The sequence below is a fragment of the Gossypium hirsutum genome, chromosome D12 (assembly GCF_007990345.1).
Source record: "Gossypium hirsutum isolate 1008001.06 chromosome D12, Gossypium_hirsutum_v2.1, whole genome shotgun sequence".
In the NCBI taxonomy this organism is placed as follows: Eukaryota; Viridiplantae; Streptophyta; class Magnoliopsida; order Malvales; family Malvaceae; genus Gossypium; species Gossypium hirsutum.
Genome location: NC_053448.1, coordinates 45,335,710 through 45,407,798, shown reverse-complemented (window position 1 = coordinate 45,407,798; position 72,089 = coordinate 45,335,710). Strand labels below are relative to the sequence as shown.

Here is a 72,089-nt window from a genome sequence, read left to right as displayed (position 1 = left end):
ACTTAACCTAGGTAGAGCCACTCCAAATCCCTAGTATTTACCTGATTAGGTACTTTTTGTTTTCCGTGCTTGCTTATGTTTTGTTCTAACCCTTCTTATTGTGTTTTGATTATGATTGCATTACATTGCATTCGCATCTTAGGAAAGAGATATTGATTCAAGTTCGATTACTAAATTAGAAAGCTTGTCATGGAATACGGATTCCTTGATAAAGTGGAAAACAATACGAGTTCCCGAATATATTCTGAGAAACACAAGAATGGCGATGGAAGAGTTCGTGACCCTACTTTGTGGCCTGAGGATTCAAGGCAATTGTCTAAGAGCCTTCAACATTCCATCCCTTAAAGAGGCGGACGAGCCTTATGAGGACTGGCAGGTGATGGATTACAACCAAGATCAAGAGTGGAGCTAGCAATGGCATCTATTAGCGAGATTACCTCAAACATGCGGATGAAGAAAAAGAACGATGTTGTTTCTTGGAATATGAGGGCGAGGCCGTACATGCATCCATTTTATGTAAGGGAATTTACTTTCTAGAAAAGTTTCCTAAATGTAATTGAATCAGAATCAACGTCTCTTTAGCCATTCATTTCATGCATTTGCATTACATTGCATTACATGCATTAAAATCCATTGAAATGGTCTAAATGAGTAAATTTATTTCAGGTAACTTGGAAAACCAACCAACCAAACAACCTTACGATATCCAAGCAAAGACTAGAGAAATGGAACGAAGGTCGGAAAAATTAGAGCGAATGCAGATTCAGATGCAGGAGCAATTGACTGAATTTCAACAGGAGATGAGAAATCAGATGCTAGAATTACGGAGAACTATGCTAAACCAGTTCAACTGATTGCTAGCTGGAAAGTCAAAAGAAGTGAAAGACTCGGTGGTTTACTTTGGGGTTGATAATGAGGATCTTGTCTATTCCTTAGATTGTACTCCGATAAGTGTCCAGGTTCAGCCAGATGGGCGTCCACAAGGAGTACTTTTTACTATCGGATTCCAATATTATCAGACTGGTACATCGACACCAGTGAATTGCCTGACAGGCATAGGATCCAATTTGAGGAATGATTTAGCTAATCCTGTTGCTAATCTAGCCGAAATAAAGAAGATGAGGGTAGAGTACCCAGATACTATAGAGGCCCAAAGGAAGAAGGGGAATAAAAGGGATAATGTAGGCGGAAATAACAAGGGCCACTCAAAACCAATCACTGTGGGCAGGCCAAAGACGGAGACCACCAGCCATCAGAGCCCTTTAAAACAAGAATCGAGAGGGAAACCAGGTACTGAGAAGCTCCAGTTCACACCAATTCCGATGTCATATAAGGAGCTGTATCAAAGCTTGTTCGATGCGCATGTTGTTTCTCCTCGTTACTTGACCCCTTTACAACCTCCTTATCCCAAATGAAAATACACTACCCAATCAAATTAATGACGAGGTGAATGAGGTGTACGAAGAAATGTTGGGAAATGTTCACATCAACGACGTGTCTGAAGACACAATTGGGAAGGGACCTTGTTAGATGTCAGCCCTTATGAATTCTAAAGTGTTCTAAACAATTAGACTGCGGAAGAAATCCCTATAGTTATTAGGGCTTATTTAGAGTAATGTTCAGAACATTTTGTTGTTTTTAGCCTAAAGCGATAGAAATTCCTTTGTGAAATAGGCTAATGTCTGAACGTCATTATTCTAATAAAATACATATTTGCATTCCTTTTGAGCCAATATTCTTTCATTCTTATTGAATAATTATTTCTGATTATTTCATTCTTTTAGATTTTCTTCCACATCATTCATTCATAATCATATTGTATAAATAATTATTCATAAATTTATATTTTCTTTTGTATATTCTTTGGTACTTATTATGAGTCCCTGGATATCAATGACGTGAATGACTCTACTACAGACCCAGATTTTCCTTTTGAGTGAGGCATGTGTTCAGAGGGATCTCAGGGCTTTGAAAATGACAAAGATTGTAGTTTATCTCCTGACTTGTTAAGGATGGTTGAATAAGAGGATTGACAGATCCTACCTCACAAAGAATCATTAGAAATTGTGAGCGTGGTAAAGATTAGAATTGACCTGACCGTAGAGACGAAGCAACACCTTATTGAGTGACCTCTAGGGTTCAAAGATGTCTTCGTATGATCATACCAGGATATGCCCTGGGTTCAACGCCAATAATGAAATCTGCAGAACAGCACGATGTTAGAAATTTACAGTATGAACGATATAATTCTTTGCCGGGACAATGCCTTTCTCGTGGAGTCAGCATAGCTTTGCCCATTTGAAGTCGAATTTCCATCTCTTCAAGTTGTTGTTGGGTCCATCCTGGTTAAAAAAGAAGATCCAAAGTTTTTTGTCGAAGTTGTGCCCCAAAAGGCTCAGATCAAAAAAGAGAAGAAAAAGAAAAATCAAAGTCAAAATGAAAATGAAAAAAAATCAAAAATAAAAATAAAAAAACAAAAAGAAGAAAGAAGAAAAAAAATTAAAATCAAGATCAAAATGAAAATGAAAATGAGAAAGAGAAAGAAGAATGAAAAAAGAGAAATCTAGATGAAAAATCAGAATGAAAAAGAAAAGGAGAGGCCAAAACGAAAGCCCGCAAAGGGCGCTTTATGACCAAATGAGGTTTTGAGTTGAAAACCCGAAAAGGGCGACTCAAATTTCGAGTACAATGGGGCATGGACATCAACATTATCGAAGACTTCTAATAGGCATTGCTTCATTTTGAAAGGCTACTTCATGAGCTAAAGTCATCGTATACCGATACAGAATTTCAGAGAAGAGGGTATTGGAGAATGCATTGAGCTTAAACAACAGCACGATAGCTGAGGTCTCAAATTAACTCAGAAGTGGACACCACGATTCGTCACTGAAGTGCCTAGAGTTGAACATCGAAAATTGAAGGAAAATGACTGAGACTTACAAAGATTGGCATGAGAAATTACTATTTACCTTCTTTGTTTGTTGAACATCTGTACCGGGGCAATACCTTTCTCTTTGGTTTGCGGGGTTTAGGTAGTTTGACCTATTGAAATCCTTTCTCTCTGAGTATTAGTTGAGCTAGAATTGGATGAAGCAGAATGGATCCAATCGCGATGCGATCAGTTGAACCTAGGAAAAAGGTTAAAAGCTATTCTTCAGGTTAGATGTACTGAAAACAAATGATACGATCCCATAATGAACAGTGTCATCTCAGAGAATTCCACGAGAGGGTTGGATGTCGAAAAAGATCATTCCTCTCCAAAAGGATTCTAGGGGGGAATGGATGCCAAACCAGAAATGTCCCTACGTTGTAAAGAATACATTCTTCAGAAGAGCACTGATCCTGAGTGAGATTGCTAGTCCTATAAACTAAGATCCAGTCAAGAAATACTTCGTTTAAAGAAGGAGAAATGACTAAGGTGAAAACCCGCAAAGGGCACTCTAAGTCAAAAAAATGAAAAATGAGAATGAAACATGAAAAATGAAAATGAAAAATGGAGAGGCTAAAGGGAAAACCTGAAAAGGGCGCCTTAGGCCAATGGGGATTTGAGTTGAAAACCCGAAAAGGGCGGCTCAAATATTTGTTCAGAATGGGGCATTAGGCGATCAGAGCGATTCAAATTTTGATCATATTGGGACATGTGGTGATCTTGCTATACCTGAATCAACAGGAAGGGATAAGCGACATCTTGGGGCATCGACAAAGCACTGTAGATCTCCTAAACACATGTCAAACTCAAAATGGTCTTCAGAAAGTTTGTGCAGAGAAGTTCAAGCTGCGATATCTGAGGCACCCAATTCTCATATTATTTGTTGTTCTTGGAATACTTCATTCTTTTCCAAGATATACATTCCCAATCAATTTCTTTATTATCCTTTTTTACTATTTTGGATAATTTATTCATTTTGAGTTATCCTCAAAACCAGCTTTATTCTTATTCATTGTTATGCCCTTTTTGCAAGCATGTTGCATTGGAATAATGATTAATGGATTAATAAAACTTTCATAAAGGAAGTTTTGCATATTACTCTGAAAAGTTTCTAAATAATATAGGAACCTGAAATAGAACTATTGTTTAGAACACGTCAAATTTAAAGGCTGGAAATTTGAGAAGGAATAGTCTAAATTTAGACTTTCTCTTTGGATTTTGTTTTCAAATGCGTTGATTGACAAGGCGCCATGTCGGTGACAAAATTTAAGTAAACAAGCAAGCAATGATCACCAGGCAAGAGGAAGAGGTTACCTCGGAGAAGAGAGCCCTCATTTGCGCATGAGTCTTTGGTACGACACCCTGGGAATGGTGTAAGGGACCAGAACGATGTAGATCTTGTATCCCTGAATTGGATAAGAGAGGATTGAGGAAAAGCCATATTTATACCCTTGGATTACAGCGGGAGAATGATGGTACAAATTTTGGCGTCCTAGTGGATATAACTTTGAGGTTTACAGTGGGGGCAGCCTGGCTAAATGTTTCTTCAAAAAGCGCCAGTTGAGAAGGAAGGTGTTGTAACATTTCAGGGACAAAGCCTTAATAAACTTCGAGTAGTGATAACCTAAGCGGGATCCTTCTCGGAAAAATAAAATTCTGCATTCATGCAAACACCATTCACACATGTCTAGTTAGGAGCATTTGATTCATTTTGATAATGCCATCCTAATCATTAGGTATAATTAGGCTCATTATACAGGTCATGTTCCCCAAAGAACAGGTCAGTAAATATTAGAGATCTTATCTCCCTGAGATTACAGCGGAGTAGATCGAAGACACTATCCTATCTCCCTGAAGTTACAGTGGAGCGGATTAAAATAAAGGATCTTACCTCTCTGAAGTTACAGCAGAGTAGATCGCATCAGGTCTTATCTCCCTGAGGTTACAGTGGAGTAGACTGAAAAATTTTAGATCTTATCTCCCTGAGATTACAGCGGAGCAGATCGAAGACACTATCCTATCTCCCTGAAGTTACAGTGGAGCGTATTAAAAATAAATGATCTTATCTCTCTGAAGTTACGGTAGAGTAGATCGCATCAAGTCTTATCTCCCTGAGGTTACAGTGGAGTAGACTGAAGAATTTCAGATCTTATCTCCCTGAGATTATAACGAAGTAGATTGAAGCTAGTAATCCTAACTCTCTGAAGTTACAGTGGAGTGGATTAAAATAAAGGATCTTATCTCTCTGAAGTTACAGTAGAGTAGATCACATCAGATTGAAGCCGATAATTCTATCTCCCTGAAGTTGCAGTGGAGTGGATTAAAATCACAAGTCTTATCTCCCTGAGATTACAGCGGAGCAGATTGAAGCTAGTAATCCTATCTTCCTGAGATTACAGTGGAGCGGATTAAAATAAATAATCTTATCTCTCTGAAGTTACAGTAGAGTAGATCGTATCAGGTCTTATCTCCCTGAGATTACAGCGGAGCAGATTGAAGCTAGTAATCCTATCTCCCTGAGATTACAGTGGAGCGAATTAAAATAAAGAATCTTATCTCTCTGAAGTTACAGTAGAGTAGATCGTATCAAGTCTTATCTCCCTGAGATTACAGCGGAGTAGATTGAAGCTAGTAATCTTATCTCCCTGAGATTGCAGTGGAGCGGATTAAAATAAATGATCTTATCTCTCTGAAGTTACAGTAAAGTATATCGTATCAAGTCTTATCTCCCTGAGATTACAGCGGAGCAGATTGAAGCTAGTAATCCTATCTCTCTGAGATTACAGTGGAGCGGATTAAAATAAAATATCTTATCTCTCTGAAGTTACAGCAGAGCAGATCGCATCAGATCTTATCTCCCTGAGGTTACAGTGGAGTAGACCGAAGAATTTCAGATCTTATCTCCTTGAGGTTACAGTGGAGCAGATTGAAGCCAGAGATCTTATCTCCCTAAGATTATAACGGAGTAGATTGAAGCTAGTAATCCTAACTCTCTGAAGTTACAGTGGAGTGGATTAAAATAAAGGATCTTATCTCTCTGAAGTTACAGTAGAGTAGATCACATCAGATTGAAGCCGATAATTCTATCTCCCTGAAGTTGCAGTGGAGTGGATTAAAATCACAAGTCTTATCTCCCTGAGATTACAGCGGAGCAGATTGAAGCTAGTAATCCTATCTTCCTGAGATTACAGTGGAGCGGATTAAAATAAATAATCTTATCTCTCTGAAGTTACAGTAGAGTAGATCGTATCAGGTCTTATCTCCCTGAGATTACAGCGGAGCAGATTGAAGCTAGTAATCCTATCTCCCTGAGATTACAGTGGAGCGAATTAAAATAAAGAATCTTATCTCTCTGAAGTTACAGTAGAGTAGATCGTATCAAGTCTTATCTCCCTGAGATTACAGCAGAGTAGATTGAAGCTAGTAATCTTATCTCCCTGAGATTGCAGTGGAGCGGATTAAAATAAATGATCTTATCTCTCTGAAGTTACAGTAAAGTATATCGTATCAAGTCTTATCTCCCTGAGATTACAGCGGAGCAGATTGAAGCTAGTAATCCTATCTCTCTGAGATTACAGTGGAGCGGATTAAAATAAAATATCTTATCTCTCTGAAGTTACAGCAGAGCAGATCGCATCAGATCTTATCTCCCTGAGGTTACAGTGGAGTAGACCGAAGAATTTCAGATCTTATCTCATTGAGGTTACAGTGGAGCAGATTGAAGCCAGAGATCTTATCTCCCTAAGATTATAACGGAGTAGATTGAAGCTAGTAATCCTAACTCTCTGAAGTTACAGTGGAGTGGATTAAAATAAAGGATCTTATCTCTCTGAAGTTACAGTAGAGTAGATCACATCAGATTGAAGCCGATAATTCTATCTCCCTGAAGTTGCAGTGGAGTGGATTAAAATCACAGATCTTATCTCTCTGAAGTTACAGTAGAGTAGATCGCATCAGGTCTTATCTTCATGAGGTTACAGTAGAGCAGAATAAAGCAACCGATCCTATCTCCCTGACGTAGCAGTGGATTGAAGATACAAGCCGTATCTCTTTGAAGTGCGGTGGAGTGGATTGAAGCAACAAGACACAGTGGACGGGAGTGAAGCTACCTGAAGAGAAGCACCAGGACAAGCCAAAATAGGCGAGACCGGGCAAAATTGGTCTTTCTTGGTCTTTACTCTGTTCTCGTTACACGACAACAAGCAAAGAGGGGCAGCTGTACAAGCCCAAATTTGCCCAGGGCCCATTAACCCAAAATACCCCAGCCTAACAAGCTAAAAAACCCTAACAGCCCAAAATGGCCCAAACCTAAACTATTTTCAGCAAAGAAAAGAAAGAAAAAACCCTAAGCGCCGTACCTAGGGCCTTCAGGTCTCTTCTGCCGCACGTCCCATCGGCCACCCCCACCTGCCTCTGACCCGAGCCGCGCGTCTCCATCAATGCCTGCAAACACGAAAAGAAACAGAGACAGAAAATGGAAAAAGTAATATAGACAATAGGTCTTTTGATTTTTCTTTATTTTTTTCTTTGGCTATATAAAAGCCAAGCACAGATCTGAAAAGGGGGGCTTCATCACTGTAATGGGGGATTTTTGTAACAAAAAATAGATATTAAACGAAAAAAATAAAAAAAGAGATTCAAGGTGATTTCCAAGTTTTTTTTTATTTCAATCTTTCCTTTTTTATTTTCGTCACTGTTTTTATTTTTATTTTTATTTAGCGAAAATATAAAAAGGGTGAGAAGAGGAGAAACTTACCGGAAAGAGGGCTTTAAAAGCCCGTTATCGTGCTTCGTGGCCGTCGATTTGGTGGCGGTGCGGCGGATGTGCGAACAGCGGTGGGAGGCCGATCGTTGGAGGGCATTTGAGAGGGTGCTGTGGATTTTTTAATGGGGGGAATAAATGAACAAAAAAAATAAAAAGGGGACTTAAATGGAGAGCTGAAACGGCAGCGTTTTGGGTGGCTTCCCCAGACGCAAAACGACGTCGTTTTGGGGAGGCTGACCCGTGACCCGAACCGTTTAACAGAAGATCCGCGGGTTCCAAGACCGAATGGGTTATTTGCGCTGTGGATCCCTCCGCTTTTACGCTCGGCTTCAATCCGGTCATTCTGTCCCTTTTTAGTATTTTCAATTTAACCCCATTTTTTCGCGTCTATTCCAATCTAGTCCTGCGCAAAATGATGCGTGTAAGGAATAGGGATATTGCGCGATCGGTCCTCATTCTTTAAGTGCACCTCTTTTCAGTCCTGCACCATTCCTTTGGTTTATTTAATAATTTAAACCCCGAAGTTTGTTTTAAAATTCAATTTGCCTTTTTTTTTGTTGACATTTCGGTCATTTCCGTTTTTTTAATTAATAAATTTGTTACTATTGTCCCTTATTATTATTTACTCATTTATATTTTTTAGTTTTAGTTTTTGTTATATATATATGTGCATACCTTTGATTTATACATTAACATATGTATATTTTATATATATTTCTATGATTTACACAAGTATCTATATAGATCTATACATATTTTTACTTCCACGAATATGCATGTATACTTGTATGTATTTTTATTTTTATTTTTACCATTTTTATATATATTCATATACATACTTTTATATTTTATAATTTATATGCTCATTTATATATTTGTATTTATATTTTCATATAATATATATACATACATACATACTTACATATATTTTTACGTACATAGATTTTTTCATATTTTCATAATTTTATGCACACACGTATATATCTTTACTTTTATAATTTTATTTATTTATTTATTTCATTTTTGATTTGAAGGAATGCTTTAATTTTATTTGCTTGTTTACATTGCTATTTCATATGCTATTGATTTGTAATTTTTGTTTATCTTATTTTCGTTGCTATTACTCGTGTTATTTTTACATCATCGTATTCAATATTGTTTTGTTGCGAGCATTAACATCGTGTTTTATTTCTACTATTTAGTGTTAGATTATTTTTATTCAACGCATAAATTATGATTTTTGAATAAACAAAATTTCGTGTTTAGATTTGAAAAAGTCGTACCCTAACTTACTGGGTTTCGATTTTCACAATAAATCTAAATACGTGAATCTTTTCAAACTCAAGTTTTAAATGATCTTGGGAATAAAAAAGATCGTGTCCTAACTTACTGGTCGTGATCCTTTTTTTAAATCCGAGATAGCTAAATACCTTTTAAATTTCCGGCATTCATTCGCGCATCGAGAATTCGAGACATTGTGTCCTAACTTACTGGATATAATTTTCTTCCTCGATTAACGTGAAATATGCCTCATTTTCTCGAAAATTTTCAAAATTATAATATAAGGATCGTATTTTTAAAATTCTTCAAAGTTTTCAATTTTTGACATTAAGACATTAACTAATCAACTAGGTACCAATTTTGGCCGTTACGAGGGTGTTAATCCTTCCTCGTACGTAATCGACTTCCAAACTTGTTTTTCTGAATTTCGTGGACCAAAATCGTTGTTTTAATAAAATCAAATTGTTTATTAAAAACAACCACTTTTCGAGGTGATCCAATCACACCTCATTAAAAAGGATTGGTGGCAACTCCCGTTTCATTTTTCAAAACCCAAGTCGACCCTGTTTTGTCAAAAAATGGTGTCAATACCGGCCATAGGCTCCGACGCACCTCCGCCGTGGCTCTGCCGCATGCGGCGGCCGGAGGTGCAAAATCGGGCCTTTCTTAGCCCCGTTTAAGGTTTGCTCCCCCAAGACTTGGATTCAGGGCTGAATCTTCTGAAAGGTGGCCAAAAACCCTAGAAACGGAGGGAAACCGTTCGGTTTTCCCGTCTTTCGGCGCTGCGCAGGTAAGATCTCTTCTCCTTTTTTCTCTCTTTTTATTTTATATATATGCCTATCTATGATTAATAGCGAACAGAAAAAAAGAAAAGCAATCAGAAAGGAACTGAAAAGAGAAAAAAAACCTTTTTTTGTATTGATTTCCTTTCTTTTTACAGTATGCGTGAGTGTGTTTGTGTATTGATTTTTTTTGTCCCCCCTTTGTACAAAAGTTTAGCCCTTCGTTTTATAGGCTAAAAAAATAAAACCACAAAAACGAAAAATACAATTTTCTGCTGCGTTTTCTGTCGTTGTTTGTCGTTATGTGTTTGCTGCGAGTTGTTGCAGGTGTCGTACGAAGACGTGGCACAGCGCGGCGCGTGGGGAAAATGAGGCACACGTGCGGGCAACGGCAGACAAGAGGAGCCGCTGTGGCGCTGGGGTTTGCCCTAGGGTTTCAACTTCTGATTGGTGTTGGGCCGTATGTATTCGGGTTTGGGCTTGGGTCAGATTAGGTTTGGGCTAGCTGAAATTTGTAAATGAACTGCTATTGGATTCTTTTTTAATTTGGTTTATTTTATTGGTTTATGGGCCGGGCAAAAATGGGCTCTTACAAGTGTGCGCTAGAATGACATGGATGTAGCGCAGTGTCGAAGGTAGACAAGTCGCCTTTGACTGACTTGGGTTGTACTGTGCCTTTGTCGCAGCGATCTCTGACCAACAAAGTGGAGCTGTGTGATGGATGTGTGCCGTGCTTCTGTGGAGAATATATAAAAACTACAATTAAATAATTTCGAAGAAAGAATAAGGTTGTGTTTAGTAGTGTTTTTTAGAATCACTTTTGATATGAAAAACACTTTTGAAGTAAAAGGAATGCTAAACAAGCAACATGTGAAGGAAAATTTTAGTTTTTTAAAAGCATTTTTCCTCAAATCGAGAAGGAAATTTTTTTTAGCTTTTCTCTCCCAAAAGCACTTTTGACATCTTAATTATGTTTTCACCCTCCAACACATGGTACTTTCCCTTCTCTAGTTAATTGCTTAAAAATATTTAAATTTTATTTCTCATATATTAAAATATTAATAACAAGTTATGATAAATTATTTTCTATATTCTTATTAAAATATCATAATATTAACTAATTTGAATATTATTTAAATGCTTTTTGTTACTTTATAGCACCATGTTTGAAATGGAGATTTTATTTATTAAAAACACTTTTTGACAACAATACTAAACACTAAGAGTTTGTTTGTTTCATTGAAAATGAATTTCGGAAATTGATTTGTGGAAAATGAAATACTTTCCTGGAAAAGTTAATATTATCTGGTGTTTGGATGAATCTGTATAAAATATTGTCTATTGTTTAACAGATTTCTTAAAAATATTTCATAAAAGTTATTTTCAATGAAACAAACATACATTTGAGATTTTCTTATCTTTTCATTGTTTAATTGAATTTATCTTTTATATATATATATATATATTACATTGCCTTTGCATATATTAAAAATATTTTGTTAAATTCAGGTTTATTACAATGTCATTTTTTAGTTACATGACTATCAAGTGAGTTTTTTTTTAAATGTGACATCAACATTAAAAAAAAATTAACAATGTCAATAATTGAACTTAATTTTCAAATTTGAAAAGTGGAGGGACTAAATTCTTGATAATAAGCATACAGAGACTAAATTGCATTTGTGAAGAATACATAGACTCATGGCATATTTTAACTTTTATACTACAAAATATTTATTATTAATATATTTATAATTGTAATAAATATTTATTGTTAAAATATTAATATTGAATATATTCAATAATATGTGAAGAATATTATTTAAAATTATTATTTTTAAAATTTATTATTAAATTAAAATTGAAATATTAAATAATTTATTAAAATAATTAATTATATTAATTATATAATAAATTATGAATATAATTAATATAATTTATTATATGACTAAATATAAATGATTAAATATGTAAGTTTAATAATATTCAAAAATATAATATTTTATATTAATATTTTAATATTTTTAAATATTTTTAAAAATTAAAATAAATTTATTATCAATATAATAATATTAAGCTTGATTTAAGTTAATTTTTTTATAAAAATAAAATTACTTATAAAGGAGTTCTTTTCCGAAAAATGAGTTACGCTTTTCAAAATGACAAGTCATTTTACTAAAAAAAGAGAGCTTATTTTCTGTTGACCTATAAGTCATTTTACTGAAAAATGGCTTATTTTCGGTTGACCTGTAAGCCATTTTATGTTGACTTGTGAAACAAACACAAAACACAGAAAAATATAGAAAATATTTTTCGTAAAACTTTTTACATGTAAACAAACGGACTCTAATTTTAAACTAAAATTTTCAAAAATACTTCTCAAAATCACTTTTTTAAAGCGTTTCTCAAAAATAATGTTAAACTAGCCCTAAAGCATATTGGTTTCAATTAGAAGCAGAGCAATTGTAGTCTCTCTTTCAATATTTGATAAATTATATCTATTTGACTTGTGGCTCAATTAAATTTAAAGTAATTATTTTTCACCCATGGATGTACCTTAAAATTAAGAAATTAATTGAAAATAATAATAAAAGAGTCGTAGTAATTAGTTTTATAATTGTTGAACCTAAAAACTGGAAACTCACATGAAAAGCAGCATGATGAATCCACTATCTCAGTTCATTTTATGATTATTACATGGAAGAAGCATGGGTGTTAACATTAATTGCTAACATAATTTAGTTATTCATTTAACTTACAATGCAGTTGATGGTGGCATACCATAAAGCAAAGTCTAAGCCTAAAAATTATACCCATCCTTGCATCATTTGATATAAAAGCAAATCCGGGGAATCATCATCATAAAAGTGATCGTAAGGCAAGGGCATATCAAACCCACCCCTTCCCAAGGATGATGATGGATAACCATCTTGATTGTAGACGTTGTCTGCTACAAAGGGTTCACTCCAGAAATCTCCTCCGCCTCTTTGATCTTCATATATTTCTGTAGAAGAATAAGAAGGAGGTTCTACAGCAACGCCACTGAGATTTAAGTTGGATGTATATCCACTGTCAATTGGGGGAGGGCTGAAGGAGGAGAATTCAGTAGAGGATGATGTTGTTGGAGACAAGCGTGAACTCTCTAATATCATGTTGGGGGGAGTATCAAAAACCATGCTTTCACCTTCACCTTCCCAACTATGGGCGGACTCACTTTGGGAATCTGTAGATGATGTTTGATTTCGCTTCGCACGAGTCTTCAGACGAGCGTGCCAATGGTTTTTTATTTCATTATCTGTTCTTCCTGGCAAACGTGCAGCGATCATCGACCATCTGTACATATTCATGCTTTTTTTAATTTTCTTATACCAGCAATATGACGATTGCATGCTTGCATAAGGCTCCACTAAATTATTCTTTAGGAAAAAAATACCACCTTGGTTAAATCAAATTTCGCATAGGTATTTGAAATTTTTGGGTTTAAATTCAGCCTGATAATTGTTTTCGTATGAGCAATTGTTCTCATGTTTTGGGCTTAAACTTTTTTTTTATCCAAATTAATTTTTAAATTATATATGAAAATTGTTAAAAAAGATTTTAAAGATTAAAATAAGTTTGTGGCTATAATTTATTAAATCTTAAAAGATTAAATGATTTTAGAATTCTAGTAATCTAGATTATCCATCAATTAACACAAACTATAGCTATAATTTTGAATTCTAAATCACTTAGGGTCTTAGTTGATAAATTTTCTTCTTTTTTTAACATACGAGGTGGATAGGGATAAGATTCTCGCTCTCTCTCTTGAAAAAAGATTGTATCTAAGTTAGCATAACCAGCTAGATGCTAAAACTGGATCTAACCTATTTCCGTATTCTTGGTGTAATTTCATGATCAAAGCATCTTCTTCTTCGGTGTAGTTTCCATGCTTTACATCAGGCCGCAGGTAATTCATCCACCTTAATCTGCAACTCTTTCCGCACCTTTCAAGACCTGATGAATATTTAGCCAAATTAGATGATATTATGAGCAAATTAAAACCAAACACATTAGCCAGCCAAATAAATTTGCAAATTTGGCGAAAGCAAATCAATGCAATTTTAGTCAAAAGACAAGAAACAAATTAAAACCAGAAAAAAACAAAACAAGGAAAAGAAAATTGAGGGAAAAAAAACAATCTCCAAAATCCAACCATAAACCTTTGATTTCATAATTGAGGTGAAAAACAAGTTAATATGAATGAAATCTAGAAAAGATTAGGTTAAAACTCCATAGCTTTCTCCATAAAATCATGGGGATGGGAGTGCATTGTAGATATTTGAGTAATGAAGTGGAAAAGTATATATTTACCAGCATACTTGGGTAGTTCACGCCAGTTCCAATGACCAAATTTTTCTATATAAGAACGTAGTTTATGATCTTCTTCCGGACTCCATGCACCTTTCTTCATTCCATTTTTGTCATAGAAAGGAGCCCTCACCATCTTCCTTTCAGCTTCTCTTCTCTTTTCTTCTCTTCAAGTACTCGAATAGCACCAAACACTAAGCTAATGAGGTGTCATTTATATGGCGCATGACCCTGTTTTGAAAATTAAATGCGTTTAGACAAGTAATATGGACTTTGAGCCCCATATTTATCATATATACTAGTAAAGATGTACCCTAGAATTATTAACTCCATATATGGAGGAACTGGGCCCCTTCGTGGAGTTACTTTGAGGATATGAAAGAGTGAACGGGGAGACTTCAAAAGAGTCAGATGAGGAAATGACAATATATGTGAATTCAGTAAGGGGGAAATTTCTAGCCGAGTAAAGTAAATCCTGGTCGATCCCTCTTGTCCACCCATGTGGGGCTCCAAACTAGAAAAAGTATCAAACTATTTCCTGGATACAAAATTGATGGTGTTATATCCCTCGTGAATCACGACTCGTTTTTGTCTGTTTTCTACTTCTTTTTCAAGTTCACATGCATGCGTTTATTCTTTTTGGCACTATGCCATTGACCTTAGCAGCGTATCTAATAGAGCTTGGTATCTGCATATATTCACTCATTTTTCTTTCTCGACATGAATATATCCCTCCTTTGCCTCCATTTTCCTGCCTACCTTATTCTGAATATTGGATGCTATTAGAATTTTGGTGTATAGTTAAAGAACCAACTTACATTGCATGGAGTTATATAGCTAGATATGAGTGGGAGCCAACAACGCCTGTTTCTGTTTAATCACACAAGCAATTCTGACGATTATGCTGCAATTGTTCATTAGTCTGCTACTCCAACAATAAATGTTTGCATAGTGAGCATATATTCATCAAACACTTTCTGCTCATAATAAATATTGACCTAATAAAAAATGACTTTGTTGCTTTTCTATTTATTTCTCATCAAACTCTAGCTATGATCCAATAGTACATGACTTGTTCAAGGTCAAGGAGCAAGCAAACAGAAAAACCTAATGCAGCATGGAATTATGTCATTGATACAAGCTTTAAGTCATATTTTCAGAAATTAAAATTCCAATATTAATAGTATTTGTGGTTTTGATTGATATGAAAGAATTTAGAGTGGAATATATGCAAATAAATATAAATATAATTAAAATTTAAGCAAATATATAAAACCCTAGGCCTAGGATTTGCTTTCATGCATAGCTCCCGCCTTTATAAAATTACACATCCTCACCTGTTTTATAGTATTAATTACAGATGTAACTGTGTGAACCCCAATGCTTTGACCATAACTGCAGCTGTAAACTACACATTGGATGCTACAAGTCATTAATCACATTTTTACCACCCAAATTAACTCAATTATTGGCTTGGTACCTTATGGACATGGCATTGTTTATTCACGCAAATAAATAATTTTAAAAAAAATAAAAAAAAGTTGATAAACAAATTTAAAATTAATTTCTGTTATTGTCAACTTTAATTAAGATTTAAAATTGTAACTAAAATCTTTGGTAGTATAAAAAAGAGGTGCAAAACAATGATAAGAAGGGTAAGAAGTCAGATCAACGCGTTGCCTGACTGTTGGTCCTTCTTCATGCTCAATAAATACATATACACCATTTGATCCACATGCTGAAATAGCATTTTCAGCATTTTCCCACTGCTAGAATATTTTTTTTTAATTTCTAGTGGGTTGATTTGTTCAACTACAATCCAACAAATGGCCTCTTTTAAAACATATCCTTGTGGTGATTACATCTTATTTTCTTTTTATCGACAAAGTGTACTTGTTTGGGTTTGGCTGTCGCCTGCTGGTTTTGCACTACACATTGGAAATAAATAAATAAATCAAATTTGAAACCAAGGTGATTAAGTTGATTAAAAGATTAAAAGGTGGTCCATGAACACACATTGCAGCGGACCACATTCACGGTAAGATATTAACACCACTGTCCTCATCCCAAGACAAAAAACCGTGGCCCCTACTCCCTACTCCGCGATTATTAACACCACATTCCCGCTTTAAACTTCACCATCATCTTCTTCTCTCTAAATTTTTCGTTATTATTAAGTCGAGGTTTTATACTTTACGGACAGTACATGAAATCATTGTGCAGACTATACTATTTGATTGGTTAAAATAATATTAAGGAATATTTCCGCATATTTATTTTACATTTTAATGTTTTTGTTAACCTTTTTTTTTATTCTCAACCAAATGATTTTTATTAACATATTTGTAGTGGTTTTGTAGTTACATTGCAACTCCAAATTGGTTAAATAATTTAAATTTATAATATACCAAAATATAAAATTAAAATATATTTGAGTAATATGCTATTAGCCTGCCTTTAATTGATATTTAAAATATTAAAATTAAATAAATGAGATATGTTGCGGTTTCTTAATTTTATTTATGGAATTAAAAAACTCAATGGTCAAAATACCAAATAACAATTCATATAAAAAATAAATATTGTGATAAACTAATAAAAAATTCAACTGAAAATGTAAAACATACAGGAAGAGAACAAAACTCTAATAACAATGCGACTATTACGACTTGAACCTAAGTCACACCTGAGGCAATAAACTCAAGCTAACACAATGAAAAATAAAACTTTATAATTGAATAAAAGAAACAAAAATTTTAATTAGTGTCTAATGAGAAACATTAAGAAATAATTATTGTTATGCAAATTAATGAGTAATGATAAACATAGTAATACAAATTATTAAAAATTGAAAAGATTTATAATTCCAATATTAAATTAACAAACTGAAACTTTATGAGTGTTTACGTAGAGGAATTAAAGAATAATAGGCAAATGTAAAACCTACTGCTCTCCGACAAGTTATTACAGGGCCTGGGATAGTATGGAAGCGTGGCCATCAGAGTCGCCTTTCAAGTTTTTTGATTTACACGTCATTGTTCATTGCAGGCAGGGGCAAAGAAATAAAAGAAAAGGGCCCTCATTTTTTTATTTTATAATTATTTTGCAAGGGACCTCAATTTCTTATTTCGCTGAGTATCTCAAAAATATCAACAGGTTTGAATCTGAAGTAATAAGATAATATTTGCGTAATTATTTATTTTTAGTTAATTCAAATTAATTATACCAAATTTATGTCAAGAGCATTGGGAATATTGAATTAAACTTTGTGCACGCAAGTCTAAATTATTAAGAGAGTAATTTTTTAATATAATTTTTAAAGTTTTAACCATTTCATAATTCTTCAATTGAATTAGTATCTAATTTATTGACAGATATTTAAATAATAGGAGAGATATTTTTAGTTTTCAATACCAATTAATAAAAACAAATTATATTCCGTAAATCTAAGCGGTGAGTTAATTTCCACATGTTAAATACATATGTCATGGATGATTCCAGGAAATGGAAGGTGTGTGAGCTAAGCAGGTGATGTCAGCTGCTATGATGAAGCAGGGAGAACGGCATTTTGGAATCTTTAGATGACGAGGAAGATAAATGTGTAAATCTCGATTAGATAATTTTATTGTATTAATTGCTATTATTAATGCACTACTTGCCCTTGGAATTGCACTCGATTATTATTTTAGCATTTAAATTTGTTTGGTAACTTGAAGTTTTCGATCGCGTTAAAAAAAATTACGTGCATATTAAGATTATTAAAAATCTGGTTCAACTTGTTTGATCTCCTCATTTAACCAGTTCGTATCAGGTCTTGAGTCAACTAATTCAAACCCTTCTGTAGATCAATGCCCTAATCGATTCTCGATCCAATTCAATTCAAACAATCTTGTAATTAATTCTAAAAAAAAGTATAGGTATGAAGTTGATATGCCTACCCTCCTTTTTGTAGAACAAAATCCAAAAAACAATGAAATTGAAGAACAACACAAAAAGACATAATTCTTTTGAGCTGCATGGTGATATAAAAACACCATCAACCACTAGTAAGGAGGATAAAATTTAGTTAAGAAAAATCATACAACCAAATAATAATTTACAAGAGAAAAGAGCATTAAGGGATACTTTGGATGTTCAGTTATTTCTAATGAAGTACGTTTACTCTTAATTTTGGTATAGTCGTTCCATATATACTTGTTGAGATGACAATAAATTTAGCCAACGAAAGATCTTTCAACGCATTGGTGAGGAATATTTTTATCACCAGTAAACAAAAAACAACTACAGTGGGTAATATTTTTACCACTTTATCCTTCATATAGATGTGAAAATAAGACTTTTGGGTATCCAAATAAGTAAATTATCAATGTTATTATTATATAGCAATTAAATAAATTTTATTCTTTTATATGTTGATGTAGTAAATATATAAATTTATCATAAAATATATGTTTATTGTCATAATTATTTTAATATTTACTATAAATATATTTTAAAACAAATATATAAATAAAAGTTAATTATAAATAAGTAGATATATGAAGTATATGTAATGTAATTGTTTGTTAATAAAATTTTTGTTTTAACATAAACAAAAAAATTAATATATATTATTTAATATGGAATATAATTATTTAATTTTTATATATAATTTAATCTAATTTAATATAATGTCTTTAATAGTAATTTTTTATTCTCATCTCATTGCTATAGTTGTGTTTGAATCCAAACACACACCCCTACTGCTGTTTTTAATCTCATCGTTACAGTATCCAATCTCACCGCTATAACAACTAATCTCATTGCCATTGCTATTTTTAACCTCACCGGAAGTAAACACACCGCCCATCCAAACTAAGCTTAATAAATATATTGCGAAAGACGAATTGAGTTCCAAAAGCAGGGCAGTTGTGATCAAACCCCTCTACATATGTCTTGCATCTCTTGTTGTCATTTGCCAAATAGAAGTCTGAAAGATAAATCAATAAAATCAAAAGGAAACAAGATTTGGAGCATGCTTGATGGGAAACTTTCATATTCTAAGTCCCTGCTATTGCACAACATTTCACTCCGTATGGATATATTTTGAAACTTGAAGAAATTATAGACCCATAGCCAGTTACTTCAATCTTATTTATATTTCTACCAGGATCCTTTAGCCATTGACAACAATATCATTAGCATAATCTAGTTTGAGTACAATTTCCTCAAAATATATGTAATTAATTAATATTATATTTGTTTGATGATTGAATTGATAGAATTCATAAATATTGTGGGTTAAATTTATTAAATTATTTAAAGTTAAGATCAAATTAACAGGATGTGTAAGTCTGAATGACTAAATGTATTGTTATACCGACACCATCATTCAACGATGAGTAACTAAAACAAAAATAATTTAAAACATTAATGATACAGTTAGAATAATTAATAGTATAATTTACCTATAAAAAAAAACTAAAATTCCTTCGGCCTTTGTTGAGGATAGACTGTTGACAAGCATATCCCTTGAAGCCGCAAAATTACGATAAGGATAAGAAGAGGAATACACGTGCCCCTTCCTGATTTCAACACTAACATCTATCAAAGATCAGAGCTCTTTTTTCTTTTAGCATAATCATTTATTTCCCCATTTTAATCATTTATTTGATTTTTTTAATATTTAAATTTCTATATTTTACCGAATTACTTCAAAATAAAAAAAAGTTAATTCTTTTAACTTTATTGATCGGCAATTTAATTAACTTTTTAAAATTTAAAAATTTCAAAAATATATAAAAATTATTTTAAAAATCATTAAAATTATTAAAAATATATATTTTAATATTTTTAAATTAAAAAAATAATAGAAATATTGACATATCAAAGTTAAAAAATATTTATTTTTTTGTCTATTTAAGGTGATTTGACAAAAAAATATAAATAAAGAAATAAAAAAGACAAAAGACAAAAAAAATAAATAAAAAACTAAAATAATTTTGAATTTGTAAAGATAATGGGTGAAAAGAGTCATTATGCCTTTTCTTTTTATTCGATTAGAATTAAAAAGCATGGGCCCTAAAATTGACGAAGACCCAAAAGTAGTTTTCATGGCTTGTCTAGTCACTCCTTTGGTAAACTCAGGGGCACGTGATTACCATTGTCAACACGTCAGCCAATGACCCAAATCTTTTCTCACTTGCTCCAGTCAAGACAAATAAGGCTTAGCATCGCGTTTCAAATGTATTTCTCACGTCAATTCAACTTTTTACATTACTTTTTTATGTAGATAATATTTTTAACACATTTAATAATTTAAAATAAAAAATTACTTTAAATTATAAAAACATGTTTGGTTTTTTTTATATATTTAAATTAGAGTACTATATTTAATATTTGAAAATTTATTAAAAAAAATATTCTTATGTTTTTATACGTTTAAACTAAGGTTTATTCATTTAAAGTTAAAAACTCTTGTTTTCAGTTGATTGAATCTTAGCTCGATCGGGTTTGAATGCGTTGAACTGGATTGTCTTCCTATTTAAGAGTTGAAGAGAAAATATGAGTAGTTATAAACATTGTATCAAAAAGAGTAGATAGGACAAAAACCTATAATGAAATCAATGTTTAAAAAAAAAACTCTTATGTTTTTATCATTTTCAGTTCTATAAAAAAAAATTAGTGAAAACATTGAAAACAATTTTTTTAGTTTTTGTTCAGTTTTTAAATTTTTTTTTATTTTTACTTTCTATTTTCATATATTATTTTTTAATTTTGAAAACTGGAAAACATGTTTGATAAATAGAAAGGGTTAATGGCAAAATTTATCCCTGCAATTTATGAAATCTTTCAATGTGGTACCCCTATTTTTAAAAATGTTCAATATGATATTTGAAATTTTAGTTTCGTTTACCAATGTGATACCTCCCTCTAATGACCTTAAAATCTAACAATGTTTGACACGTGGACCAATCCTTAGATGCCACATGGCATAATTTATCATGTCATAAGTATTGCATATAAACTTGCTCATGGGTGGGGCTACTTGCCTAGACCTGAGGGTCCGCTTGAAAAATAGGAGGGTTTGGACAAAATACGAGGCACAAAAAAGGTTTGGGTAAAATTTAAGGCCTATTTTCTATATGGGTCGGAGCTTGGGTAAGATTTTTTGGCCCGAGCTTGACCTGATCCGACCCAAATATATTATGTTATAAAAAAATTATATTAATTATATATCTTTTTATATTTATATTGAATCACTAACTCAATAACAATTAAACTCATTACCCAAAACTCAAAAAAAAAAATTACCCAACTAAATAACTCAACCAAAAATATAAAATTTTAAAAATTATATTTAATACAATAAAATATTTATTATATTTATTTGTGTTTTTTAATATAATAAAACATTTATTATATTTATGGTAATGTTTTTTAATATAAATATTTTTTAATGTGTTAAAAAACTTTTATTTTAGTTTTTTTTAGTGTACTTAGTGTATTATATTTTTAAAAAAGTTTATTTTAAAATAAAACTAATCTAAAAAAATCAAATATGGGTAGGCCTGCCTTGGGTTTACTTTTCTTAAATTAGGTCAGACTTGGGCAAAAAAATAAGGTCATTTTTCGGATCAGGCCGAGGCTTATAAAACTAGCCTAGATACCTTGCATGGACTTGACCCGAGCTCAATTTGACCCGACCCACAAAAACCTCTAATTACATACCATTTTAAAGGACTAAAATATAATTTGCACAATACTAACTATTAACCCAAACAAAAGAAAATACAATAATAAATAGTTGAAAAAAACCCAAAAATTCCTCAAACTTTAACTTAGAATTTGCAAAAAGAAAATTTATTTCCAATCATCTTCTTCATCTCATATCTCAACTTGAAATTTTTTTCTTTTTAGATTTATTAATATACGCTCATCGAAAAAAAAATGACAGAAGAACCAACAAATAGTAACCTCAAACACAACATTTAATCGTAACAAACTTTATCTAAATTAGATCAGCCTAATAAAAATATTCAATTTTTCTTGATTTCTCTTCTTTCGCAATCAATTTTTATTTTAGATTTTCGCAATTAAAATTATGGATTTTCTGTAAGAGATTCGGATTGAAAAACTCATGTATTAGAAATGATTAGGTGGTGCGATGGTGGTCTAAGATAGGAAGTAATACCATAGCATTTTAGTTTCTGAAACCTGCTCCAACCCATACCATTATGCTAATATTACAAAAGAAAAACAAAAGTTGTTGCGTGCCCCAAATTGTGTAAGACTATAGATTGATTTTGTTGTTGTGAGATTGTAATTTAGTTCTAAAATGTGGCTGATGGCGCAGAGCAATCAATAACAATTATGAAGATGGTATTTATCTTTATCTTCATCTTGATTTTTGTTTTTCTGTTTTTATTATATTGAATCTGGTCTATTAAAACAAAAAGAAACATTGATTATGGTATTATTAGGTTGGGATTTTTTTTTCAATTGATTATAAAATTTGTTCAAACAAATAATGTTTAGGTTGATATTGGAACAAATGTTTAAACAAATGCAGTCAACAGATAAGAGATGGAAAGTAATCTAACACAAATCCAAAATGCGACTCAAATGGATAAGTGAAGAGAGAATTAGTACACGATATTTGTTAACACAATTCAGATATAACTCTTGGTTAAGACCAATTTATCATTTCCCTAAAATAATCGCATCCTCAGAAACGAACCCAAATTGTTACAAATTACCCTCCCAAAATTCTTCATTACATACAATATGTCTCTCAAAAAGAAATCCCTAAACAATCAGCGTTTAACCCTCCTAAACAGCTCAACAGAAAAGTTCACTAGCAATCTATTTATACGCAAAGACAAGCATCCTTTAACCAAATTTTGATAGACATTAAACTCTTAGTAAAGGCTGAATATATCTCATGAAATATCTTTAATAAATATCCCAAAATAAAGTCTTTTAAACCGAGTAAAGTCAATTCAAAATTGAAATATAGTGGTAAAATTATTTTATAAAAATTTCAGCAGCATTTCTGCTTATTTTACGTAAAAAAAATTGCAAAATTTAGATTTCACCATATATCCACATTCAAATCATCTCCCAAAACAATTCCCAGCACCTCTATTTCTCGAAACATACCAATAAACAAGATTTCTATGCTTTACAACTCCATCAAAATATTAGTTATAAAATACTAGCAAAGAAAACATAATGTAAATATTTAAATTCAGTTTACTACACAATATTTTATATAAATATACAAGCCTAGGTACATGCCATTTATATCAACTATAAAATAAAATTTTCACCAACATTGTTTGAGCTAATCTTTAATTCTTTGGATGCTGCTAGAACGACCTATCGAATCCAACCACCTATGCATGAAAAAATAGACAAACAGTACACTGAGCAATTTTTATGCTCAGTGGTGCTAATATCATGTAAATCATTATATAAGTATTGAACATAAATTAATTGATTGAAGTAAATTAAAACTTAATTATAAATATCATTAATAACATCACAATAAAAGGAAATTTTAATATTAATCAACTTTAATATTACAATATTGATAAACTGAATAAAAATAAAATTTTTAATAAAATTCAAAATCGGGTAATTAATTTAATTCACACAATATGAAATTTTAAATAAATTTAAATTTTTATTTTGCTTTTTTTTTTCAATTTAGACCCCGCTCTAAGGTTTAGATTCATAACCAGATACATGAATCTGCCACCCCAAGTTGTTCGACAACGATGGTTATTAGAGTAATCCACGACCCTCTGAGAATTAGGACTGCTCATGACCCCTTTGGGAATTGGGGCCAATAATAAAAATTGACCATGTGACACCTTATACTTGACCCAGTTGTTGGATCCGAATATAAAATGCCACATTTAGTTGTCGAAGCAACTCACTTTTTCATTTATATTTTGAAAAGGAAACATATTGGTAAAATTATTTTACAAAAATTTCGGCAGCATTTCTACCTATTTTACGTAAAACCCCCTACAAAATAATTAAGATTTTCATAAAATATCCACATTTAAATTATCTCCCAAATCAATTCCCAGCACTATGATTTCTCAAAACATATCAATAAATTAGATTTCTACGCTTTATTATTTTATCAAAACATTAGTTATAAAATACCAGCTAAGAAAACATAATGAAAATATTTAAATTTAGTTTACGACATAATATTATATATATAAGCCTAGGTACATGCCATTTACATCAACAGTAAAGTAAACTCTTCACAACATTGTTTAAGCTGAACTTTGGTCCTTCTGATGCTGCTAGAACAATCTAATGAATCTAACTACTTGAGCACAGAAAAATAGACATGTAATACCCCAAACCCGGCTTGAAGTTATGGTCGAATCTGACGATGTCACATGATAGTGTGTTTGAAAACTGATGCTCGTGTTAAAAAACCGTAACTTTGCTTAAAACATTTTCTGTTGAGATCTCCAGTAGCTTTTTAAAACAGTTAGCATATTTGTGCGTATTTTGTTAAAACGTTTGGTTGGTTTTGAAAACTTGATTATCCCTACTACTAGCAGATGTAAGTCAAAACAAAATAAAAAACCCAATTTAAAAGTAAAAATCCAAAGAAGCCATTATTACAGTAAAATACCCCTAAAATAAAAGTAAAATTATTATTAAGTACTAAGTCGAATAAAATAGGTCGTGTGGCCACCGCTGAGTCCTCCGTTGCACCAAACTGCCTATGTCTAGAGATTACCTATACAGATTAAACAGAAGGGGTGAGTTTACGTAAACTCAGAGTGTAATTCCCCATGCAAACAAACAGACAATAACGGATAATCTCAGTTTGGGCCTATGCCCATTTCAGTATCAGTAAGCATTAGGGCTTTGGCCCATCATAGTACAGTAACAGTGACAGTTATGCAGTTATAAAATCCTACCCAACCAGCCTCTACATTCTATCTCTGTCAAACCTTACACTCCATGTGAGGATATAATCAACCCACCCAATCCTACACTCCAAGTAGTATCGAATGCGGCACTAGACAGTAATTGCAGCTGAGCTGCTAGTAAGTTAGGCTAAAAGCCTTTCAGTACACTTCCTCCAATCAATATCAATCCCCAACCCAATGCAATGCATCATACAATCATGTCATGGGATCATGCATAATCAGAATAATATATATATGATGCTCAACATACAAACATACATATCTATTTTATATAGGCATACAACAATCTTTCAATCATTTCAGTCAATTAGGGGTCTAGGTATCCTTACTATCCCTACAGTAGGTTCATAGTTGACTTGGGCGACCCGTGTAACCTTAGTAGTCAAACAGTGAAAATGGGCCCACAGGCCTATGTTGCATGTCCATGTGGGCCCATACGACCCGAAATGGCCTTGGCCGAATGGATTACACAGCCTGGCCTAATATTCTCACACGCCTGTGTGGTTCATTCGTGTGGGGCCCACACGTCCCGTTTCTGCAAGGCCAAGCCACACGCCCATGTTGCTGCCCGTGTGGACAAAAATAGGTCATTTTTCCAAGCCACATTTCTCACCCAACTTGATATCAACCTAAAATTAACAATATGCATATGACTATGATATAATAGGCATTCAAACCCACCTAAAATCAAGCTTAAAACATGTAACATCATCATATACAACCATTGAATTTATTAAATGCACAACCTACCTATATCATTCCTATCCAATTCACAACCTAAGTGATAAGAATTTGTTTCACTTTACCTATCAAACAACCAATCTAGATAAATCACCAAAATGATCAATTCATTTAAGCAAACATTACTTCCACTATAGCATAAGACTTCAAACATGTATTTACAACTATTTACATTTACAAAATCATATACCTAAAGTTCAATAAATAAAATGGATGCTAACATTAAATTTACATCCTAGGTACATGCCAAAAACACAAAAAGGAAACATCACCAACATTGAGTACGGGATTCTTGCGAGATGCCGAGTTCGATTCTACTATTTATCTAACCTGCAACATGTAAATCAATTTATCATTAATAGGTTCCATTTATTAGTTAAACACAATTTCAGTCACCATTAATATGAAATTCTAACTTAACCAAATAAGAATTCGATTCTTTCGATAATTCAAGTGACTTTATTGTAACATCTATTAGTGTCGTGGCACCCGGTGCCTAGTGGTAAACCGCAAAGAAGATTGCACCCAGCGCTAGTCGAATTTACCGACAGTATTGAATGTGAGCCCAGCTCTAGTTGGATAAACTAACACTATTTGCACCCAGTGCTAGTCGGGTATACTGACGATAATAATTGTGAGCCCAGCTCTAGTTGGATGAACCAACGGTGTTTGCGCCCAGCGCTAGTCGGATTAACTGACGATTGTGTGCCCAGCACTAGTCAGACAAGCTGACAAAGATTGTGCCCAGCGCTAGTTGAATATCTTGACAAAATCTATAGTGAGTCTAGCTCTAGTCGAATATATATCAATGATTGTACAATTATTTACTTCCACAAATTCCTCATTCATTTTCCTTAACATTTATTTTGATAATATACATACATTTTATATCAAGAGCTAATTTAGCATTAATTAATTTAAATAGTAATTAGAATATTAAGTTCGAGTCCACGAACTTGCCAAAATATGACAAATATCTACTTAGTGGTCTTCTCCTTTCCACGACTTATACTCGCTCTATTCTTCTCTTGATCTATTTTTAACAATTTAGCTCAATTAATACCATTCTTGTTTTCACTAAAATTAATCAAATTTATATTATAGTTCATACTCTCATTTAACAACAATTGTCATTTATTCATCTCAACTATTAACATCCAAATTTAATTAATCATATTTCCTTCTTATTTCAATAATTCATTACTTATACATTTAATTTATTATCAAACCACAATAACCCTAAATTTAATGAAGTCATACCTTGCTAAATTTATTTATAGCATTTAACTCATTTCTAGTTATTGCTAATCAATTTCATATCACAAAATATTTTATATACTTAATGGTCTTAGAAAATAAGTCTCAAATTTTCCAGCATAAGAACAGTCCACTAAAATAGTCCCTTTACTTCACAAAATTAACAATTTAAGCTATGTTATTTTGAATTTACAACACTTTAGTCCCTAGGAATTATTATCAATAAAATCACCACCCAATATGACCAATTTAGTCTACAAAATTTATACTCAATCATCACCTCAAAAACATTTAGTATTCAACAAAATAACCCCAAACCTTTGAGTTTCTCATCCATGGTAACTTTCACAATTTCCATTCATTCTTAAAATTTGGTAAACTAGCTCATAGCATTATATCATAAAAAAACATAATTTCATGCCAAGATAGCTAAACATTACTTACAATTTTATACATGCATTAAACACCCATGGCTGAACATCCCCTTCTCCCCCTTCTTCTTCTATTTTTCGGCAGCAAATAGAAAAGAAAAGAAAATTTTACTCCATTCCCCTATCTTCTTTTCACCTACTATATATTTTATCTCTTATTATTATTATTATTATTATTATTATTATTATTTTATTCTTTACTTTATTTCTTTTTCTTTTATATATTTCCCTTACATATATAATAGTTATCATATTATAATTATTAATGATATCATCTATATATCTATATTTTTTTCTCATACATAACCACTAACTTCGTTTGACCAAAACAAAATGGGTTATTTAATTAAATAGTCCTTGCAGCTATTTCTTTCTTATAATAAAATTTAAATCCCTAGCAATTAAAATTATCAATTTAATATTCAATTTACTTCTAAAGTAACTCATAAATTATAATATTAATATTTTTAAACTCGATACTCAAAGGCGTGGTCCCAGAAGTATATTTCCCGACATCCCTTACTTACGGGATGTTATAAGAAATCCCTAAATTATGTTAATATCTCTTTCGAGAAGAACAACTTACTTTAGGTTGATTAATTGAAATCTCTTTCTAATTAAAACCCCTATTGTCACATTAAATCGATCTATGGATTCCTCTATTAGATTTGACTCTAATCCGGTAGATTTATGTCGTTCTATTTCTAGGATTGCATTCAACTCCACTCAATTATACTAGATCTACTCTTAAACAGGGACTTTTGCTCCACTGAAATAAGCACATTAAACTTGAATTAATATCTCAGAAATATTAAAACAAGAAATAAGCATACATAATTGAGAACAATAATAAAGTATTTATCGCGTAAATCAGAAATCAAATAATAAGATTCATCATAGGTTTTATCTTCCCTAGATATCTAGGGAATTTAGTTCATAATCCTGAATGAAAACATCTCAAAGCCAGAATAACCACAAGACATAAAGAAACTCAATAAAAATTTGAAAGAAATTAAATAGAGATTTTCGATCTTGAGAGAGATCCGCTTTTGAGTTAATTCTAATGGTGTTCTTCGAGTGCTTTCTTTGATCTTCTCTGAGTGCCCCTTTAGATCCTCTTCTAATTGGTATTTATAGACTTTAGACTGCTCAGAAAGCTTAAAAATTTGATTTTTCTGCGTATTTGGGAAGTAGGGTGCGATATTGACACGTGCTGGCACATGGGCGTGTGGTCAGCCCGTGTGGAAATGCCCAGCCCATGTGGATCCTAGAAACAGTTCTATTTGTCCAATTTTGGCTCTTTTTTGCTCTTTTTGCTCCCAAGGGCTCTCCTAAGTATAGAAATATGAATTTAAAGGATTAGGAACATCAAATTCACTAATTTACATAATTAATCATCCAAAAATGCATTAAGAATGAGATTAAAATATGTTAGTTTTATAGCTTATCAAGAAGTCTCTTCTGTTTTTATGTATTGCAATATCAATTAATAAAATATTATTATTAATAAAAATATCATTTAAAAGCCATCGTAAAACTATTGATTTTTTTAAGTAATGGTAAAATTGTCATCAAGTCTTTTTCATCAAAATAAAAATGGAATACTTGCATTTTAATTCCTATAATTTTTTAATTTATTCAATTTAGTCCCTAAACTCGACACTGAACTTTTAAATTAACCACATGCTCCTACTAATATCATTTAAAAGCCATCGTAAAACTATTGATTTTTTTAAGTAATGGTAAAATTGTTATCAAGTCTTTTTCATCAAAATAAAAATGGAATACTTGCATTTTAATTCCTATAATTTTTTAATTTATTCAATTTAGTCCCTAAACTCGATACCAAACTTTTAAATTAACCACATGCTCCTACTAATAAGTCTCTATGTTTTCAAGTCTGACAGTTTTCTCTAAAAATGATCACAATTTCTTATATTACTATTTATTTATAGATCACTTATTCAAAGACTTCTACCATAAATATTCTTTTTTTTAAAGTGAGGATGTTACATTATACTGGACTTAGCTGTCCTAAAAATATGTCTGGACAACTGTTTAAACAAGTTTTGAAACAAGGTTGTTTAAATAGCATTGGATAACTAAAGTCCCGAAATTAAAGGAAAAAATTATCATTAGAAATGTAATATGCACTTAAGATTATGGAGATGAAGCAATGTTTTGTTATTATGGATTGAAGGCTCCTTTAATTACTTTAATGTAGTGTTTGGGAAGTTACTTAGTTATTGGATTTAGATGTAATTGTTTGTAATTATAGAGGAGTGACATGTTTGGGCAACCATTGTAATTGAAAGGGTCTTACTGAATTTATTGTTATTGGAGTATCTAATTACACTTTCCAATTTTTAGGAGGGAGAGTGAGAATTGAAGTAATTAAGTGGACAATTAGATCCAAATTCAATTACCCTATGACTAGAAGTGTTCATGGGCCGAGTCAGGCAGGGCCTAAGCATGATAGTAACATATTTTATGTTTGTCTAGGCCTGACCCGGCCCAAAATATAAGCTTAAAATTTTGTCAAAACCCGCCCATATTTGCAAAAGACTAATCCAAGCCCATTTTAGGCCCACCATATTATTTTTAATTTTTTTAAATATTATATTATATGATGTTAATATTTAATAATTTTATACATTTTTTATTTATTGAAAATTTTTATATAGTCATCTTAACATTATTTTAATATTTACATTACAGTAGCATTATATATTTTGTATATGTTTATTTTTTTAATGTGTTCTAAATTATATAATATATAAAAATAACATAATATAAAATATTATAAACTTAAAAATGGGTCAGGCTGGACTCGAACCTTGAATGTTCAAGCCTGAGCCCGACTCATATTTTAAATGGGCCCAATTTTTTTGCCCAAGCCCATTTTCAGGCCTAATATTTTTACTCAAACCTTCTCAAATTTCGGGCAAGCCTTCGGGCCTGGGCAGGTAATCCGACCCATGAATAGGTCTATCTATGACTTTTCAAACATACATTATTTAACTTTAAGAAATTTATTTTTGTACAAGTTTAAGTTATAAAAAAATATTTTGTAAGTATGAACACATATGACTATTTGGGATGGTTATTACCAAAAATTTCTAAAACCATAATATAAATATTAAAAAATTATATTATAAAAAAGTAATTTATATGTATTTTATAAAGTTATAACAAAAGTTATATTATTTAAATTCTAAAAAGTTTATGGTTGCAAAGTATATTATAAAATATAAATTATGTTTTATAAAATACTAAAAGTGTTATAATAAGTTTATTTATAGAAAAAATATGGCAAATCAAAATGATGATTTGATTTTAATTTTTGTTACTCATTTAGATTTTTTTATAGTAATAATGTATATTTTTTTAAATCTGAATTATGTAATTATGTAATTACAATTTCGTACCACCAAATATGACATATGACATTACGATGTAATTATACTTTGTCCGCCAAATATGTCTAGGGAATTACAATTCTTTGTAATTACAAGAGAGTGTAATTACTACCTTAGTAATTACACTTTCATTCAATTACTTTGTACTATCCAAACAGACCGTAAGAAGTTACGAGAATTCTTGTGAGAGATTCTTTGATTACAACAAACTAGTATGGATCCTACCACGCTTCGCGTTCGTTTAATTAATAATTATTTTTTGGGTCAAATTGTAGAGTAAATATTTGAATATTAAAAAAAATACTTCAACTCATTGTACTCATTATATATTTGAAATTCAGTATTTGCACTTTTATTTTTAAAAATTTAGTCCCTTTATTTTTCAAAATTAAAAATTAGACTCAATTGTTAACACCATTAAATTTTTTCTGTTAAATTCATTGATGTAACATTTTGAAATAAAAAAAAAACTCACTTAGTAGCCGTATAAAAAGAAATGACATTGCAAAGGATTTGAATTTAACAAATAAATTTAATAGTATTAATAACTCTTAAAAATTACATCAACATTTTAATCAAAACAAAATATTTGAGCTAGCTAATGACATTGTAAAAAAATTAAGGTACCAAATTATATAAAAAAAATTAAAGTGCAACACAGGAATCAAAATTTAAATTTAACTATTATTATATAATCTAAAGTTTGAGTGTAGCATAAAAGTTAAAATTCAACATTAACCATTTTCCTATAAAATGTAAATGGAAGGGTATTGTAGATGTTAGCATGAAAAAGGTTTTTTAGACCTTTTATATAGATATGAAGCATGTAGTTGAAAATCTAGATATCGTGTATACAGTGAGTTAATGTGGTACGACTTTTCTGTGATTGTGGGTTTAGGTATGTGGATATATGTAAAACCATATATTTTTGAAGGCTAATCAATTGAAGATGAACATTTTTAGGGAAAGAATTTATTTCAGTAGAAACCTTTTTATCCAGTTGAATGCTGCTTAAAAATTGGCAGCAGTTGAGAAATTTACAAGCCTAGCTGCCTTATTTTATATTTTTTTCATTAAAATTTTAATATACAAAATTAATTACTTAATATATTGTAAGGATATCTTATAAAAAATTTTATTCCACGTCCATACATAAATGATAGCATTGAAAAAAATATATTATATTTGCGTAATCTTTTATTTTGTCTGTTCTTAAAAAGTACACAGATTTGAAATGCATAAATTTGCATGGGCACCACTGCTTTGTTTCGGTAGTCCAAATTGGTGACCAAAATTCCAAAGATGATGCACATAACAAGCAAGTCGGGCCAAATCAGTGGATCAATGGCATAATCTTAAAATCGCACTTTCTTGTCCTTGGTTAGGAAGGTGCAGGAGAACAAGTTGATGCTGTTAAAATATGCGCATTTAGCTTTGAGCTATATGGGCATTTAACCCAAATTGATCCACATAGTCGTCTTTGAAAAACTAACATTCGATTATTTAGTATAATTTGCAACCCTCTCTGCTCAAGTTGCGACCTTCCTTTTTTTAATGAAAAAACTCTGAATATATATATACATACACAAACATGAGGAACCCCAACTACCTCAACTTATTTCCAGGCGATGCTTCTCATGATCTATGAAGTTGTTGAGGATGTGGAGCTCTTAGCGTGAGAGGGAGTTGAGATGTAACTCCGACTCTGAGAACTCTCTGCTGAGGATGACTCGGATAAGAGCAATACGTGCTCCTGCTCGTCTACTAACACCTGGAGAGATCTTGGAACCGGCGGCAGGTGCAAATCCAAAACCCCCTCTAGCATCTGAACTACCTGACCCATTGATGGCCGCTGAGTTTCTGCATCTTGGGTACACCAACAAGCCACTTTACATAATCTTGATATCTCTTCTACAGGGTCTACTCCATTCAATCTGAGGACATCGCCGCCTTCTGTTATTAGGCTAGCAGCCCAAGTTGGAATGAATCTAACTTTTCCATCTTCAGACTGTTGGGAGTTTCTCCTTCCGGAGACAATCTCAAAAAGCATCATCCCGTAGCTATACACATCAGCTTTAGGTGTAATGGCCACACCTGAAATCCATTCTGGTGCAAGGTAGCCCCTCGTCCCTCTCATGGTTGTCAGGACCCTGCTGAAGTCCCGCCCAACAAGCTTTGCCAGTCCAAAATCTGCTACCTTCGGACAGAATTCAGCATCTAAGAGAATGTTCTCTGGCTTGATGTCACAGTGAATGATACAATCTCTGCACTTCTCATGAAGGTAAACTAAGCCTCTAGCCGTACCAAGTGCAATCTGGTACCTGGTTTTCCAGTCTAGAGCATCAGAGTTGCTTTCATGGACGAGATGGGCATCCAAAGAACCTTTTGGCATGTAATCATATACCAATAACTTTCTCGCACCATCAGAGCAAAACCCACGTAGCCGCACTAGATTTACATGTTGAATAGTCCCGATTGTGCTTACCTCTGTGCGGAATTGCTTCTCTCCCTGGTTGATTCTCTCAAGTTGCTTCACTGCTATAACACTCGAGTCTGCCAACATTCCTTTGAAAACAGAGCCAAAGCCTCCGCCCCCCAGTTTTTCGGAAAAATTCTTGGTTGCTATCTGTAAATCTCTGTACCCGAAAGCTAAAAGTGAACCTTCAACTGCTTTTGGATTTCTCATCGTTCCCCTCCTCCATCTCAACATCGCATACACTACAAGGCATAGGACTACACTCACTGTACCTGCAACTGCTCCTATAATTATTCCACTTTTATTGCTCGAACTTGAAAACTCAGATGCCGCTAGCCTGATATATATAGTCCGTCTATTGCTAGAATCCTCTGTAAGTAGTTTCAGATCCAAGACATCTCCCATCCAAACTTTACAATCACCACTATCATAAGCATAAGCATTGCAAGAGCAATTCTTGAGGCAGGTGGATTCACATTCCGAAATGCTCCCAACGGTCATGGACTGCTCATGTTGAGGCAATTTTATGTTGGGCATTTCTAGAAATTTATCACTCTTTCCATGGGCAAGAGTGGGGTCTTCACATTGGAGCTGGGTTTTCCTTTTACACCCCTTAGAAAAATCGCTCAGATTCCAATCGCTTTCTGACTTGGGCTCGAAACCTGTCAAACAGTTGCAGAATGGCAGAGCTTTCTCATTGCAGCTGCCGAAAGCACCACAAATGACATACACCTCGCATTGTTGTCTCGGTTCTGACCAAATCAAACTCCACCGCTGGCTGCTTTCCAACCATGACAGTTGCTTAATCTGCCCCGAAACATCCATTACAAATCGAGATATAGTAGAAGGATCATAAAGCGAGTAAGTGAAATAACTCTCTTTTTCGTTGGAAACATAGCTGTAGTTGTAGATTTCATTCAGTCTCATTTCTGGAACTAAGCTTAAAATCCTCCTCTGTGGATCCCAAGCTCCACTTGTCCAGTACTGTTCGGACCTATTCCATAGTATGAAAGATTAATTGGTTCCATTGGGGTCTAGCTCAAGGGAGAAGAGACCCGGTGCAGGATCTTCCGAATTTTTCCATGAGGTTAGCTGCTGGCTTTGATTGGTTCGTCTGTTCAAGCTAAGCTTACCACCAGGAAGCCATGTCTGAGTGGGATGATCAAGACTTTGCCATAATGGCGTCGGTGATTTCGGCCCATCTTTTAAAACGAGATTCCCACCATCTTCAAGAACTGCTACTACAGAATTTGAGCTGCTTGAGCTAATATTGGTGGACCAAATTGGCACTTGGGATTCGTTGAACAAAACCAAGTTACCATTAGATATTTTCAGTTCAGAAGAGTGTATATCGTGGACTGGTGGTATCTCTCTGTTAGCAACCCAAACAGCGGTCTGTTGATTGACCTTTCCGTACCACATGCCTATGTAGTAGTTGGAAGAGTTACCTGGTTTGAAGAACCCCAACACGAAGTGCCCACCCGATGAAACAATGGTCTGAGTCCCGGACAGAGATTGATTAGCTGAGATGGTGTCAGCTCCAAAGGCGAGTTGGCGGTTGAGAGAAAAGAAGATGAAGATTTGAAGGGAAAGTATCAGCCATGGGATATTCATCTTCTCCATGGCACTGTCCTGTAAGAGAGTTACTGATAAAATAAACAAGACAGATATTTCTCCACGAGAGATGGAAGAAAAACACTATGGCCTTTGTTTATGAGCAAGTAGCTTTATTGGTGTGTAAATCAAATCAAAGCTTGTGAAGAAGACAACTATGGCCTTTGTTTGTTCCCCACAGAACATGAGCAATTTAGAAAGCTGAGTAACCATGTTTTTCACGTACAGCTTTGGAGATAAGTCGAAGCTATTGTATTCTAGTATTTCTAGATTTTCAGTATATGAATGGGTCAACCTTGAATTTGAAAGGACCATTTTGTGAAATTACCCCAGTGACTGTGAATGTGAGATACGGTCCTAATCTTCCATACCCCACACCAGAAGAATACGATGGCATTGTCTTTCTTAGGCTTCCAAATATCATCGTTCCACGTTCCTATTTCATTCGGATGACAAGACTGTAAAACTAGTTATTTGAGAAACTTCACTTACCTCTCACAATCTTTCTTCTTTCTTTCTGAATTCTTCACACTAAAATCTATAAAACCTTAACATTACATTACCACTTGTACCAGAGCTTTTGTTTGATATTATCTTTTTTATAAATTTTAATATTTTTACACACAAAATCTTTTTCACCCATATCATTTATATATTGTTAATGTAGTTGATTGAACTGGTGTCACGAGTCAACTCGACATCAACTCAAAATTGATGGGATTTTTTTTATAAATTACCACTTTACATATAATTCAATTATTAAATAAATTTTTTAAACTATATTTTTAATTTTAATTATTTTTCACTATCATGATAACATTTTGACATTTTGATAATATGTTAAATAATACTTCCTAACATGATAACATTTAATGGTACTACTAAGGGGGAGGTTTTTTTTTTTCTTTGCTTTGCTTATGTTGTTAATTGTTCTGTTTATTCATGATGTTGTTTAAATTTGTCATTACTTTGTATGGTTGATGAAACTTGAGCTAATGAAGATGTTTCTTCAATTGCAACTACATGAAATTACTTTAGATTTTTGTCCAATAAAGGGGAAGAGTAAGTTATGTTTGAGAGGGAGCTGAAACTTGATGTTGTTGATGCTAATGTTGCATTCATTGTTTGAGAAAATTGGTTGTAGGTCTTTGGTCAAAAACATCAAATGGGGAGAATTCTAAGACAAATTTCAAGAGTAGTAACACAAGTTACAACTGCACTTGACATTGATCAGGTTTTATAACTTGTTTTATTTGTTAGCATATTTGATTGCATTTTATACCGTTAATCTCATGATTATAATTGGAGATAAGATTGAATCAAATAAAATTACTTTTCAAGGATCCTAATGTAATCTATTTACTTTATTTATGGAGATATGATGAAACTTTTAAGTATAGAAACATGTGACTTGTGGCTGTGAATGAATGAAAGTGAGAAATGTAATTGGAATAGCACGGGTCCAACCCTTCATTCATGAAACTCACAATAGGAGCATTTATTGAGCGTTAAGTATTATTTTGACCTAATGGCAAAATGTTTGAGTGAAATTATAATTGGAATCCAAACTTTACCATACTACCCTATCACATCCAATGTCCCAAGGAAGAATTAAGAAAGACTCCATTTATTGTGTCCATAACTCATTCATCTTAGGTAAAATTATGCTATTAGTCCCTATACTTTGTAAAAGTTATGGATTTAGTCTTTTACTTTTTGAATGGATCAATTTTAGTCCCAATACTTTTTGAATTTTAAAATTTTAATCCTATCCCAAAAAGTAATAGTTAAATTTGTTTGGTTAAATTCAATTACTGGTTCTACAATCTATGTGCAATTGTAGATTTAGTCTATATTCTCTAATTGGATCATTCTAAGTCCTTATACTTCACCAATTTTGAAATTTTAGTCTTGGCACAAATGACAATCATTAATCCATGAATTGAATTTTTAGTGAGCAGTACATGGAAATGACAAGCTGGAAGTGTATAACACATATGATAATATATTTGCCTCATTAGATTTTAGAAAGTAACAAAATTAATAAATTTAACAATTATTGTTTAGCGAGAACTGGAATTTTAAAATTTAAGAACTATAGTAACTAAAATATATAAATTAAATTCACAAGTTTTACAAAATATGAAAACTAATATCAAAACTTCAAAATTATTTTATTTTTTGGTTTTAGGAGTTAAAAGGCTTACAGCAAGTTACACGACTCAGTTGGGCCTTTAAAGCTAGTGGGAAGAAATTATGTTCCACAGCTAAGCCTAAGCCAGCAACCATTTTTTTGTTTTTGTTTTGGGGGGTTGATAATAAAGCCAGCAATTAATTTGCAATAAATACTCAAACAAAACAAACAGTCTAATAATGAGATGTCCTTCCCCATCTTTCCAGTTACTCAACTCATTGTCCAATTCCCTTGAAGAAACTGTAAAATAATAATAATAATAACACACAAGTTATGTGTTCGGAGTGTTTGAAGAATAAGCAATTGAGCTGAGTTGAATACTAACTGAGGCTGAGCCAATCCTAATACTCTTCAAATGATAACCAAATTCACTTCAAAGTCATAATTGGCATGGCATCACCTCTTCTCTAACTGCTCTCACCCCCACTAAAAGACTCATTGTGTTTAACCAAAAAGTAGGTTTTCGAGAAATTTGCAACATTATTACCTCAACTAACGACAGTCAATTCTTTAAGCATGTTGAATTGATTGATTAATGCCATCCCCCATAGGGCATCAAACTAGAGAACATAGGCCTGGAGGAAATCCCAGCCCAATGAAAGCAGGTTAAGGTCACGATTGATTGGGGTTTACATCATATTAATATAATTGAAAGACCTAACTAACCATCCTATGAACCCAATCCCGAAGGGCCGGCCAAGACAGTCGTAAACCTGAATGAAACGTGAGAAAACAACATTGAGGCAATGGGACAAAACCTATGCATGACCTACACGAATTGAGATTGAACATACACATATTGTAATTAGCATGATGAAACTCACATTAACCAAAAGTGATCTTGTTGAACTTCGTTTCCTTTCTAGAGCTTCATTATCATTGTTTTGTAACTTTCATATCTCAGTTGACAAATTGCTAAACCTCAAAGGTTAGCTAACAAAATAGTTTTCCACGTAACCAATGTAACATAAAATATATTTCAGATACGACCAAGTGAACATAAACAAGTTTCAATAGTGACAAAGTCTTGAAAGTTTTATATATATTCGTAATTTGCTATAGAAGAAAAATACAAATATTAATAATATTTAAATTCAAATTTATTAATCGAATCAATTGAACAGAGGTGTGTATTCAAAGTTATGTCCTTGGAAATGGACAGAAGGATACAATAACATCTTACAACTACATGATATATGATTAATACGAGAAACGACAAGGCAACCCCCACCCCTCGGCCCCATATGTACAAACCAACGCCGCTCATGTCATGCTCATCAGACTTCAAACGAAACACACCCCACCTGTTTTTGGCTCTTTATGGAGTTTTTGTTTGGTCCCTTTGGGTCATTATCTCCAATGTTAATTCAAAATGCTGCAGTCCTCAACTGTCAACACTTGTTTCCAAACAATTCTTGCAAAACTTATAATCTGTCTGTATGCAACTATGCATGCATTTCAACAGTTAAATGTATGGGTAACGCAACTTTTGACCTGTCAAACTTGGTATGTAGGGATTTAAAAATTTTCTTTATTCCAGTATTGAAAATGAAAATAGTTATTCATTTAATCTTATTATATTAATGATTGTGAAAAGAAAGAGGATAATATAAGTATTGACACCTAAACTTGAAAAATAAGTCCACATTAGTCCCTAAACTTGACAATTAGAGTTCACTTTGGTACTTATACTTTTTTTTGGTCTATTTTGAACTTGACAATTAGGTCCATTTTTATTACTGAACTTGAAAAATCTAAAGTTTAATGATGTGGCACTCTAAAAAAAGTTTTAGATGATGATGTGGTACAATTTCAGAGTGTCATATTTAGTGTTTTAATAACCAAACCCATAGTTGACCAGGTTAGACCACCAGTTCCTGATTCAACCAGTTCGACCATTAGACCAACAATAATTAAATAAATAATTAAAAATTCTTAAAAATCTAAAAAAATTAAAAAGAAAGATAAAATTGATTTTACTTGGATTTTTAGTTTTTTTTATGAATTTTTAATTATTTATTTAGTTATTATTGGTATGATGGTCGAACCGATCGAGCTAGCTGAATCGAGAACTGGTGGTCTAATTTGTTCAACCATCTGTTTGATTATTAAAACATTGAATATGACACTTTGAGATTATACTACATCATCATCTACTTTTTTTAAGTGATGATGTGACATAATCTTAGGGTGCAACATCAACAAACTTTTAGATTTTTCAAGTCCAGAAATCAAAATGGACATGGTTGTCAAGTTCAAAATAGACACACAAAAAAAAAGTACAGGTACCAAAGTAAATCTAGTTGTCATGTTCAAGGACCAATGCAGACATACTTGTCAAATTTAAGGGCCAAAAGTCACATTATCCCCCTTTTTTTTCACAGTCATTAATAGGATGAGCTTAAATGAATAACGATTTTCAAGTTTAGGGATCAAAGTGGATAAAAAAATTTAAGGGTGAATGTGGACCTACTTACTAAGTTCAAAGATCAAAAGTTACATTATCCCTTAAATGTATAGTTATAGATGTATCGGTTTACATATTTTTTTATATCACATTCTCATGACTTTTATAATGAGGATTTTTAAAAAAAAATTAAAAGCACAATTAAATTATATTGAAAATGTTCACTTTTATTGACAAAAAATAAATCAAATAAGCCTCTTCATTAAAACTAGTCAGCACTGATCATTGCGTTTTCTTGACGTAGCAAACAGTAACACAAGAAAATAACATATGCCATTGATACATTATATGCCATTGGTGTAATTGTTGGAGCATTTATGTGATGATGGTGTGTTGGTTGGATAATTCTTAGTATCCAATGTCATACTCTACCTATATTTATTATGAGTTACGGATAAGATTGTAAGGAAAATCGTAAATAAGGTCGAAACGTAAACTGTAATGGAATCTATGATTAGAGGTTACAATGGCAAGAATTTACAAAAATTCATAAGAGAATTATAACTTGGTATGGAAATGAATAAATGGAAAAAGAGGTGTGCTAATGGTATGATCTTGACTTAGTAAATTTAAATGTTTAGTATGATATCTTTGAATATGGTATAAATGTACAAGTGTATGGCTAGTAGAGTGGCCTGGTTGCAATACTTATTAATGGCATTTTATGCATAAAATTTACTTGATGATTGTGGAGAATGTTTAAAGTATGAAAAGTTGTAGGTTTAGAGTGTTTTGAGATGACTTTAAGACTGCTTTACATTTAGGTATTGATACCTGGATTAGGGGTATCCATACCCCTGTTGTCAGTAACTTAATGGAAAATCTATCAATGCCCCTACGGTTTAATGTTGGATACCATAGTCCATAATGTGATGAAATTGAATTTAGTTGATCAAAGGGTGATGTTTAAATGATAGATAAATGCATTAAATTTAAAACATGGTTTTTATATTAATTGGCATTATTTTTTATATCTTTATTTAATCTCCTTGTGACAATCGACAACAATTAATAAACTTACAATGGAGTTTTTCTGGAGTTGCGACATTGACAAGAAAAAAAATTCACTGGGTTAAATGGGAGTATCTTTGTGTTCTTAAAGTTTTCGGAAGCCTGGGTATCCCTAACCTCAATACAAGGAATAGAGGCCCTCTCAACAAATGGTTATGGAGGTTTGGTACTGAGAATAACTGCCTACGGCAGGAAGTGATTTCAGCTAAGTATGGGTATGTGCTTTCCTCTCTTAGTCTGGTTGTCACAAACCTCGCTTGCCCAATGTCCAGTGTTTGGAAAGGGATCGTGGAGCCTCATTTAATCTCTTCTTATAATAATATTTTTTGCAATAATACGTTCTTCAATGTGGGAGACGGCAGGGGTGTCGACTTCTGGATTGACGTGTGGGTGGGGATCTATCTCGAAATGACTCCCTAGAGTCAATCCTGTTCTTGAAGAGTTGTTGGCTATAAAGGAGGCTATTTTTATATTCTCTGCTAGTAAATGGTATGGTTCTTTTAAACTTGTGATTGAATCCGATAGTCAGAATGCTATCAACTGGGTCAAATCTCCACAATGTGCCCCTATTCAATTCAGCAAAGTTATGTAAACTTGTTTCGGACAGGATTCCAGGCGATGGGTTTTGGGTTCTTACTTCCTAGATATGTTCCTAGGGCTGTGAATTATGAAGCGGACTGTCTTGCTAAATTGAGTGTAGGTAGGCGTAATCCTGTTATTCGGGTTGGGGGATAATTTCCTGTTGTTTGATTTGGGCACGACTGTTCTCTGCTTTAATCACTTTTTTCGACCTTTCAGAAAACAATTTGATGGTTTGCACAATGAAAATAAGTCTTAGATAAGGAATAAGATGATTGAGTAATTGCTTAAAAGATTGAAGGAACTATAATGTTATGAATTATCTATATTTAAATGATAAAATAAAATTTAATCATAAACTTTTAAGTTGTAAAAGAATGGTGCAATGACATGCCATGATAAATAAGATACAAAGAAATAGAATTAAGGGTGAGAAAGCATATAAATTAAGATATGAATAAGAATGGTAATTGAAAATGTGTGATATATTACAAAATAGTATTATATAGTGACCTTAGGGAAATTTGTCATATGTTTAGAATGAGTGATTATAAGCTGTTAAATTAAGGTAAAAAAAAAAAAGTGTATGAGATAATTATAGGTAGTTTTAGGCATCAAATGTGACAATGTTAATTATAAATACTTTTTTATACCTAAAAGTCATTAGGTTTAGGTAAGGGAAGAAAAATCATCTTTGAATCAATAATCAACTTTCTTTTTGAATTAGATCCGGTTAATGCAATTTGGTCCGGCTAGTAAAATAGATATTTTTCTCTCTAATGATTTTATCTCTTCCATCATATATCTGAGTAGTTTGACTACCCTGGGGTAGCAACTTTGTGACAATTTCTTTTTTATTTTTTCCAAATTTAGATCTGGATTGCAAGCGATTCATTTTGAATCCAAATTATACTTTCCAGGTTGATATTCTTGAACTTCATCAAACTAGAGATATTGTAATTAGTTTAAGCATTGCCAAATAACAGAAGCTTCCAACACTTAATTGAAAACATTAGGAGAAGCACAAACAAGATATTAAAAAGGAAAGAGTAGTAGTATTTCGTTACTACAAATTGATTGTAGCAGTAGGAGTAGAACTAGAAAGATGTGATTGCTAAGTCGTGGGATTCATGACCATACCGTTTGCGTCCGAAGTTGATATTCGTCGTGTCCTAAACCCAACCATCGTATTTAATGTAGTTATAAAGTTATTGTATTCAATTTGAATATTGTTGGTTTAAAATTATCTATTAATATTACGATGTGAATCATAAAAGTTATTTCTATCCTAATAAAAATTTTAGTCTTGAAAATACAAACAAATAGCTGCTTTTGCTAAAGAATGGGAAAGCAACGGTTGGTAATAAGAAATGCTAAGGAAAACAATCTGCTACGAAAGAATGCTAACAACGGGTCCTTATCCAACATTTAATTGTAATGTAACCTCGTTTAAATCCATGCTCAAAGGATACCCTGTGTGAGCAGCTTTTGTTTAGGCAAGGCAATAGCTGGTTCGCCAAACTCCTGTCCTCTCATGAATCCTTCCGTTCTTCCGCCTCCACCCTTGCCTTCTCTCCCAATCCAACCTACTTTTCCCGCTGCTGCCCACCGTCGCATCGCCATAGCCATCGACTTAAGCAACGAGAGCGCTTACGCCATTAGATGGGCTGTTCAGAACTACCTTCGTGCTGGAGACGCCGTCGTACTCCTCCACGTTCGTCCAACCTCCGTCCTTTATGGAGCCGACTGGGGCTCTATCACCCCTAACTCCAAAAATAAGTGCGAAAACGACTCCAACAACGAGTCGCAGCAGGAAATCGACAAGGAGTTTAACATTTTGACGTCAAGGAAAGCAAACACGCTGGCTCAGCCACTAGTGGATGCTAAGATTCCGTTCAAAATCCACGTAGTGAAAGATCATGACATGAAAGAGAGGTTGTGTTTGGAAGTGGAGAGGTTAGGGCTGAGTGCAGTGATCATGGGGAGCAGAGGGTTTGGAGGCACAAGGGGAAGGCTAGGCCTAGGATTAGGAAGCGTTAGTTATTATTGCGTCAACCACTGCATTTGTCCAGTAGTAGTGGTCCGCTACCCGGACGAGGATGAGAGCGGAATAGGTAGAGTTGAGAGGGTTACCAAAAAGAAGATCGTTGATGAAGATATTCAGCTCCTGCTGCCAGTACCAGAAGAAGAAGTTGAGCATCAAGATGCAGAGGAGGAGGAGCATAATGGTTAGGATTTTCGAATTTATTTATATTTTCATTTAGTAAAAATTCATTGAAATTAAGTTCATAAAGCATCAACATTAAAAATATTGCGGTTCATATTTCTTGTTAGCAGATGCATAATATGGGGTGAAAGCAAAGCAATGAGAGGTATAGGAGTTAGAGCTTGTGGAAACGTCTGTCGTCGCGGCTACATCTATATCCCAAGACAATAGCAAATAATAGATTCAAAGCGTGACAAGGATTGTGTGTGGTGTTGCTTAACAGTTCTTATAATATCAGCATCGTGTTTGTAGTTTTCTTTGATAACGTGGATGTCATTTGTTTGGCAGTATGTCGCCAAACAGAGTTCCCCTAGCAAACTCTTACAAGTACCACAACAGAACAATAAACAAAGCCAAGGAAAATACATAATATAATATGTTAGACTGGCTGACGGCATCTTTGCTCAACGCACCAACAATTGGACACAGTAGTTGCAGTCTATGAAAGTTATCTGTCTCTCCCTCTGGGGTCTAACTCTTATCAAATTTCAACTAATATCACGTTTTATCACCCATGTCAGATGTAGTAGAATTGTTCAAATAAAGCTTTTCAAGTATTATATATCAAGTTTCAAATCATGTTTTTTTTCTTTTTGAGTTATATCTTAATGCTATATGTTCAATTCTAAGTAGGTTAACATTTATCGAATTTTTACAACAAAATGAGCTCAAATGGACATTTTTGTGAAGATTTGATCCTTTTATAATCATTTTAAAAATTTAACTTCTATATGAGCAACCCTAGGCCGTAATTATGTTAATGTCTAACTCAAGTAACTAATATCCATAGATAATTTCTAACCTATTTTATTAGTTTTAAATAGCATAAGAAAATATTAATTTTAAACCTAAGATTGAGTTTACTAACAATTGATCTAGTTTGAAATCAAGAATGAACTTAATAATGGTCTGTACTGATTTATACCTATCAATATAGACAGAAAACCAATATTAGTTGGTATATAATTTTGATTATTTGATTGTTTTTTATTATTATTGTTAGAAGATGGCTTACATGCAGACTAAGACAGTTCGAGCCATGCAAGCTGCAGATGAAGCATAGGCTGCTGTTTTTGTTACTTTTTAGTTGATGTTTTGTTACTTAGTTAAATTAGAACTAAGTTAGTAACATACTTGATATAAATTGGTGCTAATAGATTTGATAAATCAACTTAACCAAGTGTGCAAGCAAACTTATTTTAAGTTTCAAGACTTTGTTAGTGGAGTTAAGTATATTTAGGTAACTTGGCCTTCAGCCTAACAATCAAGTGGATATCCTAGCCTGCTGATCCAACTCCGCTCGACTGCAGCCTGCTGTTAATCAGCTCCCATTGTTTTTCAAAGATAAAGGCAGAACGAACATTCTATCACTCGTTGCCAGCATCTACTTTTTAATTAGTTTACAGAATATAGAAGATTAGTTATTAGGCTTGTTTTAGTAGATATTTTGAGAAGCCAAAAAATTTGTATCACTCGTTCTTTTTGGCATTTTTTAAATTAAATTTGTTCGGTTTTTAACATAAATGCTAACTAAAACATTATTATTTTTAACCGTATTAGTGTGGCAATTCACGTGGTAGCCCATTTGTACTTCACGTTAACATGGCATTATTTGTTTTATGTGTCACATTAATAAGTAATTTAAAAATTATAAAAATAGTAAAAAAATTAAAAATATGAAGTACATATGAATTGTCATGTTGGTTGCCGTGTTTAAAATTTTATATTTTAGTCAATATTTTTGTTAAAAAAAAGATAATTCAACTCTTTTTAAAAGGTTTACTATTAAACTTAATTTTATTTAAAAAGTTAAGGACTAAATTTAGTATGATAAAAAAATAAAAAAATATTTATTGATATACAAAAGACTTCCAAAAAAGGGTGTTAGTGAAAGCAGCTTACGCGCTAAGACCCACAACCCCCCTACATGTATAAGTTGTAAATGAGAAGTTTCTTGTTAATTTGTAGTTAGTTTTGAAAAGATCATCGAAATTACAAATGAAAGAGTAAGGTATATCTGTAATTAGAAACTTGCTTATATTAATTTTGGGTTTGAAAGGTTAGGCTAGCCAGGTGATATTAATTATGGTCATCATGTAATGTTGATTAGCAGGGCAGCATCATTTGTGTCGCAATTCGTGCGTTCACTTTGTTTATTAGGAAAACAAGGTGTTGAAAATTGAGACATGGTGAGGGTGGTAGCATTAATTTAATTTTAGCTGCCTCCACCCAGAATATCAACATCAGTTTTAGTTATATTTTTATTTTATACGCGTCGAATACACGTTTAAGTTCGCAGGGGACTTTCATACCACTTTCCTAGCTTTTCAAGTCATTTTTTCCTTCTCATTCACAAATACCATTTTTTTAATTTGTTGACTAATTTTGAAGATTAATTGTTCACACATCATCACATTAATTACGTCTTCTTATCGAGAAAAAGAAAAAGCAGGATCGGTATTAAATGGTATATTTTTATAATAGTAAAAGTATAATTTTATTATTTTATTAGTTATATTTTTATAATTTTTAAATCAAACCCTTATTATTTTTAGAGATCAAAATAAAATTTTATCATTATTAATTTAAAATTTTATAAATTATAAAAAATCTAAACTAAAAATGTACCATTTTAAAAGGGGGCCATGGCTCCCCTGAATCTCTTAATGGTTCCGTTACTGATTTTGCAGTTTATGAATAAAATTGAAAATGGTTATAGGGGCGCCGGAGTGAATACTCCAGGACACCATTGAGTAAAGTTTGTAGCAAGATGTAAAATGAAGTTGAAAATAGTGTGAAGACTTGAATGAATACTGTGACTTTTGATATTTTGAGAGCACTTGAGGGGTTGGCTAGAGCTGCCCATGGTACCAATTCTTTGTTCCTCATTTCACAAAGCTGGGTAGAAAGCGACTTGGTATGTTTATTTTGTGTCTTGTCCAAGTCTGATTAGAGTTGAGCTGCTCCTTTGAAAGTGTAAATTCATGGTAGCCACCAATGCACCGGTAACTATGATAATATTGAAAAGAAACAATGGAAGGAAAATAGTTATATGTGTGGGATTTTGACAATTGTAAACAGCGTTTATAGTATATGAATCATAAGAAAGGTGTTGCGCGGAAGCGTGTGAAAGAGTAAAATTATTGTACTGAAAAATCACACTAAGTTCAATTCCCAGGAAAGAGAGGTGGATCACGAGGATCGCTTACATACCAGATCTTTCCTAGCCAGAATATCCCTCTATCGTAATTTAATAGCACAATAAATCACTACAATGACACTTGCAAAATATGCTGAACAAAAATAAAGAACACTAGAATTTTAACGAGGTTCAGCAAATTTTGCCTACGTCCTCGGGCACTACCAAATATATTTCACTCCAAAAATACAAGTGAAAGTTTACAAATAGGGAGAGAGAACAATTGCCTTAAGTAGAGAATGGCAAGTGTGGGATGAAGAAAGTAAGAAATGGTTAGGCCTATTTATAGTTGAGGTTCAAGGATCAACTTGCAATGTCCCTATACAATTAGGGACCAAAATTGCAATTATCCCATGCCAACTTTTAACCCAACTTGCCAACCAATTTTACTTTCTACTTTCGGTGCCCACCCTTTTTGACTTTTCAAACAATGGGTGGGTTCCAATAATCTTCACCTTGAAGATTTGATTAGGATAATCTTATCTTCACACAATTCTTTCTGCCTTTGACAACAATACTTGATAGTGCCTTCTTCAACTGTTAAACTTGCAGGATATTAATCAAGTTCAAACAATGTTCGAACTTGGTTGCTGTTACCACCTTAGTCATCATATCTGCGGGATTATTTGCAGTCTTGATCTTCTGAAGACAAATTTTCCCCTCTTCAATAATTTCCCGCACAAAATGGAATCGTACGTCGATATGTTTTGTACGTGCATGATAGACTTGATTCTTTGCTAAATGAATAGCACTTTGACTATCACAATACACGTTAATATGCTCCTGAACCAACCCCAAGGTTTTAGCCATACCTTGTAACCAAATAGCCTCCTTTACAGCCTCTGTTACAGCCATGTACTCGGCTTCTGTGGTTGACAATGCAACTGTAGACTGTAGTGTAGACTTCCAACTTATTGGTCCTCCAGCAAGTGTAAACACATAACCGGTGGTTGATCTTCGCTTGTCCAAATCACCGGCATAGTCAGAATCAACGTACCCAATAACACCTTTACCAAGTGTATTATCCTGCTTGAACAGTAATCCAACATCCACGGTCTTCTGAATATACCGTAGAATCCATTTCACAGCTTGCCAATGTCCTTTTCCAGGATTATGCATATACCTGCTCACTATACTAACTGCCTGTGAAATGTCGGGTCTTGTACACACCATTGCATACATCAAGCTACCCACTGCATTAGAATACGGAACTTGCAACATGTATTCTCGTTCTGTATTCGTCGAAGGAGATAGTTGTGCAGAAAGCTTGAAATGAGAAACCAACGGGGTACTTACAGGTTTGGTCTGCTCGTTCATGCCAAACTGCTGTAGTACTTTCTTCAAATACTGCTTCTGAGACAAGCTAACTCTGCCATGAGCTCTATCTCTACATATTTCCATGCCAAGAATCTTCTTAGCTTCACCTAGATCTTTCATCTCAAACTCGAGATTGAGTTGAGTCTTCAATCTCTCAATCTCAACTTTGCTCTTAGATGCTATTAGCATATCATCAACATATAAGAGCAAGTATATGAAAGTTCCTTCTTGTAGCTTCTGAAAATATACGCAATGATCAAATTTACTTCTTGTGTACCTTTGCCCTTTCATGAACTGATCAAATCGCTTGTACCACTGCCTCGGAGATTGTTTCAATCCATAAAGCGACTTTGTCAGTTTGCAAACCCAATTTTCTTTATCAGCAACATTGAATCCATCAGGCTGAGTCATATAGATTTCCTCTTCCAAATCACCGTGTAAAAATGCTGTCTTCACATCAAGCTGAACTAGTTCAAGATCGTATTGCGCAACCAAGGCTAGCAAAATTCGAATAGACGAATGCTTCACAACTGGAGAAAACACTTCATTGTAGTCTATTCCTTCTTTCTGAGCGTAACCCTTTGCTACCAATCTAGCCTTGTATCGAATTTCATTTTTACCAGGAAATCCTTCCTTCTTTGCATATACCCATTTGCATCCAATTGCCTTCTTTCCCTTGGGCAGTCTCACCAACTCCCAAGTCCTATTTTTATGAAGAGACTGCATTTCTTCATTCATAGCTTGCTTCCACTTTACACCATCAGAGTTACTTATTGCTTCTGTGTAAGTGGAAGGAACATCATCATCTGCAATTGGAAGTGCATAGGCCATCATATCGTCAAAGCGAGCAGGCTTACGAATCTCTCTTCTTGGCCTCCTATATGCAATTGAATCTTGTTGTTGTAGAAGTTCTTGGGTCGAAACTTCTTCATCATTTGTTCTTTCAATATTAGCTGGATCATCATTAACCTTTTCAAACTCCACCTGCTGCAAAGTACTACTGGTTTTGTCATCCTTTTGTGAATCCTCGTTCTTCATCATGGTTGATTCATCAAAAGTTACATCTCTACTGAAAACAATCTTCCTTGTATCAGGACACCAGAGACGGTATCCTTTTACACCACTAGTTATACCCATGAATAATGTTTTCTTTGCTCTTGGGTCTAACTTAGATTCTTTTACATGATAATATGCAGTGGAACCAAAAACATGTAAAGAATCATAATCAGTAGCAGGTTTACCAGTCCACATCTCCATAGGAGTTTTTCCATTTATTGTAGCTGATGGCAATCGGTTAATTAGATGGCACGCATATGTAACTGCCTCAGCCCAAAATTCCTTGCCCAATCCAGCATTGGACAACATACATCGAACTTTCTCCAGTATAGTCCGATTCATGCGTTCTGCCACCCCATTCTGCTGTGGTGTATCTCGAACAGTGAAGTGTCGCACAATGCCCTCATCTTGACATACTTGTAGAAATGGATCATTTTTGTACTCAGTACCATTATCTGATCGAAGTCGTTTGACCTTTCGACCTGTCTGAGTCTCCACCATCTTCTTCCACTTCAGAAATGCATCCAAAACTTCATTTTTTCTTTTCATTAGATACACCCATACTTTTCTTGAATAATCATCAAGAAAAGTGACAAAATAGTGCATACCTCCCAAAGAAGCCACTTTGGTAGGTCCCCACACATCACTGTGAACATAGTCCAGAATTCCTTTCGTATTGTGAATTGCTGAACCAAATTTTACCCTCGTCTGCTTGCCCAGAACACAATGTTCACAGAATTCCAATTTGCAAGAATTTGCACCTTTCAACAAGCCTTGCTTCGCCAAAGTCTGCAAAGCTTTTTCACCAGCATGTCCCAATCGCCTATGCCATAACCTGGTAGCCTCTGAATCTGCATCTTTCGCAGAAGCTGTTGATGTTGATCCAATAACTGTACTTCCATTTAAATAGTACAAGTTATTTCTTCTAGTGCCTTTCATCACCGTCAATACCCCAGCTACTACCTTTAGTAATCCATCTCTCAAAGTGATTGTGAGCCCTTTAGATTCTAGGGCCCCTAATGAGATGAGATTTTTCTTCAAGCTGGGTACATAGCGAACATCTGTCAGAACTTGGATTGAGCCGTCATGGTTCTTCAATTTGATTGTACCTACACCCATTGTCTTACAGGCACTATCATTGCCCATAAAAACAACTCCACCTTCTAGTTCTTCAAGACTAGAAAACCAGTCCTTATTAGGACACATATGGTAAGTACATCCCGAATCCAATATCCACTCATCCGTTTGACATGCCATTGCCATGCCAACCAAGCTAAAGTCTGACTCCTCATCATGCTCCGCTACACATGCATTAGAAATAGACTTGCCCTTTTGTAACTTAGGACAATTCTTTTTCCAATGCCCTTTCTCACGACAAAAGGCACATTCATCTTTGGCGGGTCTCCCTTTGGACTTACCCCTTCTACCAGGTTTGCTGCTGTGTGAACGACCTCTTACTGTTAAGACTTCTGCAGTTGTATCTCTGTGATCTCTTTTATCTTTCTTTCGAGTCTCAGATCTATACAACGCACTACAGACTGCATCAAATGTGATTGAATCTTTCCCATGAAGCAATGTGGTGGTAAGATGATCATATTCATCAGGAAGGGAATTCAACAACAATAATGCCTTGTCTTCATCTTCAAATTTCTCATCCAAATTTAGCAAGTCTGCTAAAATTTTATTGAATGAGTTCACATGGTCATTCATCGACATACCGGGTGCATACGTGAACCGAAAAAGTTTCTTTTTCATATAAAGCCTATTTTCAAGACTTTTCGTTAGAAACTTTTCTTCTAATGTATCCCACAGCTTCTTCGCTGATGTCTCCCTCATGACGGAGTACTTCTGCTCTTTGGCCAAACATAGGCGAATTGTACCACACGCCTGTCTATTGATCTTGGCCCACTCCTTGTCATCCATCTTGTCAGGTTTTTCTTCAAGGGCTATATCCAGCTCTTGCTGACATAAGACATCCAGGATCTCACACTGCCACATACCAAAATTATTGGTACCGTCAAATTTCTCTACTTCAAATTTTGCATTTGTCACAGTAGTCCTTGCTGATGACGATGCTGCTGCCATTTTTCTCCTCAATCCCAACTACTGTATACGTGAACAGTACCGTATACGTGAATAGTGCCGTATACGTGAATAGTACCGTATACGTGAATAGTGCCGTATACGTGAATAGTACCGTAAACGGTCGTATTCCCCAAGTACGAACCTGGCTCTGGTACCAATTGTTGCGCGGAAGCGTGTGAAAGAGTAAAATTATTGTACTGAAAAATCACACTAAGTTCAATTCCCAGGAAAGAGAGGTGGATCACGAGGATCGCTTACATACCAGATCTTTCCTAGCCAGAATATCCCTCTATCGTAATTTAATAGCACAATAAATCACTACAATGACACTTGCAAAATATGCAGAACAAAAATAAAGAACACTAGAATTTTAACGAGGTTCAGCAAATTTTGCCTACGTCCTCGGGCACTACCAAATATATTTCACTCCAAAAATACAAGTAAAAGTTTACAAATAGGGAGAGAGAACAATTGCCTTAAGTAGAGAATGGCAAGTGTGGGATGAAGAAAGTAAGAAATGGTTAGGCCTATTTATAGTTGAGGTTCAAGGATCAACTTGCAATGTCCCTATACAATTAGGGACCAAAATTGCAATTATCCCATGCCAACTTTTAACCCAACTTGCCAACCAATTTTACTTTCTACTTTCGGTGCCCACCCTTTTTGACTTTTCAAACAATGAGTGGGTTCCAATAAAAGGTTTGGAGTTTAATTTGTTTAATACTTTGCGTGTTATGAGAAACTGATGTTTTGATGTAAGTTGGTATGAAAAATCCATAACCGACCAAATCGGGAAATTAAGACACTTTGCTTTGGAAGAATCAATGGAATGGAGTTTTCTTCTCCTCCAACCCAAAGTTGTGTCACTGTTTTATATTTCACCTCCATTATTGTTTTTGTTAAATGGATATTAGATATGGTCAGTATTTTGTGTAATGAAACTTGAATGGGTAGGCTTATGATCTCTGAATCCCTTTTAATCTAAAATACCTTTATTTTTTTCCTTTTAATTGTATTAGGGTTAGTTCTTCATTACTTAAAAAAATACTTCTGGCTCCAAAAGTACTTTTAGAAAAAAAGTTGTGTAAAACAAGTTATTTTTGGCTGAAATTTTTAACTTTTTAAAAGTACTTTTCAAAAGCACTTTTGAAAAAAAGAAGCTAAAAATTTTAGCTTTTCCTCTCCCAAAAGCATTTTTGGTACTTAATTACTTTTTTACCCCTCTAATAACATAGTATTTTTCTTTTTTTTGTGCTTAATTACAAATGTGTTAAAATCATTAATTAAAAATAAAAAATATTTTTTAAAATACAAATTACAAATATTTACTGGTTATATTTAAATATTTAAGATATAGTTTATATATTCTAATTAAATTTTATAAATAATTAATATTTATTGCTTAAAAATATTTAAAATTTATATTTCATATGTTAAAATATTAACAAGTTATAATAATTTTTTTATATTCTTACTAAAATATAATAATATTAACTAATTTAAATATTATTTAAATACATATTTGTTACTTGATAATAACATGTCTAAAATGGACATTTTATTTCTCAAAAATATTTTTTAACCGTAATGCTAAACTTCAAAATTTAAACCAAACTTTTCAAAAATACTTCTTAAAAGTACTTTTCCACAACAGTTTTCAAAAGCAATTCCTCGTGTATCCGCACAAACTTATCATCGAAGCCCCAGAACTCATCAAAGTCAAACCAAAGTGCTAAGAGAGTTTCCTGAAAGAAGGATCCAACGTAGGTGCACTCACATATCAAAACAACCTTTGACCTAAATTACAATAATTGCCCCTTCATACAAATTAATTGGTTCAAATTTACACTAAGTCCCTCTACTCTTCTTACATTTCTAATTTAGTCTACTTACTTTTTATTTCAAGAAATTTAGTCCTTTACTTTTTGAATTTAAAAATAAAATCTCATTGTTATTTTTTGTTATATTTCAAAATATCGCACCAATAAATATAACAAAAAAAAGTTTACAAGGTTAACAATTAGACTTGAATTCTGACTTTGAAAAATAGAAAGACTAAAATCTTGGAATAAAAGTATAAGACTAAATTGCAAATTTATAAAAAAGTTTAGGGACTTATAGCACATTTTATCCAAATTAATTCTCCTGTTGGATTCTATCTCAATTCTCAGGTCAAAAGCAGACACAAAAGCATTAAAAAAATCCAAAAATCACAAGACAACTTCTCCGAAACAGAGGCTGTTTCAGCTCTGCTTGTGCAAGAATCAAAGCCGACCGCAATAAAGTCGTGTTCCTTTGCTGTCGTACATTGGTAAAACATATCCCCATCCTCTTTCCGGGAAAAACCTTTTCCTCCTTTTTCTATTTTTCAGATTCGTAATCGTGTGTGTATATATATATATTGCTTTCTTAAAACAACCCAATGCGACTCAAAATACGAGAGTTATCTTTCACGAAATCATAGTGTGAATATCCAGCAAGATAGAAAATCCATCCAAGGATCTAATGGCAGGGATTGGTAAAACAGCTCCTGAATTCGAGGATTTATTGCCGGTGATGGCGGAGAAGCTGGGCGGAGAAGGGCTGATGAGGGAGCTGAGTAATGGGTTCAAGATGTTAATGGACAAGGACAAAGGGGTGATCACGGTGGAGAGCTTGAAGAGGAATGCCGCAATGCTGGGGTTGCAAGATTTGAGACACGACGAGCTTGTGAGCATGGTGAAAGAGGGTGATACCGACGGTGATGGAGCTCTGAATGAGATGGAATTTTGCGTATTGATGTTCAGATTAAGCCCTGGTTTGATGGAAGAGTCCCAGTTATTGCTGGAGGAAATTCTTCAAGACGACCTCAATTCTTCCGCTTTCTATTAGCATTTTTTGTTTTGTTTTGATTCTTCTCCTAGACGACTCATGGACTTGTTTACTATTCCCATTTATTGTCAAATAATACATTGCCTTGCCATATACAAAATAGTACCACCTATTTATTTTCTCCTTCGGATTATTTAATCAGACAGTAGCTTATTTCATACAATCCCAATCAAACAGAGAGCAAATCATTTGGAACCAACTGTTATCATATCTGTTTCCAGGGCCAGGGCGTGATGATCTTATCTTGTTCTAGTTTCTTAAGAAACCAACGTTTTTCCTACCCAATTTTAATATACAGCTCACTTTGTTTCAAATGCCAACACAAATGAGTCAATATAAAACTACAATTCAACCCTCAAGACCATGGGATGGCAAAACATCTATATTTGATTTTCTTGAGAAATATTTAAGAGCTTTCTGGAACTTTAAACCTATAAATATATGTTAGAATTGTGTCACCTAAATTCTAAGAGATTGCTTGCAAGTCAAGTTAAACAAAAATATATTTTCTTTCTAGAAGATTTAGTATTTATTAGTATAATATATTTAGCATTTATTAGTATAGTTTATTTGACTTACTAATTTAGCCTATAAATAGGCTCCTTTACAATCTTAGAATTAAGAGACACCCATTAGATTAGAACTCATAACACATTCAGAGAATTTTGTGTTTACGTTTGAGGGTTCTTTGTTTTTCGGGTTTTCGGGGTTTAGTTTTTATCTCCATCTTTTGTACTCTTCATTCTTTTGCCATTATAGTAAAATTATCTTTGCCCGTGGTTTTTTATCCTCTTTTGAGAGGTTTTTTCACGTTAAATTCGTGTGTTCATCTTCTCAATTTCTTCTACTATTTTTACTTGTTCGTTGCTTAATCAGGACGATCCTAACAAGTGGTATTAGAGCTAGTTTAACTTTCATAGATCAGCCCGTTCAGAGATGGCAGCAACAAGGTTTGAAATTGAGAAGTTCGATGGTGAGACAAATTTCAATCTGTGGCAAGTTCGGATGATGGCAATTCTAGTTCAAAATGGCTTGAAAAAGGTTGTTACAGGGAAAAAGCCTGAGAATCTAAATCAAACAGAATGGGAAGAGCTTGATGAAAAGGCCTTGTCTGCAATCCAGTTGTGCCTCGCGAATACAGTATTGCAGGAGGTATTGATGGAGAAGACCTCATTCGCCTTGTGGAAAAGGTTAGAAACTCTTTATGCGACTAAGTCTCTGGCTAACCGTTTAGTGTTGAAACAACGTCTATTTACGTTTCGCATGAACGAAGGTGAGCTTCTTAAAGATCACATCAGTCAATTCATCACTCTTTTAAATGATTTAAAGAACGTTGAGGTTCATATTGACGATGAAGATCAAGCTATGCTGTTATTATGCTCTTTACCCTCTTCATACAAGTCTTTCAGGGAAACCCTGATTTATGGCAGAGACAAACTCTTGTTCGAAGATGTGAAGGGTCATTTGTTGAGTAGAGACAAACTCGACAATGAGTTTGGTTTGAATAGCAAAGCAGATAGGCAAGCTTCCGTTTTGGTAGCATCAAAGAAACGAGACAAAAGGTGTCGCTATTGTAAAAAGTTAGGTCACGTCAAAGCAGATTGTTATAAACTGCGAAATAAAAAAAGCTGCTGAGAGTAACGAGGAAGATGTAGCTGGTGCTAATTTGGTCGATGAAGGCGATGATGATTTCTTGTTAGTGTCAACGAGCGATAATTCCAAGCTTACGTCTGAGTGGATCCTAGATTCAGGATGTTCTTTCCACATGTGTCCTAATAGAGAATGGTTCTCCACATACAGTTCAGTTGAAGGTGGAGTTGTGCACATGGGAAACGATTCATATAGTAAAATAATCGGTATTGGTACTGTTAAAATTAGGATACACGATGGGACGATTAGGACACTCTCAGATGTCAGGTATGTACCTGATTTACGAAAGAATCTCATCTCCTTGAGTATTTTAGACTTGAAAGGATGCAGAATCAACATCGAGTCAAGCGACATTAAAGTATCTCGTGGAGCTCTCGTTTTGTTAAAAGGTAAAAGAACCGGCAGTCTTTATATTCTGGAAGGTTCTACAGTGACCGGTGAAATCGGACGTCCCTCGTCCGTTACGGAGTCAAAGTCTACTCATTTGAAGCGGAGGCAACTTGGTCATAGGAGGGAAAAAGGTATGATCGTTTCGTTGAAGAGAGGTTCTCTTTTGGATGCAGGTTTTGAAAAGTTAGGGCACTGTATTCGTGAAAATCAGACCCGGGTTAGTTTTGATTTGGCAGTGCACAAGTCGAAGGCTAGAAGTCTTCCAGCTTCTAAGCATAGATTCGACTCAGTTAATTCCCTGCATAGTTCAAGATAGGCCCGTGGCGGGTTTTGGCAAAGATGGCATTGAAAGAATTCGTGTCAAGGTGGAGATTGTTAGAATTGTGTGACCCAAATTCTAAGAGATTGCTTGCAAGTCAAGTTAAACAAAAATATATTTTCTTTTTAGAAGATTTAGTATTTATTAGTATAATATATTTAGCATTTATTAGTATAGTTTATTTGACTTACTAATTTAGCCTATAAATAGGCTCTTTTACAATCTTAAAATTAAGAGACACCCATTAGATTAGAACTCATAACACATTCCGAGAATTTTGTGTTTACGTTTGAGGGTTCTTTGTTTTTCGGGTTTTCAGGGTTTAGTTTTTATCTCCATCTTTTGTACTCTTCATTCTTTTTCCATTATAGTAAAATTATCTTTGCCCGTGGTTTTTTATCCTCTTTTGAGGGGTTTTTCCATGTTAAATTCGTGTGTTCATCTTCTCAATTTCTTCTACTATTTTTACTTGTTCGTTGCTTAATCGGGACGATCCTAACAATATATATATTTCGTATATGCATTTGATGTATATTAAAAATGATATATTATGGTGTTGATGAACAAATTATAGTATCCTTATTATAATACTAAATTAAAATAAAAATAGATGATTTGATGTGTAACACTAGGAATCTTTTACGAATATCATAACTCGGTAGGAGTTGAAGTTTTATATTAAAAAAAAATGGGGGCAGATCGGCATCCCTTTCCGCTGCCGTCGGTAGCAGGGACATTTCAGATTATTTATAACTCCAACCTTATTATGTTATCTTGGTCTCAGCTCTTAGATTGGTTGAGTTGAGGCCGCCTTCATTTTAAAAATACAAAAAATCTGGTATATATATAATTTTATTAAATTTAACAGATATTGTTTTTTTTTAGCCCATATGGATAGGAAATCAAATCCCCTTTTCAGGCAATAGTACGTCAAAGTATGTTTGAAATTTTTAGTTTTATATTTTTATTTTTAAGAATTTAACTTATCTGCTTTCAAATTTTAAACTTTAGTTTCAATTATTAACATTATTCTTTTATAAAATTTATTGGTGTGACATTTTAAAATTATTATATCATTCTGTCATGAAAACACGTGTCAATCCCAAGAGGTATCGTTGACCCCGCATTGACTTCCTAAGCATGACCATGTCCTACTTCAAATGGATCCTACCACTTGGGCTTAAAGGAAAATGATATCCTAATATGAATACACTTTCAAGACAACAAAGAGTCTATTTAGGCTTGGCTATCTCATTTTTATAGAATCTCACGGTACATTCTTATGATTAGCCATTACGCATTTAACGGGATCGAATGCTTAGTTAGTCTTGTCATACCAATGGATAAAGGGATCCCTCATATAAATATCTTAAAAAACTATGAATAGGGGGTCGACCTTTAAACACCTTAAAGTTATTTTGCATTTGACCCCAATCAACCCGTCCTATTATCCTTGTTCCAACTCTCAACTTCTATAGGTGAACCAACCTCCATTACCGTAACCTAATCTCCTCCCTTATTATACTCGGTATCAACAATTTGTGCAATGAGCATGAAGAAATAATGTCTCAAAATCAGAATGATGCTACTTAGAACCCTGTCAACAAAAATAATCCCGCCAATTCCGCAATTCTATGAATGGCAATGACGCCACCAACACTGAACTTCTGCCAACCCAAACTAAAATGTCAACTCGCCCAACCATGACCCCCAATGGAAGCCTTTACCCAACTCTTGAATGTCCTTAACACTCCCTCAATTAACCTTGCCACTGTAGCATTGCCTTCAGCTCCCAACACACCATCTTCCCCTGCCACCCGACAACACATCATCTTTTCGTAAGCCTCCCCCATGCGTCTAGGAGCAAGGCTAAAAAAATGTGCGTGCACGCGCTACAAGTCAAAGAAAAAGAGAGAAAAGTGGGAGAGCAAAATAACATTTATTACACAAATCAACTTTTGTATTTTCTTTGATCGGAGATCCATTCAATGTTCAATGGAGCTGATATTTTTACGATAGCTAGTAGACCTGAAGATCTTTAAAGTGTACAATCCAATTTTCATTTTGGGTACTGTAGCTTCAGGTTTTTGACTTTCAAAGTCATCCTATTATTGGTGATATTTTCAACTTTTCTCTTAAAATATGCTTGGGATTATTTGTTGATAGCATTGTTTGAGTTATATACTCTTTATTGTTGCTTGGTTGTGATTTTGTAGAAGACTTTGATTATAGTGAAAATTTTGGTGGACTTACAATGTCCCATGGTTTTTACCCTTTGCTTTAAAGAGGTTTTCCACATAAAAATTGTCTCGATTTATTTTATTTTATTTTATTTTATTTTGTGATATTGTGGTTGATTTACATTTATTGTTGATATATTGTGTTATTGGGTTTGCCATAATTACCAATTTGATTTATTGGAATTGAAAGAACACCAATTGTGCTTCTGTGTTGTTTTGTCGAGCTTGGTTTCATCCCAACAATTAGCACTATAATGAATCCACTGAAAGGAAAGATGCTGAAAGTGCGACAAAAGCCAACGACAACCATCAAGTGGCAGACAAATCTCATAACTAAGCGATGCATGTATTATTATTAATTAGTTTCAAACCATATGTTTCATTAATTGTTGCATATTATTTTAAAACACATCCCTATATTTTAAATATGTAATGTTTATGCGATAGAATTTCTAGAAATTCTAGTCTTTAATTTAAACTTTTCTATACCACATGAGATTGAATATTGCAAATTATATTTTTGTATAATCAACATTAGTCATTAGAAATGAAAAGGAAAATAGAGAATCAATAGGTGGTTGTTGGGTCGTGGGGGTTAGATATAAGAGCAAAATCAAATCGAACGGAACCCTTTTATCTTTGTTGTTGCTGGTGATGCATTTCTAGGCCCATGACTTGAACAACTTGGTTCGCGTATATGGGTCGGGTAGGGTCATTGTCTTCTTATCCTATGAATCACACCTCTCTCCATCTAGGTGGCCCGTAACTTCCATTCTGTTGGGTGGATTTGAGCAGAGAAATTAATTCTTTATCTTAAATCAATTTGATTCAAAATTTTATATATCCAAGTTTAATTATAAAATATAAAACGTTTTATTTAAATTTAATTATAAAACATATTTTTAATATATAAAATACAAAAATATTTTAGTCTAATTGATTGCGTTTACTTAGGGTTGGAGATAGGGATGGTGAAACCCGAATAATACGAAAGATTCTGAATTGATTCATTTTAAATGGAGTAATTTTTTTTCTTTTGAAAAATGGATGTGAGGTGGGACAAATTATTTTCTTGGACAATGGATATGGAGTTGTTATGAAAATTGTTTGACCCGCCTGGCCCCATCCCATTTCATTATATGAAGTTATTATTTTATTCTTGTATATATATAATTATTAAGAGGGTAAAAATATAATTATGTGTTAGAAAAATTCATATGTTTTTTTAAGAATTATGTTTAAAGATTTGGTTTTATTTAAAAGGATAAAAGAATATTAAATATAAATAATAATTAAATTAAAGTGAAGCGGGGCGGAGGAAAACATGGATGAATGCATCCAACATTCATGGAGGTGGTAGTGGCCTTCAATATTATACATCCCTAGTGCTACAAGATAGGTGATGGAGCAAATAGAACCAACTGTGGAGCGATGTGGATTTAGTAACATTCAACCTCGTTCCCACTCTATTGTCATCCCTAGTTGGAGGTAAGAACACTCTTATTGTATTTTTTTTTCATTTTCTTTTTTTAAGGGCCTATTTAAAACTAAAAATTTTATCACAAGCGTATGCGTGTGGAAACCACATGTTTAGAACATAAGTGTATGTTTAAAAATAACCTACAATAAATAATGAAACGTAAGATTTGAAACTAATAATAATAACGCATATGCAATTTCAATTAAAAATTAATTTTTTAAAGCTTACTTAGAATTATTATTAGTGTAATGGTAAAGAATTTGTTTATAAGTCTATTAAACACAAGTTAAATCCTTCAATCCATACGCGTGTTAATTTTAGTTCTTTTAGTATTTAAAAACTATATAAAAGTATAAAAAGATAAAAAGACTATCAAAATAATAATAATAATCATTTAATAAAATGGTATACTAGTTATTTCTTGATTGAGATGATATCTGATTAACCCGTGACTTCAATTCAATTAAAAGTTTTATTAATGGTATAGATAATAAAAAAAAGAATATGGCCTAAAAAATGTATAATGTATTTAGCCAAGTTTTTATTTTGAACAGTAATATCTGGAAAAAGAAACCGAAAATGCAGGTCCAATTTGAAAATTTTGGGCCTCGTCCCCAATATAGGATGTGGATGTTGAGCAGGTGGAATAAAAAGTCTAGACCATTCTCAAGCCTTCTAGAATTATCAGGAAAACACAAGTTTGTATGTTTAGGCTCAATTCAAACGCAGATATGAGAAAGTGCTAGATTCTTGTCTGCTTATAAATGCTGAGCAGGCCTGCGCATCCTACCTCAACAAAAAAGAAGTTGATTCCAAGCGATTTCATCAGCATTCAGCTACTCTTTGTCAAGAAATAAAGATATGGCGATGATCCCAAGTTTGGTTGGCAATCGTAGGGGTAGCAGCATCTTGGATGCTTTCTCTCTGGACCTTTGGGATCCTTTCAAGGACTTCCCATTCCCTTCTTCACTCACAACTCGTAACTCGGAAAGCTCTGCTTTCGTGAACGCCCGGATGGACTGGAAAGAAACCCCTGAAGCCCATGTGTTCAAGGCTGACCTCCCTGGCCTCAAGAAAGAGGAAGTGAAAGTGGAGATTGAAGACGACAGGGTGCTTCAAATCAGTGGTGAGAGGAATGTGGAGAAGGAAGACAAGAATGACACCTGGCACAGGCTTGAACGTAGCAGTGGGAAGTTCATGAGGAGGTTCAGGCTGCCTGAGAACGTGAAGATGGATCAGGTGAAAGCTTCCATGGATAATGGGGTTCTTACTGTCACTGTTCCTAAGCAGGAAGTGAAGAAACCTGATGTCAAAGCCATCGAGATTTCGGGTTGAAAGCTTTGAAAATTGTTCTATAATGATTTCTCGACTTGTGCTAAAAAAGAACCTGATTTCTATTTGAGTGTGATGCTGTTGGGAAGATGTTTGTTTGTTGGAAAAATTTTAATGTCTAGCCTGCTAATAAAGTAAAAAGCTTTTAAACTCGTATAACTTTCTTCTTCTTCCTCCGTAGCTTTCTATCTAATCTCATTTCCTTCCGCATTCACAATTAGCCTAGAACTGTATTGGTACCAACGACCAATCCACATGATTGCGTGAACAATAACATTTCGCAAGTAGCTAGTTATGGATAGGGAGGCCTTAAATAATAAAATTCTTACTCTTGAATCACTCCAATATGGGCAGAGAATGAAAGAAAAACTGTAATTAACAAAATCTGAAGGAACAGCCAGGGCAAAAAGTCGTACCTCAATGCTATACATAAGCAAAGAAATAATGAAGAGATACAGAGATTGTACATATTTCCTTTCATGAGCAGAGTCTAGGCAATGATCTTGCACTGCTACTGTGGGCTGCTGCTTTTGATTTCATGATTTTGGCCATCTCGCTCTGCATTTTCTTGCACACCTTCTCCAATTCCATCACCCTACATTGCATCCCTTGTAAATGCTCTCTAAGCTTTTCATTGTCAACTGATATGTCAAGTCTTTCAGAGTAAAGAGTTGGTTCACATGCTTCATCTTTCTTTGCCTTTCCTTTGGTTTCAATGAAAATGCAAGGGGAATTTGTGTAAAGCTTAGTATTGTTAGTGCCCTGTAGTAAGTTCTTAAGCTTCAATTGCTGGGAAATGAGGGCCTGCACCGCGCTTTTCGATGGAAATTTTGCATTCTGAGAAAGGTGTATGCCAGCTTCTGTAGAGAGTTTCTCATAGTTGAGGGCACAACATATCTTCATTTTTTCTTCATCACTCAGCCCTGCATGCACCTATTAAAACCATATTTAATCCACATGCACATGAATATTATAATGGAGTTATCTTTAGGTGTTGCATGTTTATAAGGAAATTGTATAAAGGAGATCCAAGTACTACCTCCAAATAAATGTCAATGGCATGGTATAATTCGTTCGAGGAGTCCCTTGCAGAATCCGGCAGGGCCACAACCAAAGCTAGAAACTTGGATGATTTTAGACAAGGATCCGGAGCTACTTCTGCTATATACATATCCATCAAGCTGCCAACCTTCTTTATCCGCATCGGAGATACTTGCTGGTCTCCCCCACAAAGAAATGCTTTCAGAAACCTAAGAACTAGATTCACATCATACAAATAGCTTGCCCCATAAGGAGATGGAATTAGCAGATTATCTAATGTTGCTTGATCCAATTGAGAACCTATCATACACTCCAACTTGTTCCTGCTATTTTTGCTTATGTTCAGATTTAGCACCACTCGATAAATTCTGAACAAACTCTTGCATGAAATAGAATTCGTATCAAGAGTGTAGAGCATATCAATCACGGTTTCTAAAACTTGGTGTTTCTCATCTGGTGAGGCAGTATAAAACTTTGACTTCTGGTAATGGAAGATGAACCGACCGATGATTACATGATTGTACTTCCGAGAAACCATAGATTTTATCAGCATTTCGATCATATCGGGACTCAAAATTGAAAGGTCTTCGAACCACCAAGTTGCTTGAGAGAAGCCGTCTTTCAAACTCTTGGTACTTCTGGTATCGCACGAAAGCCAAAACCCAGGACTATCTAGAGAAGAAGTAGATGCACAAGGACTTGCTTCACTAGGAATGGCCAGCCTCCCAACAAGTGAATCCAAGCATCTTTCAACTATACCCGAAGATTGTAAATCTTGGCAACGCTTCAAAGTGGCCAAAAGATCAGACCATGTCCAGTAGCTGATCTCTTCAATGGATTTCATTGTTTTTTCTATTAGATTACGGTTTCCTGATACGGAATTGTTCATCTCCAAGAATTGAGCAGCAAAATATAACAAGGAAACATTTGAAGGATTTATGTCAATTTTCCCATTGTTGTAACTAAACCTTGCAATAAGCTCAAAATTCTCTACCCCTCCAGGAAAGTCACGGAATTTCACTTTATTTCTCTTGGCATTTGTGGATTTATCAAATAATTTGCATAACCTGCCCGAGAATGAACAAATAATTTTCTGCCAATGCCAGCCAAAAACAGAATTAGATATTGTGTTGTACAGAAATGTAAAAAACAAATTTCATAACACTCTAGCAATGAACAGCTAAAGGTGACAAACAAACAGACAAACAAGTGGAGAATTATTGTAAAGACGGTCCTCAATCACTTTCTCGTAAGAATCTTCATGGGCATAGCAAAAACCCCATTCATTGCATTTATCAAGCCAAAATAGCAAAGATGCCATGTAATCAACCCAGCAATGCAGGGAAATGAAGAGTAATCAATGCCATGAAAGCAACCCTCGGCCTTTCTTAAAAGATGGCTGAATAAAAACAAACCAAGACTCGAAGAATGAAAGCACCCCCAAGCAGCAGCAATAAATGCCTAGACGAAAACAAGAAAGCCCTAAAATACTTCCTGCAAAATCCGTGAACAGTGTGACTCTCAGGAAAGATGGAAAAGTGGTAAGAACGCATGACCCACTATAGGAGGGGCATTAAATGTTGGAGGTGCAACTGAAAATTACACCACATTTCTTACACTGTAGAAACAAGACAAGAGTTTTCAGAAGAGCTCATCCAAAAATTTCATTTTGTTTGTTTGGTGTAGCGCATCAAATTGAACACAACATGATTGAATGAAATGCTGCCATTCTAAAGAGAAAGCAAGAAAAAAAAATCCTTTTTCCCCTTGAAAATGTTGGAGCTAAGTGCAACAAATAGCAAGGTTCAACAAAAAGCTTGCCGAGCAAGAATCGAGACTTGCGGCAGAAACAAAGAAGAAAAATGAAATAAATTTTAAGCAAAGCTAAAATAGAGAGTATATGGATGAAATCTTGATTGAATTCATTCATTTTTTTAAAATGGCATAAAGCCTATTTATACAAGCTTACAACTTGACAACTTAGTTGGAATACAACTAAGTTTCATCATTACATCCACTTAAAATAAATCACCACCTACTACCACTAACAAACTTAGTTGGAATACAACTAAGTTTCATCATTACATCCACTTAAAATAAATCACCACCTACTACCACTAACAAACTTAGTTGGAATACAACTAAGTTACATCATTACATCCAAATAATAATAATAATAATAATAATAATAAAACATGTGATTGCTACATGCTAACCATTGCTTCAATACTCCTCCTTGGTTTGCATGGAGCAAACACCTAGCTTCCTTCTTAGACATTCGAACCTTGTGACATTAAGGGCTTTAGTCAAAATGTCTGCAAGTTGATCCTCAGAATTACAATGGATCAGCTTCACTTCCTGAGCTTGCTCCATTTCTCGAACAACATGCAACTTGATTCTGAAATGCTTTGTTCTTCCATGGAACACTGGATTTTTAGCAATTGCAACTGAAGATTGGTTGTCACAGAAGATCTCAGTAGCTTCCTTTTGATGCACTTTCAAATCAGCTAAGATTTTCCTTAGCCAAATGGCTTGGTTGACAGCACTTGCAGCTGCCACATATTCTGCTTCAGCAGTAGATTGAGCCACCAGACTTTGCTTCTTCGAGCTCCAGCAAAACATGGCTGAACCAAGGTTGAAAGCATACCCTGAGGTGCTTTTCATGTCATCTATCGAGCCAGCCCAGTCACTATCAGTGTAGCCAACCAGCTTCAGATTTCCTTCCTTGCTGTACCTTAAACCATAGCTCAAAGTGCCTTTGACATATCTAAGCACTCTCTTAGCAGCTTGTAAATGCTTTTTATTGCAACAATGCAAGAACCTTGAGAGCAATCCTACAGCATACATTATGTCTGGTCTAGTGGCAGTTAAATATAACAGACAACCAACTAGACTTCTGTAGGTTGTTTCACAAACCTTCTCAAAATCACCTTGGCTCGATAGTTTTTCTCCAACAGCAACAGGTGTTTTAGTTGCTTTACTGTTTTGCATGGAGAACTTGGTCAGAATCTTTGTGGCAAAGTTTCTCTGACTTAGAAATATCCCATTTTGTGCTTGAGTCACCTCCATTCCAAGGAAATAAGACATTTTCCCTAGATCAGACATTTCAAATACTTCTTGCATCTTGGTCTTGAAATCGACCAGCACTGCTCGATCTCCTCCTGTCACCAGCAGGTCATCAACATATAGGGATACAATAAGCTGTGTTTGTGTCCTTTGCTTCTTGACATACAGTGTTGGCTCACTCTTGCTTCGATCGAATCCCAAATTAGTCAAGTAGCCATCGATTCTGCTGTACCAGGCCCTTGGAGCCTGTTTTAAGCCATATAGGGCCTTCTTCAGTTTGTAGACCATATGCTCTCTGCCAGCTATCTCAAACCCTTGTGGTTGTTCAACATAGATCTCTTCATCTAAGAAACCATTCAGAAAGGCTGATTTCACATCGAGTTGATGGATCTTCCACTCGAGCTGTGCTGCTAAGGCAATCAGTAATCTGATGGTGTCTAGCCTGGCCACTGGTGCAAAGGTCTCCAGGTAGTCCAGGCCATACGTCTGACTGAACCCCTTGACAACTAGCCTTGCTTTCAGTTTGTTCAAGGTACCATCAGCATTTTGCTTGGCTTTGTACACCCATTTCACCCCAATTATCTTCCTTTTGACTGGCCTTTCAACTAATTCCCAGGTCTGGTTCTTCTCAATCATGCTAATCTCCTCAGCCATTGCCTGCTTCCACTCTTGCTGAGCTTTAGCCTCTTCAAAATTGCTTGGTTCAGCTATGGCTACATGAGCTCTTTCATAAATCTCAGTCAATGGTCTTGTTCCTCTAACTGGTTCATCATCAATGTCCATTTCAGGAACATTTTGATCTGGCTCAGCTTGATCTGCTGCAAGTCCTTCTGAAACTTCCTCAGGTTCATGTTTTTCCCAGTTCCAACATGACTTTTCATCAAATACCACATCCCTACTGACTGACACTTTCTTTGTTGAAGGATCCAAGATCCTATAGCCCTTCTTAACAGTGCTGTAGCCCACCAAAATACCAGGTCGAGCCCTTTCAGACAATTTGTCCCTTTTGACAGCAGGTACATGAGCATAACAGATGCATCCAAAGACCTTCAGATGAGCCAGTGATGGCTTGAATCCAAACCAGGCTTCGAATGGAGTCTTCTGATCCAAGGCCTTGGTTGGAAGCCTATTTTGAATGTAGTTTGCAGTGTTAACTGCCTCTGCCCATAGTGCTTTAGGCAGATTCTTCTGAATCATCAAGCACCTGGCCATATCCATCAAACTCCTATTCTTCCTTTCACTTACACCATTTTGCTGAGGTGTATATGTGTTGGTAAGTTGATGTTTGATGCCTGCCTTATCACAGAAGGCTTGGAACTGAGCTGAGGTATACTCAGTCCCATTATCAGACTTTATGGACTTCAGCTTGCAACCTGTTTCAGTTTCAGCAGCAGTCTTGAACTTCCAAAACACTGAGGCCGCCTCTGATTTCTGTTTTAGGAAGTAAAGCCAGCTATATCTTGAAAAATCATCAATGAACAGTATGAAGTACCTGTTTCCACTTAATGACTCAGTCCTCATAGGGCCACACACATCAGTGTGCACCAGTTGGAGTTTTTCAGAGGCTCTCCAGGCTTGATTCGAGGGAAATGGGAGTCTGGCCTGCTTTCTTAGCTGACACACTTCACACACATCATCATGATCCACTAAGTTGATGAAGTTTTCAGCCAAGTCCTCTCTGACCATTCGAGCCATCGATCTGAAGTTGGTATGTCCCAGTCTTTGATGCCAAAGCTTGGATTCATCTGATGTGACTGTGTAGGCAATGTCTGACTCCCTGGTCCAGTCAACTACAAAGCTCTTATTAGCCATAGGAACTGCCATCAGCTTGGATCCACTTGGATCATTGATTTGGCATTGGTTGTCTTTGAACACAACAGAATCACCTTTCTCCAGCAACTGAGCTATGCTAAGCAGGTTTCTGTTAATTTCAGGCACCAAAAGCACATTTGAAATCACTTTGGCACCTGTGGGGGTGCATATCAGCACATCACCCTTGCCTTCAGCTTGAATAAAATGTCCATTTCCTATCTTGACTTTAGTTCTGCAGCTTCTGTCTAAAGACTTGAAGATTGCAGCATCAGGTGTCATGTGGTTGGTGCATCCACTGTCTAGAAGCCAACCAGATGAGAACCTTTCTTGAGCAGCTGAGCATAACACAACAAAGACTTGCTCCTCTTGGTCACTGTCCTCCTTAGCTACTCGAGCCTCAGCTTTCTTCTGTTGAAACTGACTCTGCCTTGATTTGGCCTTGCTCTTGCAGACTCTCTCAACATGACCCTTCTTTTTACAATGCTGACATACAGCATCTGGATTGAACCAGCATTTTTCTTTTGGATGACCAGCCCTTCTGCAGTGCTTGCAAGTTTGACCCTCTTTTCTTACAACATCAGTCCTTGACTTGTCTCTCCAGGCCTTCTTGCCTTTGTAGGCAGTGTTTGTTCTTGCCTGAAAGGCACCTTCTTGATGCTCCTCCAGTCTGCTTGCTCTTCTTTGCTCTTGAGCATATAAAGCATTGATCAACTCTGTCAGGGAGATGGTGTACAGGTCCCTTGAGTCCTCGAGAGATGAGATTTTTGCCTCATACCTCTCGGGCAGAGTTGCAATAACCTTCTCCACTATCCTAGCTTCCTTGAGCTGCTCTCCAAGGAGCCTTATGCTGTTAACCACAGCCATAATCCTGTCAGAGTACTGCTTGATAGTTTCTTCTTCCTTCATCTTCAAATTCTCGAAATCTCTCCTTAAGTTCAGCAACTGTTGCTGCCTTGTCCTCTCTGTCCCTTGAAACTCCTCTTGCAACTTGTCCCAGGCTTGTTTTGGTGATTCACAGGCCATAATCCTTGTGAAAATCACATCTGACACTGAGTTCTGGATGCAAGACATGGCTTTGTGCCTCTTGGTCCTCTCATCAGCATGCTGCCTGATTTGAGCCACTGTTGGATTGCCTCTAAGTGGCACTGGTTCAACATCTGAGTTGACTACCTCCCACAGATCGAAAGCTTGTAGGTAGGTCTTCATTTTAACCACCCATATGTGGTAGCCTTCTCAATTGAAGACTTGAGGTGCAGCTGGTGAAAAGCTTGATGAAGCCATGAATTTGTATAACAGATCCCTTAAGAAATAGGCTCTGATACCAATTGTTGGAGCTAAGTGCAACAAATAGCAAGGTTCAACAAAAAGCTTGCTGAGCAAGAATCGAGACTTGCGGCAGAAACAAAGAAGAAAAATGAAATAAATTTTAAGCAAAGCTAAAATAGAGAGTATATGGATGAAATCTTGATTGAATTCATTCATTTTTTTAAAATGGCATAAAGCCTATTTATACAAGCTTACAACTTGACAACTTAGTTGGAATACAACTAAGTTTCATCATTACATCCACTTAAAATAAATCACCACCTACTACCACTAACAAACTTAGTTGGAATACAACTAAGTTACATCATTACATCCAAATAATAATAATAATAATAATAATAATAATAATAATAAAACATGTGATTGCTACATGCTAACCATTGCTTCAATAGAAAAATACTACTTTATAAGCAAAGTTTGAGAAAAATTGAAGAACAGAATTAAGATACCTTGTCTAGCAGGAAAGTCTCCTCTCCATTAACATCAACTTCAAGATCACAGCAAACTGCCATGACCCAAAATAACCACAAATCAAGAGTTTTTTCTTTCTTCTTGGAACTTGTATCCGATATGAAGAGAAGATGACATAGTTAACCACCCGACGAACTCAGAGAAGTGATGAGGAAGCGAAAAGGGAAGAAAGGAGAAGCACCCAAAGTCAGAAAGCCATATACCATTATTCTCTGGAAAACAAGAAGACAAACAGAAACAAGTAATTCTATAGTCACGGAACTGAGTTTGGTGATGTGAAAAAAATGAGGGAATTGTAATCAAATAGGTGCAGCATCAAAGTGGTGATTTCTCAACAAGTATAACCAAAGAGAAGACTCTAAAAATTGTGCTAAAAGAAAGAGCGCAAGCAAGCAACAAGCAATAAGCAACAAGGTGTACAAGACAGATGACATATATAATATTAAATCAGCAGTCGTTTAACAGTAGTCTGTGTGACCTCTAGGCCCTAACCTCCACCTGACATTCTTGTGTCTTTTCTATGAGATATAAACACTTACTAATCAAGTGAGAACAATGGTATGTTCTACTGAAAAACGATGTGTTTTTTTCTGGGGAGGGGACCCCATTACAAAGCTTAGAAGTTTAGAAGTGGAGCTCTTTTGCTGGCTTTCCTTCTCTCTCGTACTAATGTTCTTATGGGTCCCCACTAAAATATTCATCTTTTTAGTTGGGATGATGGTTGATGCTTATTATTGTTTGATGTCTGTTTCCCCCAATACGTGTTTGGATTCTCCTTAAAGATTTTTCTTTTTGCTGATTGATACAATTGGATTTGCTGAGTGGCTGACTAATCAAATTCAGATCCATGCTTCATGTCAATAAGATAATTTAGAGGACACTCCAATACTAGTATTTCTTATTTCAGATATCAACTAGGGGGTAGGGAGACTTGTGATGATTTCATTTGCTTTTCTTGTAACTATTTATTCAATTTAATGTTATTGGTAAGATTGAATATCTCATTCTTATGAAATATTACGTTCAATTTTTTTAAATGATTATGTTAGGTTGATTTAGGCTTCTTTACGGGCTAGCTCACTCGTTTAAGCTTAAGAGTTCATTCGAAATTTGAAGGGTTTGAGAAAAAATATTATGCTCGAAAATAGACTTGGGTAAAAAATTAGCCCCGTTTAAAAAATGGGTTGAGCTTGGACTTAAAAAATATTATATTATTTTTATATATGATATAATTTATCTATAATATATATAAAAACACGAGTTTAGAAAAAAAATTAAACCAACAAGAATACCTTTTTTTTCATAATATTACTAAATTGACATTTAAAAATAATTATAATCAATTTAAGAAGTTGAAAAAAAATTATCAGGGTAGTTGTATTAAAATAAAAGTTTTGATAGTCATAATAAATTTGAATTTATTATTCGAAAAAAGAAATATATTATAATAAAAAAGTTGTGATATTGTGAGTTTATTTGAATTTTTAATTTAACTCCAATATTAAATTGAACTTTGATTTATATTAGGGGTTAATTTAAAATTTCATATTTAAGTGAGGGATTAATTGTGTAGTTAACATTTTCATTTTAAAGTTTAGTTAAATAAACGTATTTATTTATTTATTATTTAGACTAGGATTTTTAGGATAATTATTAGAATAGGATGATTATTATTAGATTTATAGTAGGATATTTGTGGATTTTATTAATATTGTTATTAGTTAATTAGGAGTTAGATGAATTAGTATTATTTTATAAATAGTTTTTATTTATTTAGATTAATTAGTATTATCTTGTAGATTGATTAAATCATTAAGTTAGATTAATCTAGAATTTTAAGTTTTTTTTTACTATAAAAAGGGAGTTAATTTGTATGATAAAGGGACATTAGGGGTGAGCATCGAGTTGAGTCAAAAAATTTTGAGTTAGTTGAGTTGACGAATCCTATTTTAACAACCGAACTTAATTTGAATTTCTTTTCGAATCGAGTCAAAAAATTTCGAGTCGAGTTAACGAATCCTATTATTTATACTCAATGTTGTGTTTACACGGACTGATTGTTTAACTGGTAGACAAAGTACAAGATTATTTAACTGTATAAGTAAGGTTGATGGGTAAACATTTATCAAAACGACGTAGTTTTATCTTTTCTTATTTAGATTTTCGGATAATTCGAATTGTGTAATTCATAGTTAAGTTAAATTAAAAATTTTGATTGTTTTCGGTCGAGTTTATTTGAATAACTCGAACTATTTAATTCAAAATTTAAATATTTTATTAACTTTTTTGAATCGAATCGGATTTTACTCGCACTAAAGGGACAAAAAAACAAAAACAAAAACACAAAATCTCACTCGAAACGGAAAATTCTTAACCCACAATTTTGCTTTTTTCATATTTCTTTTACCCCGTTCAGTCATTGCACCAATGTTCCTAAAGCATCGCTACTCATCTCGGTTGATTCGCATGCTGTCGTCTCAGTCTCTCGCTTGCCCCGGCAGTTCAACCTTGAAAAATCATTTTTTTTAAATAAGGACTTTCATTTTATTTCTTCTTTCACCTTTTAAAATATCAATTTTAATCTTTCAAATTTTGTTATGAACTCGTGAAATTGTTCATCAAATTACTCTTTTCCCCATATTGTCATTAATTATAAATTTTAATATTTTATGTATATTGATAAAATTAATTTTATTTCTTCTTTTGTATATCGCTTTTTATGCATATATGATTGGCATGATTAATATGTACATTATAAGTGTGATTTATTTATAATTGTTGGTTTACAAAATAAATTTGATGTATTGAATTTATATACAACATCTAACTCTTATTTATATAATGCATGATATATATGTAGGATAATGATTTATGATGGTAAATTTTTTGTTTAGGATGATAACCATGATAATTTTGTATGTATTTT

The 72,089-nt window shown here is 34.0% G+C and overlaps 5 protein-coding genes and 1 pseudogene across 7 annotated transcripts; 3 read left to right on the top strand and 3 right to left on the bottom strand.

Moving 5' to 3' along the window:
* Positions 1–12,418: 12,418 nt before the first annotated feature.
* Positions 12,419–14,504, bottom strand: LOC107946142 (transcription factor MYB10). Its single transcript, XM_041106871.1, has 4 exons — positions 14,418–14,504; positions 14,108–14,335; positions 13,621–13,750; positions 12,419–13,090 (listed from the first exon to the last, which is right to left on the bottom strand). The coding sequence occupies exons 2-4, from the start codon at positions 14,238–14,240 to the stop codon at positions 12,565–12,567; spliced, it is 789 nt and encodes a 262-aa protein (XP_040962805.1). The 5' UTR covers positions 14,241–14,335; positions 14,418–14,504; the 3' UTR covers positions 12,419–12,564.
* Positions 14,505–32,066: 17,562 nt separating this feature from the next.
* On the bottom strand, positions 32,067–35,569 carry LOC107946140 (G-type lectin S-receptor-like serine/threonine-protein kinase At2g19130; annotated as a pseudogene).
* Positions 35,570–42,626: 7,057 nt separating this feature from the next.
* LOC107946139 (universal stress protein PHOS32) lies at positions 42,627–44,070 on the top strand. Of its 2 annotated transcripts, none has more exons than XM_016880362.2 (2): positions 42,627–43,470; positions 43,577–44,070. In XM_016880362.2, exons 1-2 carry the CDS (start codon positions 42,777–42,779, stop codon positions 43,585–43,587), a joined length of 705 nt encoding a protein of 234 aa, XP_016735851.1. In that variant the 5' UTR covers positions 42,627–42,776; the 3' UTR covers positions 43,588–44,070. The 2 variants fall into 2 exon arrangements, with proteins under 2 accessions (XP_016735851.1, XP_016735852.1); XM_016880363.2 differs by having other exon boundaries at positions 42,643–43,470; positions 43,580–44,070.
* Positions 44,071–53,367: 9,297 nt separating this feature from the next.
* On the top strand, positions 53,368–54,129 carry LOC121224144 (calcium-binding protein KRP1). The gene has a single exon (XM_041106870.1). The coding sequence runs from the start codon at positions 53,671–53,673 to the stop codon at positions 54,034–54,036; it is 366 nt and encodes a 121-aa protein (XP_040962804.1). The 5' UTR covers positions 53,368–53,670; the 3' UTR covers positions 54,037–54,129.
* Positions 54,130–60,762: 6,633 nt separating this feature from the next.
* On the bottom strand, positions 60,763–69,794 carry LOC107946137 (BTB/POZ domain-containing protein At3g22104). Of its 2 annotated transcripts, XM_016880360.2 has the most exons (4): positions 69,703–69,794; positions 69,142–69,375; positions 62,487–63,581; positions 60,763–62,380 (listed from the first exon to the last, which is right to left on the bottom strand). In XM_016880360.2, exons 2-4 carry the CDS (start codon positions 69,202–69,204, stop codon positions 61,925–61,927), a joined length of 1,614 nt encoding a protein of 537 aa, XP_016735849.1. In that variant the 5' UTR covers positions 69,205–69,375; positions 69,703–69,794; the 3' UTR covers positions 60,763–61,924. The 2 variants fall into 2 exon arrangements, with proteins under 2 accessions (XP_016735849.1, XP_040962802.1); XM_041106868.1 differs by lacking the exon at positions 69,703–69,794 and having other exon boundaries at positions 61,797–62,380; positions 62,487–63,982; positions 69,142–69,670.
* LOC107946138 (17.3 kDa class I heat shock protein) lies at positions 60,977–61,603 on the top strand. Its single transcript, XM_016880361.2, has one exon. It carries the CDS (start codon positions 60,977–60,979, stop codon positions 61,448–61,450), a length of 474 nt encoding a protein of 157 aa, XP_016735850.1. The 3' UTR covers positions 61,451–61,603.
* Positions 69,795–72,089: the final 2,295 nt, after the last annotated feature.

Coding starts and splice junctions, on each gene's coding strand:
- LOC107946142 (XM_041106871.1), bottom strand. CDS start 14,240: ATGGTGAGGGCTCCTTTCTATGACAAAAATGGAATGAAGAAAGGTGCA. Junction 13,751..14,107: donor TGAACTACCCAAGTATGCTG/GTAAATATATAC, acceptor AATATTCATCAG/GTCTTGAAAGGTGCGGAAAG. Junction 13,091..13,620: donor CACCAAGAATACGGAAATAG/GTTAGATCCAGT, acceptor GAATATGTACAG/ATGGTCGATGATCGCTGCAC.
- LOC107946139 (XM_016880362.2), top strand. CDS start 42,777: ATGAATCCTTCCGTTCTTCCGCCTCCACCCTTGCCTTCTCTCCCAATC.
- LOC121224144 (XM_041106870.1), top strand. CDS start 53,671: ATGGCAGGGATTGGTAAAACAGCTCCTGAATTCGAGGATTTATTGCCG.
- LOC107946138 (XM_016880361.2), top strand. CDS start 60,977: ATGGCGATGATCCCAAGTTTGGTTGGCAATCGTAGGGGTAGCAGCATC.
- LOC107946137 (XM_016880360.2), bottom strand. CDS start 69,204: ATGGCAGTTTGCTGTGATCTTGAAGTTGATGTTAATGGAGAGGAGACT. Junction 63,582..69,141: donor AGACTTTCCTGCTAGACAAG/GTATCTTAATTC, acceptor TGGCATTGGCAG/AAAATTATTTGTTCATTCTC. Junction 62,381..62,486: donor CCATTGACATTTATTTGGAG/GTAGTACTTGGA, acceptor TGGTTTTAATAG/GTGCATGCAGGGCTGAGTGA.